This window comes from Pinus tabuliformis, chromosome 7 (genome assembly GCF_031772625.1).
Source record: "Pinus tabuliformis cultivar Carrire ecotype Pingquan chromosome 7, CPIR1, whole genome shotgun sequence".
NCBI classification, from domain to species: Eukaryota; Viridiplantae; Streptophyta; class Pinopsida; order Pinales; family Pinaceae; genus Pinus; species Pinus tabuliformis.
Genome location: NC_142293.1, coordinates 663,972,620 through 664,044,708, shown reverse-complemented (window position 1 = coordinate 664,044,708; position 72,089 = coordinate 663,972,620). Strand labels below are relative to the sequence as shown.

The window sequence follows — 72,089 nt, the reverse complement described above, 5'->3', positions numbered from 1 at the left end:
TCTTGAAAAGAAAATAAGAAAAATTGATGCATTCACCAACTTCAAAGTGAAAAAGCAAATGAATATGATAAAGAAAGGTGATAATATATCTACCTTATCAATTCACCACCTTATGTAAAACAAAGAGTAAGTTCCTCCACTTTTCCAAAATGTAGCAACATGACACTCCTTATTTCCAATCTGTCTCTAATTCTTGAGGATTGAGGAATTGACTCCAAGTTCCCTTCTCTGCCTGCTTGTTTTTAAACCAATGCTCACCCTGTTGAGAGAGCCCCATGGTTTAAGCCACTGAATCTTCCATCATTACCATGACAAGATCACCAATTTGGGCTATATTTCCATCGAATCCTTGGATGATTCCATTGCTACTACATCGTCATACCCTTTGAATTTCTTAATAAATGTAAGCCATCCCATGACTCAAAGTATTGGCTTACTAAAATTATACTTAGGAAATCATTCTAGGGCCACCAATAACCAAGGTTCCTCTCTTACTGGTCCAAGTTTTCCCATCTTGTAGAGTAGATATTTAGGGCTTAGTCTCTTTGAGATCTATTGTCATCTGGGGCGAAGGTATTTTTACAGCTAAGGGACATAGTAATATTTGAAATAAGGGAGAGGATGATACCTCAAACAATGGTGGAATGATGTTTCAAACAGGAAATAAGGTGGTGGGGCTATCAAATTATGGTGAGGCATAATAGATCTTGTGTGCATGGAAACCAATGATGACCGATGCCAATGAAACAATGACGAAAGGGAATAATGTATAGAGATTGAATGGCACATTCAAATGATTGCATGAGATGATGAAGGAAAATTGCATTTATAAATATTGGTTCGAAGGTTGTATTGTCAAATCGTCTAAGTTTCAAACACATTAAGAAATTTATAAAATAATTGGCTCACGTCAATTACCTGGTATCATAGCATCCTTGTAATGACCATGCAAGACAAATTTGACTTATACAACAAATGGAGTGTTGAGTTGAACTTTTGGAATAATCTATGGACTTGGAAGAATTGACACTTGGAAGGATATTTGAATATGACTCCTCAAGAGTTAGAAGGCTCGATTTTCTTTAAATAATACTAGAAGACAACAAAAGTAACACAAATTTGCAAATTGATTAACTAAAAACACAACACGGCGAGTCTTGTAACCTTCATACTAATCATGTAACCATAGCAACCAAACTATGTGCAAATATGAAGATCAATAAAACTTGTTAACACTGATATTGTTGTCTTTGTATATCCATACAACCTACGACTTGAAAATTCCAAACATTGTCAATCTCAAAGGAAAACGAAGACCACATGATGAAAATAATGTAAGATGCTAAAAAAGGAATAAGAAATATGGTCCATGTATCTTGGTCTGCTTCCCTTCATTGGACTATATTGTCTGTTATTGATGATAATCTTGAGGATGCCAATGTGCTGGTAATATTGGTGTTGATCCTAATGACAATGGTGATGATGCTGGAAATAGTACTTGTGGAAATGATGATGTTGAGAGAAAATAATTGCAGCAGAGGTTCTTATGCTGATTGTGATAAAGGAGTTAACAAAGTGGTCATTTCAAACTTTGAATCAGGAAGGTTTTTCATGGACAACCCTGCATAACCTTAGTTGTTGTCATCAAAGTCAGAGACAAAAAAACTAACCCTTTTTCAAACAAACCACTTGATCTCTAACAGCTAACACCTCTTTTTTATTAAATAAAACACACATTTTTTTTGGGAGATCTACCCATCAGTTACCTGGCTTTCAAGAAGACTTCCTATTCAATTGTGCCAGCAAGCTAGTTTTCACAATTGAACCTAATTTTTTCTTTACTTATTATTATATATTAGGGAATATATGCCCCCTAGTTACCTGGTTTTTAAGTAAACTTCTTGTTTAATTGCACTGACGAACTAATTTTCACAATTGAACTTTTTTCTTTTTTCTTTTTTCTTTTTTCTTTTTTCTTTTTATTGTATTATATTAAAGAAGAAGAACAAAGTAAAACGAAGTTATAACATGATGGGGATCCTCCCTTCCTAACGCTTTCAATCCAAATTGTTATAGAACTCTTTGAACAATTTATTTTTGATCAATACGTTGTTGCTACAATCTCAATCTATGCACATTGACCATAAATGAAGTTCCCTATCTGTAAATTGTTTTAATATTTACAGACTCATTGTCAAAGACATCCCCAACTTCATAAGGGCCCAACCATCATGTACGGAACTTCCCCTTAAATTGTTTGAACTTGGAATAAAAGAGGAGAGCCCAATCTCCTAGAATAAACTACTTATTTTTAATGAATTTATCATGCCTATTGTTTCTTTATTGTTGGACAAGAGTGGTCTATTAGATAACATTTTGCCGCATTTCATCCAATTCATTTGGTTGGAGGATTCTTTCTTGTTATGCCTAAGAGAGCTTCATGCCTAGGCAAGTTGCAGTCCTATATGTCTTCACTCGGAGTTAATTAGCAATAACACTTGTTTTCCATACTCCAGCCTGTATGGAGTATGCTCGATTGTATCCCTCCATATACTCCTATAGGCCCAGAAGGCCTCTGGAATTGATTTGCCCAATCCTTTTGATGCAATTGCACTGTTTTGGTCAAAATGGCCTTTAGGACTTTGTTAGTTGATTCCATCTACCCATTAGCTTATTGATGGTAAGGTGAATATTTTCGGTGCAAAATTTTGTACTCTTGTGTAATGACATACATAAGATTTGAAGCGAATTACACTCCTTGATCTGTTATAATCGCCCTTGGGATACCAAAATGGGTGAAAATATCTTCAAATAAAAAAAAAAAAATTGTTTCTTGTTCATTAGCATGAAAAAGAGCTTTAGCCTCTACCCACTTAGTTATGTAATCTGTACAAACCAATATATACCTTTTCCTTTTCGATGTTGGGGTGATAGGCCCCATGAAATCAAGTGCCCACTTTTCAAATGGTTCAATAGCTACCTGGGATTGGAATGGCATTTCATCGTACTATACTGGGTGGCCCATCCGTTGACTATTGTCACGCTTTCAAACATGCATTTTAGCATCCCAGAAGAGGGTAAGCCAATAGTATCCCAAATGAAGGACTTTATAAGTTGTCCTTTTGTCAGTGGAATCCCCCCAGAATGGCTCATCATGGGAGGCTCTCAATATATCAAACATCTCATCTTCTTGTACACATATTTTGATGATCGAGTCAGGTCTAGTACAAAAGAGATCCCCTCCAACCCAAGAGTAGGAGGCACAAAGTTTAACGATCTTTTGCTTCTCCCTAGAAAAGAGATGTTGTGGTATCTTATATGTGGCTAGATAGTTGACTATATCTGAAAATGATGGAGATTTAATAGACATAACGAATAAATGTTCATCAATAAGAGTGGCATCTACATAAGTTTCTTGTCCTTCATTATGAATTATGGAAAGGAAATATGCTACAAGATTAGCCCTTCCAGCTTTATCTAAATTAGTAATAATGGACTCTTATAGTAACAACAACAACCTAGTCACCCTACCATTGATTATATGTTTTTTCATTAAGTATTTCATGGCGGAGTGATCTGTGTGAATAAAGACCTCATATCCAGTGATGTAATGTCTAAATTTATTGATTTCATGAACCACAGTTAAGAATTCCTTATCAGGGAATGTGTAGTTTAATTTGGTAGGTGTCATATTTTTATTAATGTAGTAGATGGCATAAGATGATTGATCCTCTTGTTTTCCTAGATCTTCCCCAAGGGGTGTGTTTGCGGCATTTGTGGAGATGTGAAAGGGGAGGGACTAATTTGGTCCCCTAAAGACAGGTGTCATGGCAAGCCTATCTTTAAGCATTTTGACAATAATCATCCTAGAAGAAATGAGCATCTTTGGTGAGTAATTCATATAAGGGGGCAACTATTTTGGCAAAATGTTCTATGAATTTCCTGTTATACCTAGGGTGACCTAAAAGAATTCTCACCTCTTTTTTAGATTTTGGGCCTAGAAGTTGTAGAATAACCTCAACCTTTGTGGGATCAACTTATATCCCTACACTAGAAATGAGATGGCCAACAATGATTCTTGCATTTTTCATTACGCCATTTAATATTACTCAAAGCAAGGTTAGTTTATTGGCATCCAATTAAAACCTTTTCCAAATTTTGCAGCATTTCAGGAAATGAATCATCATATAAAGAAAAGTTTTCCATATAAATTTCAACACATTTTTTAGTAAGATCAAAGAAAATGGTTGAGACTGCTCTCTAAAAATTAGTAGGACCATTACTTAAACCGAAGGGTAGTACTCTTTAGGCGAATGTTCCCCACATGCATGCAAAAGTTGTTTTATCCTAATCTTTTGGCGTTATCTATATTTGCTTGTATTCGTTGAACCTATCAAGAAAGGAGAAATATTTCTTGCCAACAAATGTGTCCAAAACCCAATGAATGAAGGGTAGATGAAAATAGTCCTTAAGAGTGGCCTTATTAAGTTCTCTATAATCTACACAAATTTTTAACCACCCTTTTTTCTTAGGGACTTTCACGAGGGGAGAGACCCACTAGCTATTTAAGATTAGATAAATGAAGTTGGAATCTAAAAGCTTCTACAATTCTTCCTTGATAACTTCTCTAAGGGATGGGTTCATTTGTCTCTCAGCCTGCCTAATAGGTTGGGTACACTCCTGAATGTAAATATAGTGCATACTAGTTTCAGGGGAGATGTCCTTCGTGTCCTGGTAGTTCCAAGCAAAAGCATTGGTATGTTTATGCAATATTCCAAATACATGGTCTTGTTGAGATGTGTTGTAGGGGCCTCTTAAGCCTATGTTTGTCATTATACATAATGTACTAAGAAAATTTGACTAACACTCAGTAAATATGTAAAGTAAGGTAAACGAAGGGTTTGTTGAGAGTGGGTACAACCGCTCCAACCATATTATCCATGTATAAATATGCATAGTCTAATAGAAACTTGGTTGGAATTCCTTCCCAAATTTGTTTTTCTTTGTGTATGCGAATTCGTGTTGTTCCCAAGATGTAGCCTTTTCATGTACATTGTAATTAGGCTTACAACATATGGCATCATTACCTCCTTCATTTGGCTAGGTGATAGCAGCAACAAATGAAGGAGTGGAATGAACCTCCATGAGGAATAACATGAGGATTAATATGAAGAAGTTTATTGAGGATCAATAATGCACGGGTTTATTGAGCAGGCTTGTGTTAGGATTTGTAATTCATGTCCTAAATAATAGGATACCTGGTGCGCAAAAAATATGAGTTGGTGTGCTACAAAACATGAATTTGTGTGCGCACAAAAATAGGCCCTAGTGCGCTAGGAAATAAGGTTGATGGTGTGCAAAAGATTAGGAGCATGGATCATGCATGTTGTAAGGTGTTTTAAGCTAGTACAACAGAGAACAAGTCTATTCTCGTATTGCCTTGTAAGAGATTCCATTGTTCAAGTTTATCAATAAAATACTACAACAAAGAAGAGGGTTTTCCCAAGAAAAATAGTTGTCTAAATTTATGTGTTGTGTTTTTATCTTTGTGTGTCTACTTCACTGCTTATCTCTTGCTAAGAAATTGTGTATCTTGGTGATAAGTAAACTAATTCAGTTTTCAGAAAATCGTCTAAGTAGTTGCAAAATTTCATGGAAAATTAACAAGCACAACTTAAATATAGATAATAACAGGAGAAACTCCTCCAAACACTAAAGTGCATTCATACAATCAAAATCCCAAATCCACGTCTTAAATAATCTCTTTATATACTTATCACACATTGAACATGTGGCCCCTTCATCTCTAGGCCAACCCTATTACATATACATTTACACATTACACGTACATTTAACCCCATATATGCCCCTCCTCGAGGTTTAACCCAATATATACCCCCCTTGGTTTCACCACATATGTGGAGATTGAACAATAAAAAACAAAAGGTAAGCTACATCCTTGGGGAAAAGTCTCCTTTATCCAATGCTCAAAGGTGCCAACTAGATTTTACATTGTATGCACAAACATAGGCACCCTCAACATTCCACATGGAGGACATATATACATGCCTCCAATGTCTTGACACATCCACGTGTCTTTTGTACATTTTTTGGTAAGTTCGCATATAATAAAATAAATGTACATCAGCTAGGTAAGGACAAATATCATTTACCTTGGGCTTAATGTTCCCCATTCTTTGCACTTGAATTGCTCACCACATATATCATCATGGGCACACTTCATTGTCTGAGTTTCCTTATTGCCATTGGAGCATTAGCATTGTTGTACTGCATTGTCTTTCTTCACTCTAACTTCATATTGGAATGGAATATATGGGTGGTGATGGGAATTGATGAATGCAAGATTTATTTATAAAATCTTAACCCATTTGAAAATTTAGAGACCATTTCTTACATAGTATTAAATCTTGTTTCTAGGTTTTCATACTTTTTGTTATAACTTTTTGTGAAGGCTATATATTATTTTTCTTTCTTCCTATAACCTTCAAGTTGAAGAGAAGCACCGACATGCTTATTTTGTTGTCATGTTCCCATAACAACGATAAACTTCCAATCCTCTTTCCAGCCCTTTTGTTTCATAACTAAGAGAGATAATGAGTTCGAAACTTTAGACCTTTAGTGCTCATTTGTAACCACCCATCCCAACATTTACTTGCTTTTACAAGCTTCCTGGGTAAATATGAGGTTGAGTGCTACTATGACATGAACCGACCTTCAAGTTCTAGTTATGGAAGTGGGGCATATAATCTAAAAACTTATTGATACCTCTCAAGAGCACTCGATCACCCAGAAGTCAGTCCACAACCTCTGATGATAAGATCATGAGCTAGAACTGCTTTTCAACAGGCCTAACACCCCGACCACATCCACAACACAACATGCATGTGGTTATGAGGATATAACCGCACTCATAAGCCTGCTTCCAAGTGGTTATGACCCAAATTCACTAGTTTTGTGCTAGTGGTTTCGAGATCTGAGCCACTTTTCTAAGCTAGCCTCCAGGGCACTGCCAAAAACTGCCTGCAACTTTCGAAAATCAAGATTAAGGTGATAACAATGCAAAACATTCAAACTTTAAGCAAGAACTTGACTTAGACTGCCTAGTACACATTAGACATTTTTTCAAACATATCGTAAACATATAAGATACAGGTCATGAATGCACATTTGATCTTAAATATCTGAACTTCACCTGAGAAGCACCAAGAAGGTATAATGGCCCCTCAAGTAGCTGCAACAACACTTGTTATCCCATGCATTCATCAACCATTCAAATTATTATCAAATCATGAACAATAGCCATATCTATAGCACATCATGGAACCATGCTTATAACCATCACATAACCAGAATATTAACCAGGACAAATCAAACATAGAATCCATGTAATAACAAGTACAAGTGCTTATAAATTCAAGTGCTCTTGGTACCAAATCAATAGAGAAATCCACTTCCTTATGAGGTGGTAACTCTAATATCTTTATAGGAAACACATCCTGAAAACTGCTACAAAATAGGATACCTATTCAATACTTCATCATCCTCCACATCCTTCCCTTTCTCACTGGAAACATGCACTACAAATAATACACACCCTTTCCCACAACTACGCTTAGCTTGCATAGTTGTAACCATTCTCATCGATGTAAGTTTCTTATTTCCCTAAAAAATTCTCTTCTCTCCATCATCATCCAAGAAATCAATAGCCTTCTCATAACAATCTACCTAAGTTCTATGAGTAAACAACCAATCCAAGCCCAAAAGCATGCTATATGAACCTAATGGAATCACATTTAGATGTGTTGATGTAGACATGCCATTCAACCCAAATGCACAAGCTCTCACCTAGTGATGAACTCTTTTCTTGGTCCCTGTAGCCAACTGCACCAACCAAGACACTGCATGCACTTCTTTACTCAAACCACACTTATCCACCAGGTAAGGTCTAACATAACTATAATTAGATCCAGGATCAATCAAAATGGAAACAACTCAATCACAAAGCTTACCTTCCGTCTCAATGATGGATTTTTGATGATAAACCTACATGTTATCAAGTACTACACAAATCCAAAGAATGTTATGACCAACATCCCCAACTGTCTATGCCCCCTCGACACGATAGATCTAAGGTCTACCACCGTGGTACAATGGACAATCCTTCTTATGATTATCTTTGCCACAAATCCAACACTGCAACGTTTCTCTGCCACTACCTTTATTCCACTGCTCTCCAGGTTGAGGTCCATGCCCCTTCTCAGTTGCACTAAACTTCTTGTAAGGAGCCATTTTTTCTTTCTCACTTGCATCCTGAGTTCTTTCTCGCTTTTGAGACTTTTTTTCTTTGGCTTTCTCGTTCCCTTTCCAATCGCGCTTAGGCTCAGACTTGCACTTTGACTGCTCATAACAATGCTTCAATTTCCTAATAACTTTTTCCAATAACCGAGGCTCATCATACTCAATTTGATCCTTGAATTCTAAAGGTAGTCCAGTAACGAACATTCGCACCTTTGTCTTCTCATCCTTGAGTTAAGGCACATACCTCAACAACTCCAAAAATTTGGTCATGTACTCTTCATCTGCTATAGATCCCATCTCCAGTTCATAGAACTCCTTAGCCTTTCCATCATAATATCTCTCATACAAGTACTTATTTCTGAAAAGTATTTTAAACTCATGCCAGCTCAATTCTTCTACCTTGATGCCTCTAACACGCTTCACGTTTTCCCACCAAATATCTGCTTTTCCTTTGAGAGAGAAAATAACTATCTTGGATTTCACATTCTCTATATAATCAGGTGATTCGAAGAATTTCTTCCTCCCAAGTAACCATGCTTTTGCATCTTCCGATTTCTTCATCTCTCCATCAAATGTAGGAGGCTTGGCTTTCTTGAACTCATTGGAAAGTACTTCTTCTCACTCCTCCTATAAGGATGATGGCAATGATGACAATGATGTCTCTCTGAACCAAAACTAGAATAGAACCCATAAGCACTACCTCTACCATCATGTGTATCCAACCATCTTCTACCTCTAATTGTATCATCTTTGTCCAACCTGTATCCTGATTGAGACCTGCTACCATATGCTCCATTAGTCCTTTCCTCCTGTCCATGATTGATCTTTGGCTGTCCCTATCTCTGCAAATCTGATAGGCTCTAAAGAATTACTGCATTAACCTCACATTTCTTTTCTTGAGTTATGGAAAGCCTTTCATGTGACTCAATTATCTTGTTGTTGTATGCCTTGCAACTTCTGATTTTTGCCTTTAAACTTCTCAATGTATCTGCTATGTCAGGAGAATACTCATCTCCTTGATGCTGAGCTGATCCATAAGGAGATTCACATGAACTGTAATCCACAATTGTACTTGTAATCTATGATCTTCTTCTTCCTTCAAACATACCATGTTAGATAAACCAAATAGAAACATGATCAAACATACCTTAATGAAGTTCAAGGGAGGTTATATCATCTGCACAAATTTGTCCAAATTAGCACGATACACATGTATATACATATAATGACACCAACATATCAACCTATTGACATCATGCATGATAACTCAAGTTGTAACACCAACTATATACATGACAACCATAGCCACTGGAACGCATGCATAACAATCACATCTAGCCCATCTAGTTCAAGTGTTTGAACGTGGAAGCTCTAATACCAATCTATAACCACCCCTCCCAACATTTACTCGCTTTTACAAGATCCCAGGATAAATGTGAGGTTGAGTGCTACTATGAGGTGACCCAAATTCCAAGTTCCAGTTATGGAAGTGGGGCCTACAATATGAAAACTTATTGATACCTCTCAGGAGTATTAGATCACCCAAAAGTCAGTCCACAACCTCTAATGATCAGATCTTAAGTCAGAATCGCTTTTCCATGGGCATAACACCCTAATCGCGCCCACAACACAACATTCATGTGGTTATGAGGCTATAACTGTACTCATAAGCCCACTTCCATGTGGTTATGACCTAAATTCCCCAATTTTGTGCCAACGGTTCCAAGATCTGAGCCACTTTTCTAGGCTAGCCTCCAGACCACTGCCTAGAACTGCCTGTAACTTTTCAAAATCATGATTAAGGTGATAATAATGCCAAACATTCAAACTTGAAGAAAGAACTTGACCTAGATTGTCTAGTACACATTAGACATGTTATCAAACATATGATAAACATATAAGTTACATGTCATGAATGCATATATAATCTTAAACCTCTGAACTTCACCTGAGAATCACCTAGAAGGTCTAATGCCCCCTCAAGTAGCTGCCACAACACTTGTTAGCCCATGCATCCGTCAACCATTCAAATACTTATCAAATCATGAATAAGAGCCATAGTTAGAGCACATCATGGAACCATGCTTATAACCAACACATAACCAAAATATTAACTAGGACAAATAAATCATAGAATCCACGTAATAACAGGTACAGGTGCTCATAAATTACAATAGGAAAACACTCTTACTAATTTGTGCAAAATCCTACCAAGTCAATGACTTCCACGTACCACCCAACCATAGATTGGGCTAAACCAAATCTTGCCTTCAGCCAATCACCCCTGTGTCGTATTCCAAGCATAAATGTAGGATCTCATGGGATAAACCAAGACATAATTAACCAGGGATCCAAAACGTTAAACCAGCTCCACCCTAAAGCTACCGTGATCTCACTTAAACTTGTCCTGAGATCACAAAACCAAACCGATCTTGGATGCCCCAAAATTTATTCACCATACCTTGAGGAATTTTCTTGTCTCCACCCACCTATCAAGGTATTCTTAGAGAAAACCATCTCCACCCCCAACCTTTGGGAATTTTCTTGAGACCACCTCACCAGGTTCCAAAACCTTCCGAAAATCGAAAGCTCAACCAAGAATTAATCCCATCACACCATTGTTATCCAGGAAATGGCAAGGCAAGGTTGAAACCACTGTTAAACCTGGAAAAACACATTCCAATGACAACAATTGAACCAAATAAACAAATTCATGTACCATGCATTCACACCTCATTTAGGAAATCACACATGCAACCTATTACCTGCAAAATCCTCGTGTTGAAGCTGTTGATCCAACCTTCTCCTTACTTTCCTTTCTTCCCTTTGCTTTCCTTTCTCCAAATCCAAGTGAATGCCAAAGTGCTCCAAGAATACTCTAAATGTACAAGAGAGAGAATGAATGGAGAGAGCCAAACTGAAATGACAAAATTTGTAATGACCAAAAGTAGTGAACTAATTCACTGATGCCTTTTTATTATTGGTATTCCTTTTTACTTCATTTTTCCTCTAATTTCCTTAGCATGCAAATATGTGTCTCTTCACCTTCATTTTCTCTTATTTTCCTTTATTTTCATAATTAAATGTTAATTATTGTCTCTTTGCTTTTGCCAAATTTCATAGCCATAAAAAAACCAAAAGTGATGCCCAATATAGTGTTCACCCAATATTCAACTTGGAATACATATCCCATGACCTGGGTCTTATTTTTGCCTTTATTATCCTGTATTACATAAGACTTTAACTTGGGGTTGTTACATCATACCTCTTCTTACCCCTCCTAAGGTTTATTGTCTCACATGGTGCACATTATCTAGAACTATAATGACAATTAAACATAGACTTAAAATAATTAGAATCAACCCTTTACAAACCACTTTAAACTCCAAGTTTAAGCCAATTCATTTTCAAATTGTTGCCAACTCCATCACATTTATTTTTTTATTATAAAATCTCAGAACAATGACACTAGGCATTGCACTCTTAAATTTCTCCATAAGAGATGGGAATTTCCACATGGAAAATCAAATTGGAAGAAGATGAGAAGGCACTTTAGCACCTGCATGGACCATATAGAGTAATTGAACCTTCTTTTTTTTTGTAAATAAGATAAGATATATTATTGTAAAAAGGAGGTATTTACATTGGTTGGATTGTGCGGGACAGTGTCGTCATCACAAGAGCCAACTACATTGCTTGTTCTAGCTATCAGCTTGACCAAGATACAATGCAACTTTACTAAAATTGGGTTATGTTTAAAATGGGAATTGCAGATAGCAGTGCACTGTAAACCAATAGAAACCCGATTAGCAGTAGACTCCAAAAAGGGACCAGAGCACTGAGTCATGCCTGGATAGACAGTGCCGAGCGCCTTTATTTCTGTAACCGCATTCTCAGTTGCGGCCTTACATCCACGGGAGATGTAGAATGAAAAGGTGATTGTGGCAGTCATTCCGGATTTGCAGTAGCCAGGTCGTCGTCCAGACTAATTGGTTGTTCCTGTGTACTCCCCTCCTGCGGCGCTATGGCGGACGGGCGGCTGGAGGAGGCCCCTGCCATTTCTTTCTTGATACTTGGAGAACAATCAACTGACATATGGACCTTGGTCGTAGACTTCTTCTTTAAAATTGTGTATTGTGGAGCTTCTCGGGTCATGAAGCAGCAGTGATGAACCGCTTCGATGAAGATCACAAATTTTTCAGTGAGGTTGTCAATTTTGTTTTCAACCTCCTTGGAGCGTTTTGCCTGCTCCTGCAGAGCCAGGCCCAGAATGGTCTTCATCTGCCACCAGATGTCAATGGTGCGCGCGTAGAGATTTTCTCGCGCTCTGGTAAGAGTGGGGTTAGGTATCCAAGCGAAGTCTGCATCCACATCCTCCGAGGGAATGCCTCTGCGAAGAGCTCTGACTTGAGCCTCAAGGCTAGCAATTCACTCTTGGGTCTCAAGGTTTGTCGCCACCACATAATTAAGAGTGGCATGCCTCGCGAAGGATTCCGCGTAGGTGATGGGGGGAGATCCTAAGGAATTCCAACGAGAGGCCTCTCTCCCATGCTCGTGCCCCTGAATAGGAGACGGGTTGGAGCTGCGCTTTGGGGCCATGGGGAGGATGGAAGGACCAGAGAACTGGAACAGATAGAGAATAGGGGAAAGACGGAAGGGCCAGAGAACAGAAATAGAGGGAATGGCGGGAAGGAGAGTGTGAGGGGTGAAATTAATAGGGGCAGGTGGGCCTGAGGGGGTGAGGAGTGGAGGGAAGGGGAGAGAAGAAGGAGTGTGGGAGGTATAGGGGGTAGGTGGTGGAGAGGGTGCCTCACTGGGCTGATGGGACAGAAGGGTGGCGTCCTCGCAGTGGAGAGGGGCCGTGGGTGGGATATCAAGCATGACTGTCAAACAAAGGATGTGCCTAGGCATATAAATGGCAGTACCACCGTCCTCCCAATTCCTTGTGCCAACCTTGATGTGACTTGGGATTCTCGAACAGTTATTGTTCGTTTTTCTGGTTGTCCCTGACATTAATATCTTCATAATGCTGACATAGATCACCTTCTTCTAGATTGTGCCATGACCTGGATCTCAGCCGTAGGCTCCCTGTTGTTCCCTCGTTGGCCAACCTGTCTGCCAACTTGTTCCCTTCTCTTTTGATGGCCTGGAAATGTAACCCTTCCATGCATTCCATGTTGTTTTTAATTCTCTGTAGGATTTTATTTAGGCACCAATTATCTGAAACCTTGGCCGCTTCCATCTCCCTGTTGGAGCTTCTTGCAGACCTGTATAACGAGAGTTGAATAACCTTCAATGATCAATGGGTTTATCTTATGGCTTTTCGCAATGGTGATTCCGTGTTCCAATGCATGTAATTTTGTTGCGTTATTGGTTGATGAACCAATATTTCCCTCGTAAATCCATAGAATTTCCCCTTGAGCGTTCCTAAAGACACCTCTGAATCATGCCAGGCCTGGGTTATCTTTGGCCACACCATCATAATTGATCTTAATAGTTCCCTGCTCCAGAGGCGACCATTTGTCATTTTGTCCTCTTTTTTTGAAATTAAGGGGGCCTCAAGGGCGATGGCTAAGTGGAGATCCAGCATGGTAATTATTCTCAAGTCTGTGATGTTGGGAGGGTCATTGGCATCCTAAAGAAGAGAGGAGGCCACCGACTCCCAAATAGAATTCTTGACCTTTGAGAGGGTGATTTCCTCCTGTGATGAAGTACCCAGAATATTCTAGCATTGCATTCCTTCCAGAGCGCCCAGCAAACAATGCCTGGGACGAGATTCCATGCTCTGTTAACAAGGGATAGGGGGAGAAGAAAGAATGCCAGTTAGAGATGGTGTTGAGGATGGAGGAGGGATCCCGATCTGATCCTTTAAAGACCAAATTAACCCAATCCCATAGTTTAGTCGCATAGGGACATTCATTCAGTAGGTGATTTGAAGTTTCTTCTTCTTGCTGACATAGATGGCATATAGAAGGTCCAATAAAACCCTTTTTTCAGAGGTTTTCCCAGGTTAGAATTTTCCTATGCAAGACAAGCTAGAGGAAAATGGAAATTTTTGGCCAATGTCTTCTATCCCACATTGATTTCCATTTGGGGTCTAGTTGGATTTGATCATGTTGAGCTATGTATCTGTATGCTTCCTTTATATTGAAGTGCCCTACTAGGTTTTGGCCCCAACGGATCTTGTCCTCGGAGGTGTCGTGGAGGATTTGTCTCTTTTGTAGTTCTATTGATAGCTTAGACCAAACATGAGGGTTGATGGGTGGAACCCACTCTTTCTGATCAATCCATTCTCTCCAGTTATCCCCTTTTGTGCTTGGTTTCTAATAGTGACAAACCCTGCTCCTGCCCTTTTTTTGCATCTCGGGCTTGATCAATTGATATTGATCCTTGTCGAGTTCTGGCCTTTGCTGCCAGGTATCTTCCCAGAAGAGTGCCTTGACCCCATTCCCAATCTCCCAGAAGTTATGTTTTTGTATGATAGCCCAGTTCTCCCATGCTTGATTCCAGATTACCAAACCTTTGATGCTTCCATTGAGCCTTATTATTTGCTCTTGCGAGTGGGTGGGAGCATATTTTTCCTTCCATAGGATACCCCAGGGAGAATTGGGATTTTCTAACCATATCCACAGAGTTTTTGCTCCCAAGGCCTTCCCTAGGAGCTCAGTGTCCCTGAGTCCAAGGCCACCATCTTTTTTGGGCTTACACATTTTTTCCCATGCTACTAGAGCCCATTTCTGCTTTTTCTCTACTCCTCTCCATAAGAAGTTCCTTTGCAGATTCCTAATTACGTTGGAGATCACTTTTGGGGCAGCCAAATCCAAGTATAAGTAGTGCGAGATCGCCTATAATACTGATTTTACAAGAACCAAACGACCTGCCAAATTTAGCGATTAGGAGGTCCAGTTTGCCAGCCTCTTTTCTAATTTATTTATCAATGCTTCCCAAGTGGCACGGGTCAGTGGTCTGTCTATGAGGGGAACCCCCATATACTTGGAGGGGAGAGTACTTATGGGAAAATCAAGGATTTTAGAAATGTTTCTACGAATGGGAAAAGGAGTGTTGAAGAAGAACAATTTATATTTTTCTTGATTGATGGAGGTGCCAGAGGCCACAGAGAAGTCAGACAGAATGGTCTTGAAGGAGGAAGCTTCTTTGGCAGTCGGGAGACCCATTAGCAGGGTGTCATCCACAAATTGTTGGTGCATGGAAGGAGGAGCTGAAGCATGAGGCTTGAGACCTGATAGATCATTGGAAGATAAGGCCGCAGTTATGGATCGGCTGAGCCCTTCAGCCATTATGACAAAGAGAAAGGGAGAGATTGGGTCCCCCTGCCTAATGCCTCTTGAGGGGTGGAAAGGCTGAGAGGGGGAACCATTCAAGAGGATGGAGAAGAACGCACCAGACACCATCACCATGATCCATTTGATACTCTCTTTGTGGAACCCATAAGCTGCTATAACTGCTCTCATGTAGGCCCAACTTATTTTGTCGAAGGCCTTAGACATATCTAATTGGATCATCATACCCAGTTTCTTTTGCATATTGAGAGAGTGGATTAGCTCATGTGAGAGGATGATACTATCCATTATTTGCCGACCTTCCACATAGCCTGATTGATGATGTGAGATGAGAAGAGGCAAGAAGGATTTCAGACGATTGGCCAAGACTTTGGAGATGATTTTATAAATGACATTGCAGAGGGCTATGGGACAAAACTTATCTGGGGAGTCAGTTGAATCTCCCTTGGGAATTAGAGTGATAAAGGTGGCGTTGAGGGCTTTTAGGATAGACTTTTGGATTCTTGATTCTTCTACTAGGGCATGGACATCATTTTTAAGGATTGACCAGCAGAATTTGTAGAAATCAATGGTAAACCCATCTGGTCCAGGTGCTTTCCCGTTGGGCATGCTCATCTCTACATCATCCACTTCCTAAAGTGAAACTTTTCTAAGAAGCATTTTGTTATGGTCCTCGGTGAGGATCTTGGGAACGTGTTTGGTAAATTTTTTATGTCCTCTGCTTGATCATTCCTTGGCTCCTTAAGGAGAGAGATGAAGTACTAAGTTAGCTCTTCTTCCATATCCTCCTGAGAATGAATGAGGTGTCCCTCTCGGTTCTTTAGAGCCAGAATTATGTTATTCCTTCTATGTTGGATCATCGATTTGTGGAAGAAAGAAGTGTTCCTTTCCCCACATTTTAGCCAGTTTATTCTAGATTTTTGTTGCCATAGCTTCTCTTCCTGAGTGGCTCTTTCCTCCCAGCTTTGTTGTAATTTTTTCTCTTCTTGTTTGTTGTGGTCTATGATACCTTCTTCAATGATATGCTGCTGGAGGAGCGCCATTTTAAAGATGTTGTTGAATGTTTCTCTGTTCCATTTTTTATTTCCTCTTTGATGTATTTTAGTTTCTGTTGAAAGGTGTACATCTTGTTACCATATTTGGTTGTTGAGTTATTCCACCATTGCCTCATTTTGCCCAGGAAATCTGGGTGATCCAACCAGAAGGCCTCGAATCTAAAAGGCTTATTCTTGGGACCATTAGAGATATGAAACTTAAGAGAGATTGGCCAATGATCAGAGCTAGCTTGCGGAAGAATACGAGCTTCTGTTTCCCAAGAGGTGAGGTAGGCATCCTCTGAGAGGAGGAAACGATCTAGCCTAGAAGCTATTTGTCATTCTCCTCCTCTTCTATTATTCCAGGTGAAAGTACCATTGCTTGTTGGGATGTCAATGAGATTGAGGCTTTCAATAGTTGATAGAAAGGCTTCTAAGTCCTTGTCCAGTTTCCGGATTCCTCCCCTTTTTTCCCCCAGATTCGTGATCATATTGAAGTCCCCAGCAATGATTTTGTAAGGTGTGTGAATGGAATCCATCAAATTAGAGATACAATGTAGCATCTTGATTCAATCAATCACCTTATGGGGGGCATAGATATTAGTAATACAGATGTTGTCATTAGAGCCTATAATTCTCAAGACCGAAGTAATAGAGTGATGGGTTGCCATAGAGGAGATGAGGTCGAACTTCGAGCTTTTCCATAAGGTCATGATTCCTCCCACAGATCCTATGGCCGAGTTGGCTAAGTAGCTATATTGCTTGAAGTAGATTTTTTGAAGGAGAGGAGAGTGAGTCGATTCAAGTTTAGTTTCTTGAAAAAGGAGGATGTGAGGTTTATTAGACAAGATTCCATATTTCAAGATTCTTTTCTTTCCAGGAACATTAAGTCCTCTTATATTCCAATAAATGTAATTCATAGGTAAGGAGAAGGGGTTAGGGCTAGGGCTTTTACCTTTCCTTCACTGATGAGATTGGCACCCAGTTCTTGGAGGAGCTAGATAGTAGTCTTTCTACCTCTTTTTCAGGTTGGTCCTTTTGGGTTGTACCCTCCTGCTAGAATGTTTTCCATGATGCCTTTAGATGCATTGTTGTCCAGTGAGGGGTGGACTGCACTATGTTTTAGTTCCTCTTGGAGGAGGTAAGCTCCTTCTATTTTCTGAAGTTGATGTTCTGGGATTGCTTCTATTCCATTTATCTTCCATTCTTCTGCTATGGATTCCAGGTCTACCCCTTCCAATGCTTCTTCTATAGCACTCTCCTCAGGGGTTTCCTTAGTCCCTATTTGTTCCATTTCAGTATCCTCTTGTGCATGCTCGTTTTCCCTATTTCTATGATCTGCTTCTCTGTCTTCTTGTTCCCCATTTTCTTTGATTTTCTCCTCTTCTCCTGATTCATCTCCTATCGAGTAGTTCAAATCTGACTGTTCTTGTGTGTTGACTAGGGCATCAAATTGGTTATGATTTACCGCTATTTTCTAATCCTTCTTAGGTTTTTTGTTTGCTATTCTTGTTCCTAGTGTTGACTCTGGTGAAGCCTTCGCTGTCCTTTTTCTTGCTTGCATGTTCAACATTTTGAGGGGTTTTGTTTAGAGGACAGTCTCTAAAGAGATGGTCGTGTTCATGGCACTTCCTGCACCTGAAGGGGATGTGTTCATAATCTATACTTTGTAGCCATACTTCATCCCTGAAGATTAGTTTTATTGCTTCTGGGAGGGCTCCGAAGACATCTATATACACGCAAATTCTGGCATAGGATACGTAGTGTCCATTTCTGGTGCCTTCAGACATTTTTATGTACTCCCCCAGTTGGTCTCCTATGCCTTTTAGGACCGAGGGAGCCCAATAATCCGTTGGCAAGGAATAGAGGCGCACCCAAATCGAGACTCTTGTGAAGTCCTCCTTCTCCAGAGTGAAGTTTTCCTTCCAAAATCTCATGTATAGGCCTACTGAGTTGAAGAAGTATGGACCTCCTTCAAAAATTTTGTCTCTGTCTTCTAAGAGGTCAAAGATTATTGTGAAGAATCCTTTGGATCCCAACTGGAGTTTGATTTCGCCCCTAGGTGTCCATTTGTTTTGTATCCACCAGTTCAGGGCTTTCTTTGTCGGCCAAATGCCCATGAATTTGCAGATGACTGCATGTTCTTGCATATATTCTCTGTAAACCGCTACTCCTGAGTCCTGGATTTCCAGCTCTGGAATTTTCTTGGCTATAGGGTTGCAGTTACTCATTTTTTTTTGTTCCTCTTGTTACACCTGACCTTTTACTGTGGTTTCCTCTGTTGAAGAGGGGATGGTAGAGGTGGTGCCCTTTGCTAAGTGAATCTCTTTCTTTTTCCCTTTCTCCTGCCTCGTTTCTATGCTTTCAGGTTTCTCTCCTGAGGCTCAGAAGGTTGTGCTGGAGGCTAGCATAGTGAAGAAGGAGGCTTGGTCTGGAGGGTGACCAATTACAGTATCTTTGAAAGAGAGAGCATCGTGGCTTAAGTTCAGCTCCACCATTGGGGAGGGGGTGAGGGGCATCGATAGATGAGTTAGGCACACCAGAGGCGGCTGTCGCACAAGACGAAGGGTCTGGTTAGGTTAGGAGCCAACCACATGCAAGCTTCATCTCCGTCCTCAATCATTGAAAAAAAATTGAACCTTTAATTATGCCTCTACTTAGTCAATTACAAACACGAAATAAAATATAATGAATTAACTCCAAATATCCAAGCAAATTGTAACCACCCCTCCCACATTTACTGTAACAACCCTGGTGAAAATTCCATGTAAAAATGTATAAATACCACAAATTATGGGACACGTATTCCAAGTTGAATGTTGGGCAAGACATCCTAAGGGGTGTTCATTTGGTTGTTTATGGCTAAAGAAATTGGCAAAGGCAATGGCTAAGGCTTTGGAAAGGCAAAATGGCATTCTTGGCCCAATTATTTATGAAAATAATGGAAATTAGGAGAAAAGGGAGGTGAAAGGTCACAGGTTGCATGAGAGGAGGAAAATGAAGGAAAATAATGGAAAATGAAGAAAATAGAGGCCTCATTGATAAAAGGGCTTATGAGGATTAGCTGGCAAGCTTCTTATTTTCAACGTTAAGCTCTTATTTAGTGTAAGCTCTTGGCTCAAGTTTTTGCTTTGGTTATGTATGGGATCAAGAAAGGCAAAGAAGGCAAGAGGAAGCAAATATGAAGCAGGGAAAGGCAGGATCAAACAACTATAATAGGCTTCATTGCAGGTATCAACTTGCATGTGTATTTTCCTTGCTAGATCTGGCATGCATGGTATTGCATGTGGTTTTTTTCTATCATGGCATGGGTTTTGCCAAGTGTAACAATGTTTTCAACCTAGCCTTTCCATTTCCAGATAGCCATGATGTGATGGGGTTCTCATGTTTTGGTTGAGCTGGATTGTCGGATGGATTCGAAGTTGAGTGAGGTGGATCTCTGAAATGATAAAACACATGGTCTAGTAACCCTTGATTCAGACTATGGGTTGTGGTAAAGCTAGATTTTGTGTTGCTTCGGATGGCCTAGGAATCCTTGCCGGTGAATGGCAGGATATACTATAAAGCCTAGAGGTGGTTTGCTCTCCATTGGGCCTAGTAATCCTGAGTTTGGGATATGCGTAAATCCTGGAGAGTGGGTCTCGGTTTAGGGCTTAGCGATCCGTGTTTGGATTGCAGTAAATCCTGAGAGACTTGAAGACATGAAAATTCCTCACGTTGTAGGTGGAGAAATCCGGTGGCATCCATGCTTGTTTGGCCTAGTGATAGGGTGGAGATCACAGTAAAGGCTATTATGGTGTGTTCATTGTGTTTTCCTAGTGATCCGGGATGGATGCGATAAATCTTAGTTTCTATTGATGAGGGTGAGGTGGTTTAGCCTCGGTATGCCCTGGTTGAGTTCTTTTGGTTTGAGTCCCACATTCATGCTTGGAATATGGCACGAGGGTGAATGACTGAAGAGAGATTTGGCTCAACCATTCTATGGTCGAGTGGAACATGGTAGTCCCATCTCCGGTTGGTTCATTGCATTGATAATGAGAAATTCATTCCCTTGATTTTCATGTGCAAATGTATTGGTGTATATAGGGATTTTGATGGTTGACATGTTTGTGGTGTTTTTGTTCCTATTATGTTAGTTATATGTACATTTTGTGAAAACATCTATGTATGGCTCTCAACATGTTTTTACTTGTACATGGATGGATAATGTGTCTATGACCTAATAGATGATAATGCAGAAAATGGAATGAGGAAATAATGGTTTATAGCGATTCTCATATAAGTTTGAGATCCCTACACATAATTATCTTGTTTACACCTGTAGGTTACATGTTGACAATATGTTTGATGAAATGTCTGTCATGGCTAGTAGGGGTATGGTTAAGGTCCTGTTGAGCTTATTGCTTTTGTTGTTTTGTTTCCCTGTACTTTTATTGGTTTCAAACTATCATTCCATTCTGGGTAGTGGTCTGGGCCTGAAAAAGTGGCTTAAATCCTGGGGTCGCTGGCACAAAACTGGCAATTCTGGTCCACAGTCACTAGCAGGAAAGCATATGAAAGCGACTTTGGGTTTCTAGTTGCTCCCTTACCCATAGCATGAGAGCGACTATGGCCTAAGAGGTTTAGAACAACAGCGGGACCCAGGGACAGGCTGTCTGAGTTGCTGACTTGTCTCCTGAGGGTTCTGTTAATGATGTTGGATGACTGTGTGTGGTGTTTTGTCGATTCCACTTCCTTAAGGTCACCTAGGAGGTCGAATCTAATCATAGTATCCTCTCGTCTCATGTATAACCTGGTTGGCATGATTACTTAGGGTAGATGTGGGAGGAGGGTGTTACAGAGTGGTATCAGAGCATGGTTCAACTCTCGGACTGGATGGGTTGAATGTGTTAGTCTTGCATGCATGTTAGTTGCATGGGTGCCTCTCACACTTGCATTTCATGTGCTTGTTGCATTTGTTTGATGATTGATTATGGTTGTAATATGGTTATCATGGAGGATTTGATATTGATTTCGCGAAATGTATTTGTCATGAGTACGTGACTGTTGCATATGGTTATATGTCACTTGTATGTTGATTTTATGTTGCCTACTTACATCCTTGTATGTTAGGTTACATTCTTGAATATTTTGGTTTACATGTATCAGTCTTGTAGGTTGATTACAATAATTGATCTCTTATGTTCAACTACATGCATCTATGTGTATGTGTGGTTTATTTGGGATTGCTTATGCACATTATTGGTTGCAAGTGGCAATGTGTACAATGGAGTAATGGTTGTTGTCATGCATGGGGTCATGGTTTGTGTACTTTATATGATCACACATTGATCATTGGACTCTAGCTGTGTATGGTTTGGTACTCATTTGTTATATGTCTATATACAATTGTTATGCATGTATGGTCTTGGTTATAGTTTGAATAGTAGGTCAAACATGCCTTGTGAAGTCATTGTATGCAATTTAGGTCATCATGGTGCTATTGGTATGTTATGATGCTAATGTGTTGAATGAGGTAAAGCAGGAGATGTAGATCATCAAAGTGAAGTTGTAGCATTGGACATCGAGGCGAGAGCATGTTGTCATACAGGTTTGTATATTGGGCATGCAAGGATGTAGGTTAAGGATTGTTATATGCATTAGGGTTATATACATTATGTTATGTACATGTCATTTGATGTTATGGTTAGGTACTTGATAAATGATAGTTTATTAACATAATCATATGCACATGAGTCAGATAGTCAAGAATGATAGTAACATGTGGTTGTAAGCATTGTTATTGTTGGTTAGGTTAGATAACTTGATGATTATGTTATATGATATGTTGCTTATGAGTATGTTATAGGTTAACTTATTGTTGCTATATGACAGTTAGCTTGACGATTAGGTTTTATGTTGTTGATGAGCATGATATATAGCTTATTGTCGTTATGTGCTATTAACTTGACGATTAGGGTTATTTCATTGAGATCTTGATGTTGTACTTTGGATTGGTCATATGTGTGATGGTTATGTTCATTGCATTGAAGATCTTGATGTTATATGTATTGTGTTAACCTGGTTTGACCTATGCAGATGGTTATGGTTGCAATATTTAGGTATGAGCCGACATATTGTGATATGATGTCGTACTAATCTAGATTGATCGTACATATGTGATTGTTATGCATGAATGACAAATGCTTATGAGCTTATGACGTGAGCATGTTAGTTAGTTATTGTTATGGATATAATGATTTATGTTTGAGTTGATATGTTGTGAGGTTGTATTGTGCTAACCTATCTTTATTGTGTAGACAAGATAGCCTCCCCTGATATACATTAATTTATGAGTTTTCTTATGTCGTATATTTGGTGCTTGGTTGTTTGATTATAACGTCTACTTGGTGTTTGAATGTTTGGTGCCTAGTTGATTTATTTAACATGGTATGTTTGCAAGTTGGTTGAATGTTTGATGAATTTCATAATATGAGTATGTGTTCCAATGATCTTACTTTAAGATGGTTTTACTAACACATATGTGTTGAGACAGTTGATATGTACTTGAGTGTAGTAGGTGATAGTCATAGCATTAGGTCTAATGACTCTGATTTGACTAGGGATTATGACATGATTGTTAGTCTTGGTAAAGGTTAATTTCAAATTGATAGATATTATTATCTTGATGATTGGAACATGTGGTTGACATGTGTGAGAAGTTGCAGGAAACATACTTGGTATTAGTGTGACAAGGTAATAGTTTATGTGTTTATATGACTAATAGTTGGATGATGTGACAGTACATGGTAAGCCTTGATTTCATCAAGGTAAAAATCGAAAGGAAAGGAATTGGGAAAGAATTCCTTTGGCTATGTTTGGAAACCCTAATTCCAAATGAATGAGTACTTTGCACGCATGAAGTCTTCTTAACCTTGATTTGTCTGAAATTATGTATATTCATGGATATGTAATTGACAGGTATATTACCTAGTCTCTAGTTACAGGTGAATTTGTCAAGATAGTTGGAGTCCCTTGAGAGATAGTGTTGATGTGTTCAGTTGCAAGCAACGTTCTTGGAACAACAAGATGAGGTAACTGGTGTATTGTTATGTTTATTTATGCACTGACATTATGTGTTTATGACAGTATGATGCAGGGAGTTGCATGGCAAGCGAGGTTGCCATGAAATCTCGAAGAAGGCTCAGGTCGATCTTCCCTTGGGAAACATGGGGATTGAGTCATGGTGTATGTGGTTAGTCTTGTGCTTTTGGTCTTTTGCAATTGTTGTGCTTGAATTGTGATTTTGCGTGTGTCTAGTGCATAGCTATGCCACTTTATTGTGGTGTCATGTTGTTATTGGTTTACATGGTTTTCTTCTTAGTTGTTTGTTGGTATTGCCTTTTATGTTTTGAGTCTTGGGAATTGTTTGGGAAAGAGGAAAGTTAATGGAACTCGGGAAGAGATGTGTGGTACCCAAAAGGTAATGTAAGACTTAGATGAAGCTTTGTGCATGAGTAAGCACAGCGGAAGGTAAGACTATGACAGTCGGTTGGACTGGTTGGTTCATAGTGGTAAACGAACGGTGGCAGTACAGACATGTGAAAGGTAACTATAAAAGGTAAAGTAAATGGATCCGAGGAGTCATATGCCTTAGCTATGTTTGGGACGATTGTTCTCAATGTTGTGCATGAATAAATGAAGTTCTCTTAACCTAGACCTTATGCTATCTGGTAATTATGTTATGATCATGATTATGCTAATGATTATATATGTATATGATTATGCTAATGATTATGTATGTCGTTTTCTGACAGGATGATGATTGTTTTATGCTAATGATTATATATGTATGTATGTATGTATCTATATCACTGTCTGATAGGGTTGTCAGGGATCGTTCGTGTGGAGGAATGATTTCTTATGCAGGTGAATGGCATGAAGAAGTTCCTGGCTATGAGGAATCAATTGGGAAGAGTAGTCATGACAAATATATGAGGTCAATATTAGGTGGTTATGAGCTGATATTATGCGATTATATTATGTTTATGTTATGGACAGGTTATACCAAGGGCTACATCAGTGAAATGAAAGCAATGTGGCCCGCGACATGCTAGGATAAGCATGAATAAGACTCTGGAAGCAAGGTTTCTTGGTAATGACAATGTCGTTTCAGATGTGTGGTATTCCTGTTGTGCATATGTTGTATATGATGTACATGTTGCATCCGTGATGATTGTGCACATGCAGTATTGTGCATATCTAGTGTGTGTACATGTTGTTTATGCAATATTGTGTATAGGGTCTTAGTACAAAAAGTGTTGCATATTCAGTGTTGGGTATAGATGGTGCTATGTACATGTTAGATATATGGGGCTGTGTATATATTATATTATATGCATGATGGATATGCGGTTTTGTATGCATATGGTGCTCTACACATGGGGGATATGATGTGATGTGTACAAACGATGCTATGTACATGTTGGATATGCAGTGTTATGTATATGTGGTGTTGCATGCATGTTGTACATGTGGTGCTATGTACATATGGTGTGGTGTGCATGATTGTACAAGTGGTGCAGTGTGCATGTGGTGTTGTGTACATGTTGTACAAGTGGCGCTATGTGCAGGTGGTGCTGTGTACATGACGTGCATGTGGCATTGTGTACATGTGGTGTCGCGTACATGTCATGTGTGTGGTATTGTGTACATGTGGTATTATGTATACGTTGTATAGTGGTGCAATGTACATATGGCGTTGTGCAGGTGGTACCGTGTGTATTTGATGTCGTGCACATGTTGTGCAGGTAGTGCTTGGTACATGTGGCACTGGAATACATGTGGGATTGAGTGCATATCGTACATGATATGTTGTGGGCATGCGATATTATGTATGTGCATTGTGTAGTCACGGTATCGTGACATGTGTATTCATTGTGTTGTACTCTGTGTGGGTACATGTATTGTGTGGTGTTGTACATCGGGTATAGACGTATGAGTTGTGTTGTATATCGGGTGTATGTGTATGAATTTTGTGGTGTCTCACATTGTGTGTGGATGTATGTCTTGTGATGTACATTGTGTACGTATACATGTTGTGCCGTGTCATACACCAAACGTAGGAGTATGTATTGTGTTGTGTTATGCACTGCATGTAGGTGTATGTATTGTGTTGTACACTGGGTGTAGGTGTATGTGTTGTATGTCAAGTGTAGGTGCATGTATTGCATGGAGTTGCATGTCGTGTGTGGTCGTATGTGTGTGATGAACACTATGTATATGTGCACCTAATTGAGGAGAAGGCCCTGGGTGTTTGTCGGGTGTGGCAACCGATCCGGTGTGGGTATGAAAGAAGAACAAAAACATAAGTAAGGATCGATTAAAAGATAAGTATCAATATTTTATTTCAGTTTTATTATGCATGTGATTTATGATTCTGATATATTATGACTATCTGTGATCTATGATTATGTTTTATGATGGTTACATGTGATTTATGATGTTGATATATGATGGTTGTGTTTTAAGCTAACGAGGTGTGATATGTCTATACATGATGTTTTGATCAAACAATTAGTTTGACTTGTTGTGACAAGAAGCAAACAAAATTGCAAGTGTACCTTATTGACGAGCTACCAATGAGGTATGGTTTGAGGTTATTTCAATTTATTTAAATCTAATGGAAATTATGTGCTTGATACAGGAAGCACGGAAATGCTTAGTTGGATGGTTGAAATCGACTGCAAGAATTGGAACAACAACAAAAGAAATTGAAACAGGCAACAATACGCTAGTAAAACATTCAAGAGCAGGGCCATTACCCAATAGTGTCCATCGATTTCCATGAGCATGCTATGACCGGTATGATGGTTAAGGTAGGTATATGCCTTGGTTGTTTGATCTTCTGATGCAAGGAAGGCTTTCCAAGGGATGGATCGCTTGGGATAGGGGATGCCAGGGAACTTGGAAGGTGAGTGACTGCATGGAGGGGGTGATCAGATTACCCAAGGGACTGTGTAGCAGAGAAGGGAAGGTCGGGGATATATTTGTTTTGGTCATGAGCATTACTGGATGGAATCAGATGCACATTGGGAGTGCGCCCTGGGATAATGAGCTGGTAACTCTTCATTGAGAGGACAAGTGGCGCAAGATTATAGCGTTGGACATTGGATGCAGATTTGACTGTGGTAGTGGATTTTGGACTTCCTGGGAAGGAGGTGAATGCTAGTATTACTTTGAGGGTGGAGGTGTGAGCCTCTGGATTCCCTTATTGCAGATGCAAGCATCATATCCTTTATTTATTGGTTTAGTAAATGTGCACATGTGTATATGTGGTTATTGTAAATACTGTAATGAGTTGTGTTATAAAGCTCCACTATGTGGTATGTTGTCATGATGTTTTGCTTTTGAGCACGTCTTTCATTGCAAATACTGCAACGAGCTATGTTACAAGGCTCCATGGGTAGTATGTTTTATTTTCAACGGTCTTGTTGGTTATAGGTCATTAAACACTGAGGACGGTGTTCCCCCAAGGGGGAGGGTTCTGTAACAACCCTGGTGAAAATTCCATATACAAATATATAAATACCACGAATGATGGGACATGTATTCCAAGCTGAATGTTAGGCATGACATCCTAAGGGTGTTCATTTGATTTTATGGCTAAGGAAATTGGCAAAGGCAATGGCTAAGGCTTTGGAAAGGAAAAATGACATTTTTGGCACGATTATTTATGAAAATAATGGAAATTAGGAGAAAAGGGAGGTGAAAGGTCATAGGTTGCATGAGAGGAGGAAAATGAAGAAAATAGAGGCCTCATTGATAAAAGGGCTTATGAGGATCAGTTGGAAAGCTTCTTCTTTTTAGTGTTAAGCTCTTAGTTAGTGTAAGCTCTTGGCTTAAGTTTTTCCTTTGGTTATGCATGGGATCAAGAAAAGCAAAGAAGGCAAGAGGAAGCAAATATCAAGTAGGGAAAGGCAGGATCAAGTAGCTACAACAGGCTTCATTGCAGGTATCGACTTGCATGTGTATTTTCCTTGCCAAATCTAGTATGCATGGTATTGCATGTTGCTCTTTTCTATCATGGCATTGGTTTTGCTAGGTATAACAAATTTTCAGCCTAGCCTTGCGATTTCCGGATAGTCATGGTGTGATGGGGTTCTCATGTTTTGGTTGAGTTGGATTGCCGGATAGATTCGAAGCTGAGTGAGGTGGATCTCCGAAATGATAGAACACATAGCCTAGTAGCCCCTGAGCTAAACTATGGGTTGCGGTCAAGCTGGATTTTGTGTTGCCTCGGATGGCCTAAGAATCCTTGCTGGTGAATGGAAGGATATACAGTAAAGCCTAGAGGTGGTTTGCTCTCCATTGGGCCTAGTAATCCCGGGTTTGGGATATGTGGTAAAGCATGGAGAGTGGGTCTCGGTTTAGGGCCTAGTGATCCGGGTTTGGATTGTGGTAAAGCCTGAGAGACTAGGAGACAGGAAAATTCCTCACAGTGTAGGTGGAGAAATCCAGTGGCATCCATGCTTGTTTGGCCTAGTGATCAGGTGGAGATCACGGTAAAGCCTGTTATGATGTGTTCATTGTGTTGGCCTAGTGATCCAGGATGGATTACGGTAAAGCCTGGTTTCTATTGATGAGGGTGAGGTGGTTTAGCCTCGGTATGCCCTGGTTGAGTTCTTTTGGTTTGAGTCCCACATTCATGCTTGGAATATGGCACGGGGGTGAATGGATGAAGAGAGATTTGGCTCAACCATTCTATGGTTGGGTGGAACGTGGTAGTCCCATCTCTGGTTAGTTCATTGCATTGATTAATGAGAAATTCATTCCCTTGATTTTCATGTGTAAATGTAGTGGAGTATATAGGGATTTTGATGGTTGATATGTTTATGGTATTTCTATTCGTATTATGCTGGTTATATGTACATTTTGGGACAACAACTATGTATGGTTCTCAGCATGTTTTTACTTTTACATGAATGGATAATGTGTCTATGACCTAATAGATGATAATGCGACAAATGACATGAGGAAACAATGGTTTATAGCAATTCTCAGATAAGTATGAGATCCCTACACTTAATTTTGTTATTTACACCTGTACGTTACATGTTGACAATATGTTTAATGAAATGCCTGTCATGGCTAGTAGGGATATAGTTAAGGTCTTGTTGAGCTTATTGCTTTTTCTCCATTGTTTCCCTGTACTTTCCTTGGTTTCAAGCTATCATTCCATTTTGGGCGGTCGCCTGGGCTCTAGGCTTGAAAAAGTGGCTTAAATCGCAAGGTCGCTGGTACAGAACTAGAAATTCTAGTCCATAGTAGCTGGAAGGCAGGCCTATGAGAGCGACTTTGGGTTTCTGGTTGCTCCCTTGCCCATAACATGAGAGCGACTATAACCTAAGAGGTCCAGAACAATAGTGGGACCCAGGGACAAGTTGTCTAAGTGGCTGACTTGTCTTGGAGGGTTTTTTTGATGATGTTGGATGACAGTGTGTGATGTTCTGTCGATTCCACTTCCTTAAGGTCACCTAGGAGGTCGAATATGATCATAGTAGCCTCTCGTCTCATGTTTACCCCGGTTGGCATGGTTACTTGGGTGTATGTGGGAGGAGGGTGTTACATTTACCCACTTTAACTGGCCTACTAGGGTAAACATCAGCTGAGGGCTACTGTCATGATCCAACATCCTAAGTACAGTTAAGGAAGTGGATTCGACAAACTGGGACTTTAATGACCTTCCTCAAGAGCTACATGGCACCTAGGGGCTAAATAACCACTCCAAGTGCCCAAACCCTGAGCTAGATTGCATTTTTAGTAACCTGAGGCCACATCCGCATGCATGATAAGGCCTCCATGCGGTTATAAGCCTCCAACTACATGCATAAGCCTGTAAGGGTGCGGTTATGGCCCAAAACTTCCAATTTAGAGGGTGCAGTCTCGAATTCTGAGCCATCATTTTAGGATAGCCTCCAGACCACTGCCTAAAACTCAGTTAGACTTTTTAGAATGATAAATAACATCAAGACAAAATCATTCATACAAAACTTGATCAAGGACTTGACCCAACCAGGCCTAACCATGAAAGTCATCTCGTCAAACATATGGTGAACATGTAATCTTCAGGTCATGAATGCATATTTGAACATAGGGATCTAGAACTTATCTAAGAATCACCAAGAAAGAGTTACATGACACCCATAAGCTAAACAACCACTTCAAGTGCCTAAACCTTGAGCTAGATTGTTTTTTTAGTGACCTGGGGCCACAACCGCATGCATGATAAGGCCTCATGCGATTATAAGCTTCCAACTGTATGCATAAGGCTATAAGGGTGTGGTTATAGCCCAAAAGTTCCAGTTCAGAGGGTGCAGTTCCGAATTATGAGCCATCATTTGAGGATAGCCTCCAGATCACTGCCCAAAACTCAATGAGACTTTCTAGAATGATAAATAACATCAAGACAAAGCCATTCATACAAAACTTGATCAAGGAATTGACCTAACCAGGCCTAACCATGACATTCATTTCGTCAAACATATGGTGAACATGTAATCTACAGGTCATGAATGCATATTTGAACATAGGGGTCTAAAACTTATCTGAGAATCACCAAGAAAGTTTAATGCCCTCTCATAATAGTTGCAATAACATTTATTAGCTCATGCATTCATTAATCATTCATCAACTAATCAAAACATATCAAGAGTCGTAGCTAGAACCTATTATGGAACCATGCTTATCACCAACATATAACCATAATAATAACTATGATATAACAACCATCAAAGCCACATAACAAGTACAAGTCCTCATAAAATACAATAGGAAATAACTCTTATTATCATATGCAAAAGCCAACCAAATCAGGATTTCCACGTACCACCCGACCATAGATTGCTTGAACCAAATCTTTCTTTGAGCCAATCATCCCCGTGCCATATTCCAAGCATGAATGTGGGCTCAAGACATAAACAACCAAGTCTTCCCGGAGATTAAACCACCTCCACCCTCATGCTCCCACGATTTCGCCAAAACTGGTCAAGACATCACATAAGCAAACCAGTACATAAACAACCAGGGCTTCTCGAATATTAAACCACCTCCACCCTCAAGTTACCGCGATCCCGCCAAAACCGGTCAAGAGATCACTAAGCCCAAAACAAGGTTGGATGCCTCATATTTCCTTCACCATTACCTTGAGGAATTTGCTTGTCTCCACCCACATGTCGAGGGATTCCCAGAGATTAAACCATCTCCACCCCCAACCCTTGGGAATTTCCCTGAGACCACCTCACCCAGTTCCAAAACCTTCCGACAATCGAAAGCTCAACCAAATAAAAGAACCCCATCACACCATGATTATACAAAAATGACAAGGTAAGGCTGAAATCGCCGTCACACTTGGCAAAACCCATGCCAATGACAACAAGAGAACCAAAAACACAAATACATGTACCATGCATTCACAAACCAACTAGGAAATCACACATGCAACCTGTTACTTGCAAGTCTTCCTGCTAAAGTTGCTTGATCCAACCTTCCTTGCTTGTCCTTTGCTTTCCTTGTCCTTCCTTTGCCTTCCTTTCTCAAATGCTAGAGTGCTCCAAGAATGCTATAAGTGTGAAATAGTATGAGAGAATATAGAGCTCCAAAACTGAATTCACAAAAGTTAAAACTGACAAAAGTTGTGAACTAATCCTTATAAGCCCTTTTATCATTGAGGCCTCTATTTTCTTCATTTTCCTCTATTTTTCCTCTCATGTAAACCTGTGACCTTTCATGTCCCTTTTCTCCTATTTTCCTTTATTTTTATAAATAAATGTCAATTAATGTCTCTCTGCCTTTGCCAAAATAAACTGAAATGAACACCCACTAGGATGCTTTTCCCAACATTCAACTTGGAATACATGTCCCATGACATTGGTCTTATTTTGCTTTTATTAACTTTGTTACATGAATTTTTAACCTGAGGTTGTTACACAAATACAACCATATACCTCCAGCCCATCTTAATTACAATTTCAATATTCAATACAAATCTTGACTACAACTTCAATATTCAATGCAAGTAAAATGAGATAAAGAGGTATTCCTACCTATGAAAGCTTTACTTATGCTAATTATCCCCAAACTGACATACATTTAAATTAGAAAATTTAAAAAAGAAATCATAAAAGGTGTGATGTGTGCAATCCCCTTTCCCATTTATCCGAACATTCATAATTAAATCTACCAAAATATTATAAACTCTTAATTAATGCTATCATACTTTTCATTGTCCATAAAACTTTTAAATACATATATTTAATTAATTATATGTAATAAGTCATTACGTTGAAGGCGTTTTATTGTGAGGTTTATCCTCCTCATGAAACTGTTCAGATTCGTTGTCATTGACAAAATCTTGAACATGTGTCCATATCGTCAGCATGACAATTTTGTCCAAGTGGAGGACTAGTTGTCACCATGACAATTTTGTCCAAGTGGAGGACTAGCTGGTCGTCGATCTAAACCGTCGATGCACGTAGGCAGGCCTGAAACATTCATGCTATGATTTCCATGTCTTGCTCGGAGGAGTTTGGCCACATCAGAGGGCTGGAAGCGCAAGGGAGCCAATGCTTGTTCCCTCAATACACTTAGGCTTCTCGAGGGCATTGCCACCTTCAGGTTCAATTTCGTGACCTTCTTCATCATTGCAAGCTTTGAGTTCGAACTGGGGACCTTCTTCATCACTGACAGCTTCAGGTCCCCTTCTTCATCACTAACAGATTCAGGTTCGATCTCGTGATCTTCTTCATCACTGCTTTGCTTCCTGACTGAGACCTTCTTCATCACTGACAGCTTCGAATTCGATCTCGTGATCTTCTTCATCACTACTCTACTTCCTGACTGAGCCTACAAGCATTGATGAACTCCCATCCCATTTAACGCCATCAACATTCTTTACACAATAATGTGCCAATACTAATATCACATAGGGTAAATTACTATCCAAGAATTTCCATCACTATGTTTCAAAGATAATATAATTGTTTAATACCTCTATTTTATTATTCGTTGAGATTCCAATCCCAAACAAAAACAAGGGCTTCGTTGCAGGTCACGACTATAAGTTGGGGTTTGCAGATCCCATGTCATGATGAAGGGACCATCTCTAGCCCACCTTATCACAGTGAACATATCCACGCAAAGGCTAAAAATCTCAGTGCATACAACAATGCACTGGCAATATTAGAGCCTCCTATTAGCTGCATTTCTAAAGATCTTAAAACGCCTCAGGCCAAGGTCTACAGTTTGAATCTTCAGGCCGCCTTCGGGCCTCACATGAAGGAGGCATATAAGCAACACCTCGTAGGGGATGGAGACGAGAAATATCTACGCGGAGAATGCATTAAGCTCTCCATCATGCTTGTTTTCATGGCCTCTACATCAGTTGCAGTCAACCATTTTCTCCTCTTGTCCACCAAGCTCTCTGTTTACAAGTGTAGGGTGTTTGAAGAGTTCCAGGAAATTGGGAAAAAGTTTCAAATCTCAGGAAGCCAAATTCACTTGGCATTAGCTGGAACTATAATTGGCCTTATCATCTTGGCCCTAAGGTTCTTCATTCTTTATAATTGGCCTTATCATCTTGGCCCTAAGGTTCTTCATTCTTTTCACTCAGAGGGGCCCAATGATTCCAAATAAGAAAAGTGTTTTTGCTGCTATAGAAATTGTTCACAATTTCAAATCCCAAACCCCAAGTGAGTCAGGAAGCAGTGAACATATTTCAGTAAAGAAAACTCTTTGTTATGAGAAACATGACCCTCCTTTGAGCCCATTAGAGGATAGCCCCATCCCTTGGAAGCCTATCTCCAAGCATGACGTTAAGTGAATGAAAACAAGTTACCTAAAGCATTGTCTATTTTGAAATTTATTCTCGAGAAGGAGAGTTCAAGGCCTTGTTGAATTCGATTGATTGATCAATTGTTGTATGAGTAGTAAATGGTGCAAACCCACTTGCTGAACAACACTGATTGAGTTCGCATTCGAGTCCAAACCTCCCCATTGTTTTACAATTGCGGTTTTTTAGTTTTCTATCGAGATTTGTCGAATAAGAGGAAAAAATGTCTCTTGGACCAGATTCTACTCCTAGCAGGGTCCCCCCCTCATTGGTTTCCAACATTTCTCCCTATCCTCCTCCCAAAAGTTCGTTTAGTCAGAGAAGGCACGAGGCATTTACCGACAATATGTTCAGGAGTGCCACGTATTTACAGGTTTCCAGCCCAAAAAGTAGTGGATGTCAAGCTAAGAATCTCTATGATGGTCGTTTGGCTCCATTGAGAGCAGAGGAAGCATGTGAACTGGTAATATTATATTTATTTTTTCAATTTCTTTTTTTTATGATGACCTGGACTTTATTTTTGAACTCATTTCCCCTGTTTTTGATGTTATGATGTTGATTACAAAGTTCAGATTTGACCCTGAAATTTTTCATGCTTTCACTGACTAGCAACTTGATTTCACATATTTCACAAATGCCCTCCTATAGATCTCTCAAATGCCCAACAAGTACATTCATTTGTTATTGGTTTCATGTGTGTGTGTGGACAAGTAAATCCAATCCCGCATTGTTATTTCTTACAATTACTGATCTTAATTTTCTAAGTTGAATAACTCTTCTCTAGAATAATCTAGTATCTCTATATCAAAATGAATGTATCTTGTCACTAGAACAAATCAACTTTTAGTAACATCTGATTTTGAATTTGGGTTTCATATACCCGCATTTTCACTTTGGCTTGGGAGGCTTGATCATAGTTTTTCATATAGATTATATATCTTGTTTAACATGGGTTTTATTTTGACTGAAACCTTGAGGGTTTTGACCTTAACTACAATTCTTGTTATGAATGATATTTACAGTTAATATAAGGTTTCAAGCTACAACATGGATAAAGAGCATGGTTGGTTCTCTAGATATATCATGCGAGCCATCTAAGGAGGAGTTTTGTCTTTGCTTGAGAAATGGGATCATATTATGTAATATTATCAACAAGGTTCAATCAGGCGTAGTGCCTAATGTGGTATACCATTTCTTCCCATTGGAATGTTTTAGATATTTTATGAAAGTTGTTATTGCCTTGAAATCCAGCCTTTCTTTTTCTACCTTGTTAGTTGACTTGGGTTGGTTAGCAGGTCGTTGCAAATCATGTTTCATCACTTCCTCCTAAAGGACGACCTTGATCTGCTTATCAATATTTTGAGAATGTTAGGAATTTTCTTGTAGCTGCTGAAGAGATGAAGTTGCCTACTTTTGAAGCTTCTCATTTGGAGCAAGTGAGCATGCTAATCATGTTGATATTTGTATGGATTCTTGCATTTGCATCTATGATTTTAACAAGTTTTTTTTTTTGTTCTGCCTCGTGAATCTTATTGTTTCTTCAGGAAAGATTGCAGTCGGGTTCTACGACAAGGATTGTTGATTATATATTGGCACTGAAAGCTTATTATGAATGGAAATGGTGTGGAGGATATGGCTCTTGGAAATATGCAAGGCCTTTGAGGTCCCCCATGATTCCACGAAGCACAAGAAATTTCCTTCAATGCTCAACTTCTTCTGTGCCTATAAGGGACACTGAAAGTCTTCCAAACCCATCAGTTATAAACATTGATGACAGAGAAAAATGATTGGATGACATCTTTCAATCTAAAGGTTCAATTAATATATGTGTGTTTATTTAGTTTTTTTCGTGCTCTGAAGTTCTAGAAATTATTCATGCATCCTTGAAGGCTTGAAAATTAAAATTTATTTACTTCACTCATCCTCAACCACGTACTGTGGATGTCATACATAATGGGAGCTTGGATAAAGCGGTTTGCTGTAGAAATGACAAATGACAAGGAAAATATTGATTGAAACCATACACACTGATGCACCGATATGAAAATATCATAATTCTTTTGCATTAATCCTACTTAGTTAAGGACAAAAAATTGTAAATGCAACATCTAGTTTAAAACCATAGTCTTTTTTAGTCATACATATTAGATATTAAAAATTTCTCTAAGCATATTGAACACTATGTCCTCAAGACTTCTAACTCATTGTCATTGTGCATCAGGGCTCGATGCAAGCATTCATGAATCTTATCATTGCAATTTTTGAAGAAAATAAACTAGACAAATTTTCCCTGGTGAGCATCAATTGTCTTGAATGCAAAATGAAATACAAACTATCTCATTGCACAATATCCATAGGCTTCTTGAGAAATATCAGTTATCTAGATCTGTCATAAGAAATTTCTATCGTATGTTAACTCTAATTTGCATTGAAGATTCAGAAAAGCCAGGATCAACACAATCAGCTCCTTTTGGATTCTCTAGACCAGAAAAATGGTGACTGTGCACCTTTTCAAAGTCAACATCCAAAACCTTTGCATATCAGTTAGGAACATCAGATGCATTTGGAAGCACAAAGAAAAGAAGTCAATGTGTGTAATGTTTTAAATTTTCACTAAACAGAATGAGATTTTGATGCGGTGCAGGAAATTCAGAAATATAAACAAAATGTACTGCAGCCCGAAATAACTTAAGTTCCCATTTGATTCAGTATAATGGGCTATTGATGGCGAAAGAATTGCATATTTTATATGTAAACATTTTTTTCCAATCTAGGAAGATTGTCCTACCATGTTTGCATTGCCTCTATTTCCATGATGATGAGATAACAAGTGTAGGTTCAAGCCTAATTACTAGTATCCCTTGTCAGCCTCATCCCAACATGTCCCTTCAGTCCTAGAGTAGGTTAGTAAGAAACATGTTAAAGAGTTACATCTTACATGTGCAGTTATAGAGTATGCAATGAGGGAGCACCAGTTTTTCTAAATATTGATTACCATCTTTTAGAAGTTCCACAATGCTCGTTTTATTAAACAATGGATATTATTTTCAGGACATAAGAGACTTATTATTTAGAGCACGGGAAGATGTACAAGTGTTACAAGTAGAGTGGTGAAGGAATTTTGAATTGCTTGGTAAGTTAAAGCTAGAAACTTCTACACCTAGACATTTAATGGGGGGTTATTGTTTTCTTTAATGTTCAAAATTTGTAAGCTATACATTTGTTGTGTATTGCTAACTGAGTAAGCTATTATAAGTAATGCTATTGACCTCTCTCTCTAAAACGTTATTTTTATAGATAACCAGGTCACAAGAATTTCTAATGCTGCTAGTGGATATCACAGAGTTTTGGAAGAAAACAAGATCCTTTATAGTATCTTTCAAGACCTCAAAGGTGTTTGTCCTGCAATTCTTACTATAATGGATGCCATAGTTATATTATCACAATTACATTAATCACTAGTTATATTTACTATTGTTTTGGGGCCTAGGAAGCATATTATACTGCAGAATCCGACCCCATTTGGAGGTCAATTTAACGCCCACAGTGCAGTGGAATTTATTAGAGAAGATGGATCCCTCCTTGTCAATACATCTAAAATGGGCAAATATGTACAAAGGATATTAATTTTAATAAAAATTTTGGGCCATATGCTACATAAGGTATTGATTAAAGAGTCTTTTCACCTCATCTTCTGACATAATTTGCATACAATTACTAACTTTTTATGTCAATGAAATGGCAAAGGAAATTTACATGGATACTTGGCCATTGATCCGATCCGTAATGGATGGTTACAATGTCTGCATTTTTGCATATGGTCAAACAGGATCTGGGAAAACCCACACCATGGTCAATATCTTTGTTCTAAAAGTTTGGTGGTTGCCAAAAATATATCTAAAATGGCTTAGATGAGAAAACAACTTCTAGTTCTTAATTAATAGATTAGTTTATAGATATTTCTGAAGGCAACCTGACCTGACATTTTGGACTTCTTAAAATTCAGAGCGGTCCAACAGGTTCTTTTGAAAAGGAGATGGGAATCAACTATAGAGCACTCAGTGACCTCTTCGACTTGTCTCAAAAGAGGAAAGATTTAATGGTGTGTGATGTCTTTGTCCAAATGATAGAGATAAACAACGAACAAGTGAGGGATCTTCTCAGAGCATACACCTCAAGCAAGAAATATCCTTTTGCCGTGTTTTTATTTAAATTTTGATGTTGTTCATGAGATTTTAGTATAGAGAAGTCATGTTATCTAGAATAATTCCTTAATTACCTGCACATTAGATATTCGAAATAATGGTCACAAGGGATTTAATGTACTGAATGTTATACTTATGCATGTTAAAGAAACTTCTGATGTTTTGGATTTGATGAATTTTGGCCAAAAGAATCACACTGTTAGCTATACTGCACTAAATGACCGCAGCAGTCGTTCTCATAGGTTTGAGAACTTAGGACCATTTCTATGATATCTAACATATCCTAAAACATCTTCATTTTAATAATTTGTTTGAAGGTGTACATTGCTAACAGATAACATCTAACATATCCTAAAACATATTCATTTTTAGTAATTTGTTTGAAGGTGTACATTGCTAACAATGTTCTTTGTAGTGCGTTCACTGTGCATGTGCAAGGTACATATCGTGTTTTTGTAGAAATTTTGAATAATTTAACACATATTCACAGAGATTATCCTGATCATACAATTATAAGCGAAACATGTATAATACATAATCTCCTCTACGTTGATCATCAATTTACAGAAGTAGAAACATTCACAGGCACACATAGAAGCATCAATCAAACTCATTAACACAGTATGTATCCCAGGGAAAGCATCTCACTAAAAACCCCACACTATCTGTATATTATATTGATTGAATCATGTAACATTACAAAGTACAATGCTTATCACAAGCAATCCAGTACCAGCTCCACCTGTTACACACAATACAGCTCAGATCTGATCTCCAAATCTCCCCTGCTGCTTGCCTGCCTCCACTGCTCAATACCTGCTCAAGAACTGATGAGAATGGCTCACCAAACTCGTATTTCACCTCAAAATAATCACTCACACTTTGTTGGATGTGAGCAAAGGCTACAATACTGGGCAAATACGTGAGCAAACTCATTGGCATACTCAATCCCTTGATTGTGCAAGATCTGGTGCACAACTATAGTCACAACTGATAGCAATCTGATTCTCTACCACTTGTCTCTGTTGAACTGAACATGCACTGACATGCAACTGAGTTAACTGATGTATTCTATAGTTGCATTATGAGTTAATAACTTGTGAATTAATTAATAACTAATTCACCCAACTCATCTCTAGTCTATTGATCAGTTATACTAAATACAACTAGTTTAACAAAGCTAAACTGAACACAACTCCATCAACTCCACAATCAACTCCACCAAACTCAACTGATTGAGTTCTAACTGAAGTCATGCATGCAACAACTCAACTGACTCATAAGAAAAGCGTATTTCCTTCTGACAGCTGCATGTGCCACCTCTGTAGCTCAAACTGAAGTGCTCCAAGAGAATAAGATCAAGTTTATATTCCAAATATTAATATGAGACAATAATATTTGACTTTTCTATTTTTGACAGCCAGTCTAAAAATAGACTTTGATCACTCACACTTTGATCAAAAATAGAAGTCCATCTATTTTTCCCAACTTGACCAATCATCCATAAACAGCAACCTGCAATCCATAGACATGATCCATATGTCTAAAAATAGACATAGTCTAAAAATAGACTTGCGCCAAAAATAGCCTGCGGGCCCACTTAGTGAAGGCGACTCTTTTCACTAAGCTCCATCATCTTGTTGCACTCTCAACAAGCATTTCTTGTTGCACACTTTTCAACACTCCCTCTCAACAAGAAAGGCTTCCTCTTAAACCCGATCCTGTAACTCTGGAATGTTCTCCATGCAACACATCTGGCCGGTCCACTTGCTCTGTCATCAAAGTCTCTGACTACTATTGCCTCTGTCGACTGAAACTCTGCATCTTTGTGCTCTTCAGTATCTGACTGCTCTAGCCTCTGTCACTTTGATCTCTGACTGCATCCGTGCTGTTGCTGGTTCTATCTCCCAGCATTGCATCCGCACTGCACCTCCCAACTGACCTCCCTGTTGGGCTAGAAACATCCTCTGATGCTGAAGCTCTACCTGCTGCTGACAAGTGCTCCCTCTCTGACATCTGCGTGACTGCAACATCTCCATGCATCTCGCACCATTGCACACCTCTCTGTGCCACCTAGCACTGTGCAAAACACTTGTGCCTCTCGCATTGCTACAGCATGCTAGCTATGCGCTGTCCTGGGATTCCCTGCACTGTCGCTCTCTCTGCCGCTCCATCTGCATCTGTCTCTACCCAATCAGTCAGTTCCTGCTACTACACATCGGGGCTCCCGTAGCAAGGTCTCATCCAAGAGGTTGGGTAACTCAAGGATCCTGCCCCTCCTCCTTGGGACAATCAATCCACATCACCCCACCCCCTACCTGGAGGTATGGCTGCATGCGATCCCTCAGCCCACCTGGCTCGAAGTTTCCCGCTACTGGAGGTCTCTGGATGAGTAGATGTCTCTACTCGATCTCCTCTCAGCTTCCCTTATTGTGGCTGCTCCACAACCTCCTGAAGCTGCTGCACCAATCGTGGCTCCTCCACAATCGTTTGAGACTTCTTCTGTCTCTGCATGTTGAGAGGTAATATATGCTCCCTCTCAACCACCAAGTCTCCATCAGTTGCCTCGCTGCTCAAGGCTTTGCATGCATCTTGAACCTCAAGAGCATACAGGTTCTTGACCCGTGAACCAATCTGCTTCACCTGTCTAGTGATGATGTGTATAAGGAAAACCTTTCCCTTACTAAAGACCACATCATAGCCTCTGTCTTCCAACATCGCGATCGACACCAAGTTTCTCTTCAATCCTGGTACATACTTGACATCGGTTAAGGTAAGGCGAGCTCCATGCTCCCTCTGAAAAATAACCGTGCCTATACCTGAGACACTATACTTCTCATCATTACCCATCCCTATGAGTATCTGGAGATCTTTCTCCTCCAAAGTACTGAACAAACTTTTGTCACCGGTCATGTGGAAAGAAGCTCCACTGTCAAGAAACCAACCACTTCCCACCATGGATGAAACCATGCATGCGAAGAGTGTGAAGTCCAACTCAAACTGTGAAGCAAGTGAGGCTGCCTCACCTTCAGATCCTTCCCCGGATCCCTTCTTGGACTTCTTCTTTGGGCAATTAGTAGCATAATGACCCAACTCATGACAACGAAAGCATCTCACCTTTGCCTTGTCAACCTTCTTCCCATCATTGGAAGAACTGGATTTGGAAAGAGAAACCTTCCCCTTCCCCTTCTTCGCCTTACTCGCTAAGGCACAGTTCTCCTCATCCTGCATGGATGAAGAACCGTCTCTGGTGCTCCGTCTAATCTCCTCTTGCACAAGATCTGACCACAGTCTTTCCCATCCTGGCAATTTCTCCCGACCATTGACAGAGTCCTGATAGGAATGCCAACTCTTCGGAAGACCAAGGAGAGCCAAGCTCACCAAGTCCTCATCATCGACAGTAACCCCCACACTTCCCAGCTCATCTCGACACTGAGTGAACTTCGTGAGATACTTGGGAATACTGTCACCCTTCTCGCATTTGATGTTTCTGAGTTTATCTTTGAGCGCCAACTTCCTCTGATCGCTCTTGCTTTGGAATAATTCTGTTAATGATTTCCACATCAAATATGGAGTAGCCTTTCCATGGAGGCTGGACACAATGTGATCCTTCACGCCCTCCAACAGAATCCTTCGACATTTTGCGATCTTCTTTTGCCAAGCATTAGCTTGAGTAGCATCAGTAGGCTTTGGGATATCCGTATCTATGAACTCCTTCAGCCCGTTATCATCCAATACTGCCTCCATCCTGTCCTTCCATGCAATATAGTTTGAGCTGCCCTCAAGAGCATACTCCAATCGCAATCTGTTGAAAGACATTGCTGCGTTGTCACCAAGAAAATACTGCTGCAAATTCGAATTCCACCAGCAACCAACTCAACCGCCTCGGATCTAAGATTTGTGAGAACACAATATTTCTCGTACAGAGATTGACTGTATGGGCATTCACCGGATATCTCACCTTCCAAAGGAAGGATGAATCCAGAGGCTACCTGGCCCGATTACAGACTCTGCCTGAAGAAATAGAATGTAAACACTTCCTGAATAGTAGATCTGATGATCAATCCTCGCTTGATATCCTGTAAAAATCTCTTCTACAAATCAAGCTGCTCTGATACCATGTAGAACTTTTTCTACAAATCAACCAGCTCTAATACCATGTAGAAATTTTGAATAATTTAACACATTCACAGAGATTATCCTGATCATACAATTATAAGCGGAACATGTATAATACATAATCTCCTCTACGTTGATCGTCAATTTACAGAAGTAGAAACATTCACAGGCACACATAGAAGCATAAATCAAACTCATTAACACAGTATGTATCCCGGGGAAAGCATCTCACTAAAAACCCCACACTATCTGTATATTATATTGATTGAATCATGTAACATTACAAAGTACAATGCTTATCACAAGCAATCCAGTACCAGTACCAGCTCCACCTGTTACACACAATACAGCTCAGATCTGATCTCCAAATCTCCCCTGCTGCTTGCCTGCCTCCATTGCTCAATACCTGCTCAAGAACTAATGAGAATGGCTCACCAAACTCGTATTTCACCTCAAAATAATCACTCACACTTTGTTGGACGTGAGCAAAGGCTACAATACTGGGCAAATACGTGAGCAAACTCATTGGCATACTCAATCCCTTGATTGTGCAAGATCTGGTGCACAACTATAGTCACAACTGATAGCAATCTGATTCTCTACCACTTGTCCCTGTTGAACTGAACATGCACTGACATGCAACTGAGTTAACTGATGTATTCTATAGTTGCATTATGAGTTAATAACTTGTGAATTAATTAATAACTAATTCACCCAACTCATCTCTAGTCTATTGATCAGTTAGACTAAATACAACTAGTTTAACAAAGCTAAACTGAACACAACTCCATCAACTCCACAATCAACTCCACCAAACTCAACTGATTGAGTTCTAACTGAAGTCATGCATGCAACAACTCAACTGACTCATAAGAAAAGCGTATTTCCTTCTGACAGCTGCATGTGCCACCTCTGTAGCTCAAACTGAAGTGCTCCAAGAGAATAAGATCAAGTTTATAGTCCAAATATTATTATGAGACAATAATATTTGACTTTTCTATTTTTGACAGCCAGTCTAAAAATAGACTTTGATCACTCACACTTTGATAAAAAATAGAAGTCCATCTATTTTTCCCAACTTGACCAATCATCCATAAACAACAACCTGCAATCCATAGACATGATCCATATGTCTAAAAATAGACTTGCGCCAAAAATAGCCTGTGGGCCCACTTAGTGAAGGCGACTCTTTTCACTAAGCTCCATCATCTTGTTGCACTCTCAACAAGCATTTCTTGTTGCACACTTTTCAACAGTTTTTGGGTGTAACCTTCATAGATGTTGTAATTTAGTAGATCTTGTTGGCAGTGAGAGGGTGGATAAATTTGAAGTAGATGCCTTAATTTGGTAGATTTTGTTGGCAGTGAGAGGGTGGATAAATTTGAAGTAACTGGAGATAAGATAAGATAAGATAAGATAAGATAAGATAATTATATCTATGTCCAACTAATGACCACAAAGTAGGTCAAAGGGACTCTTGAGTACACTGATGTATCTACAAAACGAGAGAACCAAACAATCTCCTATAAAATATACAATGCATGGAGATCGTTTGAAGAAGGCACAATACATAGACAAGTCCCTTTCATCTCTAGGAGATGTTATTGCAGCATTGGACTTCTTAAAATTCAGAGCAGTCCAACAGGTGCTTCTAAAAAGGAGATGTGAATCAACTATAGAGAACTCAATGACCTCTTCGACTTGTCTCAAAAGAGGAAATATTTAATGGTGTATGATGTCTTTGTCCAAATGATAGAGATATACAACAAACAAGTGAGGGATCTTCTCGGAGCATACACCTCAAGCAAGAAATATCCTTTTGTCGTGTTTTTATTTAAATTTTGATGTTGTTCATGAGATTTCAGTATAGAAAAGTCATGTTATCTAGAGTAATTCCTTAATTACTTGCATATTAGATATTCGAAATAATGGTCATAAGGGATTTAATGTATCAGATGTTATACTTATGCTTCTTAAAGCACCTTCTGATGTTTTAGATTTGATGAATTTAGGCCAAAAGAATCACATTGTTAGCTATATTGTGCTAAATGACCGCAACAGTCGCTCTCACAGGTTTGAGAACTTAGGACCATTTCTATAACATCTAACATATCCTAAAATATCTTCATTTTTAGTAATTTGTTTGAAGGTGTACATTGCTAACAATGTTCTTTGTAGTGTGTTGACTGTGCATGTGCAAGGTACAAATCGTGTTTCTGGGTGTAACCTTCATAGATGCCTTAATTTAGAAGATCTTGCTGGTAGTGAGAGGGTGGATAAATATGAAGTAACTGGAGATCGTTTGAAGGAGGCACAATACATAAACAAGTCCCTTTCATCCCTAGAAGATGTTATTGCAGCATTGGCACAGAGGAATTCGTATGTGCCATATTGAAATAGAAAATTGACTCAATTGCTTCAAGATTCATTAGGTTATAAAGCTTACCAAATCCTTAAAAAGTCCTACTTTTTCCTTTATGTTTGATCGTTCTTTCAAATTTATTATCTGACATTGTGAATTATGCAAATCCATACTCCAGGGGGCAAGGAAAAAACTTTGATGTTTGTGCACGTAAGTCCTGAACCAAATTCATATGGAGAGACAATAAGTACCCTTAAATTCATTGAACAGGTGTTCTCTGTTGAACTTGGTGTTGCACGTTTGAATAAAGAAAGTGGAGAAGTTTGTGAGCTTAAAGAGTAGGTATGCACATTTGAATAGAGAAAGTGGAGAAGTTTGTGAGCCTTGCATCTGTCATCATTTTCATTACAAATAGTTTATTTCATACATTAAAATCATATATTGTTTCGGATTTCAGCGTTTATTATTTACCTTACTTGCAGGTAGACAGTTTGAAGAAGGCGTTGGCGAGGAAAGAAGCAGAAGTAGCACAGTTATAGAATATGAGAGAATCTCCACTTACTGACAAACAAAAAATCCAAACGCCAATGCTAACTCGTAGATTGAGCCTTGAAGGGCCTGGAATAAGCAAAGTTGAGGTATGGGCATATTAAGAATCTTTGGAAGTTTCTCTTTTGAAGTCCATACTGTCAAGTTCTATCAGTCCATTGATGATGACTTTTGATTGCAGGTACAAAATGGCATTTATAATTTTGGGATGGCTACCCAAGATGATAAGTTGGTAGATTCATGGGAGAGAGCCAAGCTTAATGAGACGTCGATAGGCAAACAAAACATCGATACGCAAACAAAATGGCAACCGTCAAAGTAGTCTGAGAAATCACCGTAAAAATTTATCAAGGCTAAAGAGTGGTGGTACAGAGGGTGAAACAAATACAGGAACTGATACTATGGCTCTATCTGATCTAAAAAGACTACTCAATTTCACGTTAAAGCAGTTGAAATGATCATAGTAACAAATCCCACCAAAGAGATTAATACAAAGTATCTCCATTCCCAATCTCGAGTGAAAATTAATAAATTTTATATGCATATTCCACGTCGCCATGCCTTGTGCTAACATGTCGAGGCATAAACCACATTTCATGTGTATTTGAGCTCCAGAGTATATATATATATATATATTAAAGATCCATAAAACTAAAATATCATTTTTTACAATATCTTAATTTAAATAATTATATAAAAATATATACAACTTATTATATATAATAAAAATCCATAAAATTCATTTTTTACAATATCTATATAAAATTTAAATTTGCCAATACATATGGCATACATATCTATAAATTCATTTCTCATACTATTTTCCAATTTAAAAAACTTATTGAACTCTCTTTACACCATTTGGGGCCATTGCTATTTTTTGCTTTCCAATTTAAAAAACTTATCGAACTCTCTTTCCACCATTTCGGGCCATTGCTAATTTTTAGCGTTAAGATTCAGTGGTTAAGAATTCAATGTTGTCATTCCACCATTACGAATCAAATTCCATTTATGATGTGATTATCTCTAGCTCAATTGTCTGCGAAGAACTCGTTGTTTGAGAACCGATTCACACGCTCGTAATTTTTTGGATGACAACTCTTCCGATGTTCGTTGACCAATCAGCTTCGAGCGCCTGCCTCAGGGTTCCTTTGGCCATTCATTTTACAAAATGGAATGCACAGATAAATACCGGTCATCATCACACCATCACGTTTCGGCTCCAGCTTTCCTCGCACGCAACTGTGGACGGTCCAGATTTGCACTCACAGGATCGGCGTGTTTAATTAGGCCATCTTAATTTTTTGATTTTGCGGCAGATAATTGTGGCCGGGACTTTCTATGGTTTTATTTTGTCAGGAAGGATAATTGTCGCTGGGAAATTTTCTTTGTTTTCATTTTTTATATTAAAATCGGCTGACAAATACGCAGAATTGAGGTTTCCACACAGACATGGCGGGGAGGAGTGTAGGTCGGCAAGTTTGGATGAAGCAGGCGGAGGACGCCCGGCTTAAAGAGGAAGAGCAGAAAGCAGCCGCGGCCAAAGCTGCCTTCGAGGCCACATTTAAGTCTCTGGGTAACAATGCTCAACAGCAGCAGGAGGAAGATGGCGAGGAAGCAGAGGAGGAGGAGTCCAATAAACCCATAGGACCAGTCGACCCGGCTAAATGCACCGCTGCCGGCACGGGAGTCGGAGGCGGAGCTGCGGGCTCGGCAGTTTCCTTCGTGGTCGTCACCAAGGATTCCGATGGGCGGCGCCTTCCTCACGGTGGGCTCGAGATCAAGGTTCGAATCCGGGCGGCCACAGGAGGAGAAGAACATCAGCATGAAGCCCTTGTCAAGGATCAAGGCGATGGCACCTACACGGTCACATACGCTGTTTCCAAGCGCGGCGACTACACTGTCAGCGTGGAATGCAGCGGCCAGCCCATTTCCGGCAGCCCATTTCCCGTTTTCTTTAGTGGCAGCGGGGGGATTCCGGCCGGAGGAGGGACGTCGGGGTTCGTCAATGGGGTTTCGCACATGAGTTTCCCCAATACGACGATGATGCAGCCGGGCCTTTTTCCTGGTATGTTGGGGATGATACCGGGAATTCTCCCTGGTGCCAATGGTGGAGCAGTGTTGCCTGGTCTCGGGGCGGCATTCGGGGAGGTTTGCAGGGATTATTTGAATGGGCGGTGTGGCAGGAATGATTGCAAACATAATCACCCTCCTTATAACCAGTTGATGGCTGCCCTGTCAGCTGGGAACACCATGGGCGATCTCAGCCAGAAGCCCATGGGACCTTCTGCAGCCGCAATTGCAGCGGCACATACTATTGTTGCGGCGCAAGCACTTCAGGCCCATGCTTCATCCGCTCATGGACAGTCTGCTGGAGAATCGGCAGGTTCTTATCATTGCCTTGCATCTGACCATTTTCCTTTCTGCCCCTCTGGTTTTGAGGTGCTTAAGGCTTTTTGTATAGTTGGCTTTGATTTGCCAGATTGGGCTGTTATGCCATCTCTGGATGTTAATATAATGTTGCCTGTGACTTTCTCCCCGAAGCACATCAGCTTCAGTCTAAAGATTATTGTAGTACTCTAAACGTTGATCATCAATATTTTAACTGCAGTATACCTAAAAAATAATGGCAGTTACTAGTACAGAGACATGGGTATTCAGTGCAGAAGAGTGATGACAACCTTAAACATAATTAAACTTATCGAAACAATTGCCATTCATATATCAATCGGATCAATAATAGTTCAATTTCTGGTTTCCTTCGATACTTCGGGTGTCTGAGAGGCGACCCCTTTAACTACAGGGTTATGCCATCTTCGATGAGATAAAACGGAGATTTGCCATCCTTGATCAGGCATGTGCAATTGTAATTGAAGTAACCTAATTGTTCGGTTTCTGGCATGTGCTATTCGGCGTACACAATGGTGATAACATAAAACATACTTAGACCTATAGAAACCACCACCGAAACAATCACCATGCATATATTATTTGTATCACTTGTTGTTCAGTTTCTGGTTTTCTTTGATACTTCGGATGTATGAGAATTGACCCCTTTAACAGTAGACTTATGGGCATAGGACTAAACCAAAATTCCTTCCAATTCCTCATGACTACTTTCACAGGCTGGGATGACTCATCGGTTTGGTTTGAAAGGGTGCTGGTCACTCAAACAAATTAGATCTCATTGTTAATCCCTCAGGCTTGCAGGATGCACAACGCTGATACCACTGTAATATCCCTGATACCACTGTAATATCCCCAGCGAATTTTTTTCCATTAGGGTTATTAGCAGCATAAGAAAAATTTGTATTGTAACCAGTAACACACTTTCTCTGCAATTTTTGCAAATAAATGAACAAGGTTGAATACAATAAATAGTGCATTTAATACCAACAACAATTCATGTATATGAAACCAGTCCTCCGTACATATGTGGTTAAATCCACAATCCTTCAAACTTCACACTACAATTGAGGTACACAACAATTGCCAAATTACTAGCAATCCTACTAGCCTACTAATCTTATCCCGACTTTAAATTAGCCTCAGAAATAAGCCCACTACCACTTTGCAGTTTCCTTCCTGCTGCTGCTTTAGGTACATGTGCAATCCAACTCTTTTGCTGCTTATTCTTATCAGGGAGCTCTTGAACCACTTCACTGTCTGCCACTTTGTAAACTGTTGTGATGAGAGTCCCCAAATCTTGCGGGTGTGATATGCAATCTTCAGATAGATTCCCGCTGCCAAATTATCTATGATTCAGCCTTTATGCTATAGGAGAACCAGAACAGGGTGCTTGCTACCTCAAGAGGGAGCCCAGGAGAGCCTGCTGCCAAATCTACTCTTCAATAATCCTTTCTCTGGTACGTTGCATGTCCCAGGACATTATTATTACAGAGAGGGCACTGATGATTAAAATGAGAGTTTTGGTGCCCTATTGTACTTCAGGCGAAAACCCTAAGGCATAAGCGAACCTTCCTTTTGATTTGAATAAGGACCTTGCTGTCCTAGAATGACCACAGCCAGGCCTTGGTGCCACAGATCCATAGAGAAAACCTTTACTGCCTTGAACCGGGACTTCGGTGACCAAGTAAGCCACAAGATATACACAGAAATAGCCTTCGCTGCCTTGAACCAGAATTTTGGTGACCAAGTAAACCACAGGATATTCACAGACTTTGCTGCCTTGAACCAGAACTTCGGTGACCAGGTAAACCACAAGAAATCTACCCCTTTCTTGCCAAAACCAGATAAGAGATGTCTCAAGATAATATGCCGTAATAGAGTCAAGAAGAGAAGGGATTGGCTAGGGTGGGATCAACACCACTGAAACCAATCAACTTCTTTCTTGCCAAAAACCAGATAAGAGATGTCTCAAGATAATATGCCGTAATAGAGTCAAGAAGAGAAGGGATTGGCTGGGGTGGGATCAACACCACTGAAACCAATCAAGGCAAAAGAGGTCTTAAAACCCTCAGAGCCTCAGCTCACAAACAGGAATATCCAATCACAATGATGATAAAATGATTTATCCTCACTCTTATTTATAGATTATAGATTCCTTATGGGGTCTCTTTTCCTTATTTTAATGTGAGGGGTGGCAAGTTCCCTCTCCTTAAGCCCAATTCTGGCTTCTTCCACAAGCTTTGCCCCAATTACTCCAAATTTAGCCAATTTTGTGGGGCAACATTAGACAATGGTTTCCCTCTTTATCATTGGCTATCATTGACTATAAGCTACGAGGTTGGATAGGCTACTTCGTCCTCCCTTGGGCAATTACATGATAGGGAACATTACATTAAACTCCAACAACGGACTTCGAAAAATGTATGATTCTTTTGGTAAAAAATCAGTCAAAAGAGGTTGGATAGGCTACTTCGTCCTCCCTTGGGCAATTACATTATAGGGAACATTACATTAAACTCCAACAACGGACTTCGAAAAATGTATGATTTTTTTGGGTAAAAAATCAGTCAAAAACTTTCCACGCTCAGAGAAAAACACGATCTTGCAGACTGCAACAAACACCACAAACCAACCATGAACCGGTCGCAGGCATAGAAGAAAAAATGAGCTGAGTTAAAACGTAGTGCGGCATAATAGAGGCAACCCGATTATTTGCAGACCCTTCGAGCTGAGCAGACGCGAGTAAAACACTAGGAATCTCGTCTGAAAAACTCCAGACATGGGCACAAAGAAAGTCACACAAGCGGAAACAATATTCGTGCGGCCTTCAGACTTCGTCACACGTGCTGAAATAGTCTTCGTGCGGCTTTCAGACTTATCAGACTTTGTAAAAATCTGCAATCTGCTTTATTCACGATTTTACCAGAAATACCGTCAACTCTGCAAAAATTAAAACCTTAGATTTTCAATATTGAAAAAAAGGCCTTCACTTTTTATTTTTATTTTTTAAATCCAATAAAAACTTCTGAAATAATCTTTCAGTACTTGCCAAAAAATAAAACCGGCTTTGATACCGTGAAATGTTATTTTGGTATATCACAATGGAGACAAAAGGCTCCTTAATTAACAAATTACAAAGATGTTTCTATAAGGGAAACGATCGGAACTGAACTAAACTAAGAAATAGGGAAAGTTACAAAAATACATAAATGACCATTAAATATGACAATAATTACATTAATAGCTTTGTCACTAGTGTCTTAAAACTTGGACTTGGAATTGGTCAAGGGTCAACTCGGACTTGGACCTATTTGATTTCAGTGACTTGGTTTACTTAACCATACATAAAATATTATTTTTTCATTAAAATTTAAATATTTTAAAGATTCCAAATCATGTTTTCAAAAAAATATTGAAATTTTGAAAAGAAGCATTATGAATAAATGAGCAAGAACATTTAAATGACACATAAATGACAAGCAATGATCCGCCATTTCTTATATTGGGATCTTCCTCCCTAGTATCACCTTTTGCCTCTACATTGATCCTCTATGGATATCAATTAACTCCACCCAATTTTGATGAAACTACCTAATCCAAGCCTTATAATATGGTAGAAAAAACTTAACATTTGTAGTCTATATTTTTGGCTTGAGTGAAGGGTACATTTTGTTGAAAAGTGTAACTAGGTTCGGTCTTCATAATGACATGTGTAATCATGATTTTATGTAATTGATGTAAAGAAAAAAATAAAATTATTTTTGTAATGCTTGAGTCATAGATTTCTTGCTCAAGGAATTTTATTTTTGGTAGAAGCTCCCATGGAAAGCTATTAGGTTTGGTCATCATGTCATAAAGTCTATAGAGTCAATGTCAAAGTTTGAAGACCCTTTTGGGCATATTACACATTGTAAAAAGCAAATTTGATTATGTCACAAACCCTCCAAGACCTTGTCACAAGCTCCTCCTCATGTTGGCTTACAAAAGAAGAAAAGGATGCTTCTTGGAAGACAAGTTGGCTTACCAATGGCACAAGTCAGCTTATTTGATGGACAAAACACTATATATAGGCAGCTCGACTTTCATTTGGATAACACAATTTCAGTCAAGGCAATCTGAATGAGAAAAGGTGCGAAGATCACAAAAGGAGAAGTCTCTGTTCACACCTAATCCGAAGGCGGTTGGGTAAACTGGAACGTGAACAGTCATCAAGAAGATGAACTGTTCCGTCTCCTTTGTGTATATAAACAATAGTTCTCTAATGAAATAACACATCAGTTTTCTTCTGTTCATTCTGGAGTTACCCTGGCCTGACATGGTATCAGAGCACAGGTCCCAAGTTCTAAAAATAGTTGTAACTCCTGCCTCTGTCCTAAGCGCTGCTCTGAGTGTCATTGTTTCTCTGCGCATCATTGATTGTCTGCGCCTCTGTCCTGCGTCTCAATGATGATTCTCTGCGCTCTCTGACTGTCAGAGACTGCGCACTGCCCGGTTTGAACGCTTGCGTTATTTGAAACGTTACACATACAATCGCCTCAATTGTTTAGCTGGAACATTGGGGAGATATTTTGTGAAAAACGTATTGCAGGACGATCCCTTGATCTCCTCCGAACGATTACATGCCTTGTATTCCCATTCTGTCAGTGAGAAGCTTGTAGGCGGTTTGTATCTTCTGGAAGAGGGCAGTCGCGTTGGGGTCGTCAGGCCTTTTGTGGGATGGCAAACAAGGGCTCGGGCTCTGTAGGCCTTGCGTATCTCAACCACTGAAAGCTTTAAACCCTCTCGGCCTGACACTTCACATTCAGCGCAATTCTCCCTCTCTCTCGATTACCCACAGCAACAACGCCCGGCATCTGAGCAGCTTAGAGGCATGGCATGTATGGTGATGGATCCTATGCCCGTCATTCCAACTGGGTCCCTTCTTATCATTTATTAATTTCGATGTAGAAACTTCGCTGGCTCATTTATTCCATTTTGTCAAAGAAATTTCCGGGATTCTGCTCTCAACTATTTTGTATTAATCCAACCAACTGCCACTGCGAGAAGCAAATGCTGCTGTTAGTGCCATTAACTCAAACTACTACACCCTTCGAGTCCGCTCCAAGTTTTTTTTTTCATATGAACAGTTTTGTTGGGAAGCAGTTAACTAGAGTTCTCAAAGTTTATCATAAACTTTGAATCCTTGGCCGTGCAAGTGCTCGAATGTGCCTAGAAATGCCCAAAAGTAAAGTTCCACGTGACGTTTCCTATAGAAATCTAGCTGCGGCAGATATGACTCTGACCACCACCTCGAGATAAGTTGCATTTCCTTCTTATGTGTACATGTCGAAGCTGGCGGAAGAAATGTAAGACCGAGCTGCTTATGGTGATTCGTTCTACGTAAGTCGTTTGATCTCTGCGTTCAAGACCGAGCTGCATGGATTGTATGACCGTTGATCTGACCTTATACTCATGTGTTAATTGCTGCCTTGAATGGTATATGATGGTCCATGTTGTTGTGCGTTGAATTTATATACGTTACAACTGAGATTGTATGTGCGTTGATTGCATGCTGGTGTATTTACAATACATTGAAATTTTTTATGATCACTTTATATGCGGTGTTCCTTTTATCTGAGATAGCGGTGCTGAGCTAACGCTGTGCTGTGGTGGGGCTGAATATTTATATGTGCATTAACGCTGTTGCTGTGGCGGTGCTTTATATGTGCACTAACGCTGTATATATGTGTGCACTGTGGTTACATTAACCAGCGTTTGAGTTTTGAATGCGTAGTCTATACATATGTAATATGGTGAGGATCTTTGGAGGGCTTTGAAGAAACAGTAAAGTATTTGCCCTTTTTTGAGTACAATTTCACTGTACATCAGTAGAAGTTTTTTTTTATCAGCAGAAATTTCTTATCAGCAGAAGTTTTTTAGCAGAAGTATTTTTTTACAGAATGCATTCAATCATTTCTATGGTAGGAATAGTTCTCACTGGCAAGGAGAACTATTCTGAATGGTCTCGGATGGTAAAACACACCCTCATCTACAATGAGTTGTGGAAAGGAGTGTGTGTCGGAGAAGAAGACAAAGACCCTGTGCAGCCTACATCAGATAAAGAACTTGTCATTTGGGAAAACAAGAACAGCAAAGCCTATGCATTGATCGCAGCATCTGTAAATGAAGAAGTAAGTCGTCATATTTCATCCTATTCCACTGCCTTTGAAGCTTTACAAAAGCTGAAAGAACTCTATGATTCACATTCTGCACTTGAAGTTGTTCAGCTCATGATTAAACTCTTCACTCTTGAACTGAAAAATAATGATCCCCTTGCTCTTGCATCTGAAATAAAGTCTATAATGCATGATATTAAATCCACTAAGGTTGAGCTGGATATCTCTCTTATTGCCTTTCTCAAGGCACTCTATCCTACCTACTCCAATTATCTTGAGTCTTTACAAGCAAATGGAAATTTTAAAGACATAACCTTTGAGTCTCTTGTGAAAAAGTTTGCTAAAAGAGAGAAAGCCTTTGGAAAGAAAACAGTCCCTGAATCTTCTGAAGAGACTGTTTGCCTTGCTCATAAAGAAAAGCATCCTGCTCAAGATTCTACAAGAGGAAGAGGTGGACGAAGAGGAAGAGGAGGATACTTCAGAGGCAGGGGGGGCAGACATTCTCAAGCAGAAAAGGCAGATCTGCATTGCATTCGCTGCAAACGAAATGGATCACATGATGCTTCTACATGCAAGCTACCATGGGACAAAATTGAGCAGAGAAGAAATCAGTAGAAAGGTAAAACTGATGACACAGACAAAGGTAAAGCACCTGAATCCGCTCACTATATTGAGGCACAATGTAACATTGGAGTAAATGAAGATTTGTTTAATGCTTCACTTGCTTCTTCGAAAAATGACTGGTTGCTTGATTCAGGAGCAACTGGTCATATGACTCATAGGAAAGATTTTTTTGAAGATTTCACTGACAATGTTGATGGAGCAGTATACTTTGCAGATCAGTCAAAAATCAAGCCATCAGGGCTTGGCACAATCAGGCTTAAACTGCCTGATCTTCCAGACTTTCTTCTGGACCATGTTCTATATCTCCCTCAGCTCAAGAGAAACTTGCTGTCCCTGGTCCACATCCGCCAGCAAGGTCACTCCATTCATATGTTTGATGGCAAGCTTGAGGTAAGAAAGGCATCTGACCACTCACTTGTCATGAGGGGTATAGAAGAAGAAAGACTTCTTAAACTGCAAGGAACTTCTGCTCATGCACAACATTTCTCATATATTTCTCATCATGAAGAAGGTACACTTCCGTCAAGTTTATTATGGCATGCTAGATTTGGACATTTAAACTATGATAGTCTCCGCTTGTTGAAGAAAAATGGTGTTGCTGGTTTGCCTACCATTCCTAGAAAACATAAGCAATGTGATGCTTGCATTCTAGGAAAGCATAGCAAACAGTCTTTTCATGATTCACATTCAAGAGCACATAGGAAGCTTGAACTCATTCATTCAGATTTATGTGGTCCAATGCCTGTTTCTTCTGCAAATGGAAATAAATATATCATGACATTTATTGATGATTACACCAGAATGTGTTGGGTTTATTTATTGAAGAACAAATCTGATGCTTTTCAAACATTCAAGAATTTTCATAAGTGGATTGAAAATGATGCACAATCTCATATTGGGTCTATTCGCACTGATAATGGAAAAGAATATACATCAAATGAATTTGAAAACTATCTTCGCCAACATGGGATCAAACATCAAACAATTGTACCTTATAATCCCCAACAGAATGGTGTAGCAGAAAGAATGAATAGAACAATCTTGAATATGGTACGATCCATGCTTTTCTTCAAAAATGTAAAGATAATGTTTTGGGCTGACGCTGTTCTATGTGCTGCATATATAAAGAATAGATGTCCATCTAGTGCTATAAGAAACAAGACTCCTTATGAATTGTGGTATGGACATGTTCCTTTGGTAAAACATCTCAGGATTTTTGGTTCCACCTGTTATGCTTTAATACCAAAGGTACATAGAAACAAACTTGGTGCTAGAAGTCGTAAGTGTATCTTCCTGGGGTATTCAAACACCTCTAAAGCATACCGTCTCTATGATGAAGTAAATAAAAAGTTTGTTGTATCTAGAGATGTCATTTTTCTTGAATCATCCAAATCTGACAGTGTTGTTGAGCGGCAACTTGATCGCTTGGATAGATTCACAAAAACAAAATCATTTCAAGAGTTCGATAATCAGATTCCACATCTTGAAGGGGGGATTCCTATACTAGATCAACATGTGGAATCTTCTTCTGAAGAACAATCTCCCTTGCATGAAACTCCAACACCGGATGATCCTTTAAGTGATGTAATTGATAGAATTGGGAGACTTAATCTTGATTCAGTCCCAACTCAATCAACAGAGCAGCCTGGACCATCTCAGAAAGGTCCCCCAAAGTGGCTGACAAAGACACTTGAAAGTGTTCATCCTGATGAAATTGGAAAAACAGGAACCAGAAATACAAACCGACAAGATGGAGGTGATGTAGATGACTCTAATTCACCTGTTGATATGGATGTTACTTATGATTGTGAATTGAACTTGTCTACAGATTTTGAACCAACTTCCTTCAAAGAAGCTGCTTCTCATGATGAATGGAAAGAAGTGATGCAGAAGGAGTATGATGCCCTCATAAAGAATGGCACTTGGAAGCTGGTTGATCCTCCATTTGGAACCAAACCAATTGGCTGCAAGTGGGTCTACAAGAACAAGTACAAAGCTGATGGCTCACTTGACAAGCACAAAGCTAGGCTTGTGGCAAAAGGTTTTGCACAGAAGGAAGGGGTCGATTATGAGGAAACTTTTGCCCCCACAGCAAAATGGGCCACCATCCGAACACTCTTTGCACTAGCTGCCCAGAACGGTTGGAAAGTCCATCAAATGGATGTAAAAACTGCATTCTTGAATGGAGATCTAAAAGAGAATGTTTTTATGTCCCAGCCTGGAGGATTTGCTGTGAAAGGACATGAACATAAAGTATGCAAACTTGTGAAGTCCTTGTATGGCCTCAAACAAGCACCACGAGCTTGGTATGAAAAACTAATTGAGCATCTTTTGAAACTCAACTTCAAACATTTTGATCTTGATGATGCAACTTTATTTGTCAAGAAAGTTGGCAAAACAGTTGTATATCTTGTGGTATATGTAGATGATCTTTTAATAACAGGGAACAATGAAAGCTATATTGCATCCATAAAGAAAGAATTAGGAAAAAGTTTTGAAATGACTGATTTGGGCTATGTTCATTACTATCTTGGCATTGAAGTAACCCAACATCCAAAATCCATATTTCTTTCTCAAAAGAAATACATTGGAGACTTGTTAAACAGATTTGGCATGACAGAGTGCAATCCTCTTTCTACTCCAATGGAACAAAACTTGAAGATCACATCTATTGAAGGAAAGGAATTTGAGGATGCAACAAAGTATAGACAGCTTGTAGGAAGTCTCATCTACCTCACTACTACCAGACCAGACATTTCATTTGCTGTTGGAATTCTCTCCAGGTTTATGCAAAAGCCTTGTGAGGGACAATGGTCTGCTGCAAAAAGAGTTCTAAGGTACTTGAAGGGAACTCAAAACCTTGTAATCAAGTATACACAGGTGGACGACTTCAACTTGATTGGATACTCTGATTCAGACTTCGATGGAGACAAAGAAACTGGGGCATCTACTTCAGGATATGCTATGAGTCTTGGATTAGGAGCTGTCTCCTGGAGATCACGCAAACAATCAGTTCCAGCAGATTCCACAACAGAAGCAGAATACGTGGTAGCAGCTGAAGCAACGAAAGAAATTGTGTGGCTCAGGAAAATTCTTGAAGATTTGCAGGTAAAACAAGTACAATCAACTCCACTCATGATTGATAACACCTCTGCAATAAAGTTGGCCAAGAACCCCTAAGTTCCATGATCGTACTAAGCACATCAATACTAAGTATCATCTGATCCGACATCATGTTGAGGCCAAAACAATCCATCTCCGTCGTTGTTCCACAAATGAGCAAATTGTAGACATCTTCACCAAAGCGCTTGGAAGAGAAAAGCTTGAAAGATTCAGAACGATGCTTGGACTCACCAACATCCCTTCAGATTAAGGGGGGGAATGTTCACACCTAATCCGAAGGCGGTTGGGTAAACTGGAACGTGAACAGTCATCAAGAAGATGAACTGTTCCGTCTCCTTTGTGTATATAAACAATAGTTCTCTAATGAAATAACACATCAATTTTCTTCTGTTCATTCTGGAGTTACCCTGGCCTGACAGTCTCATCACCAAGCGAAGAAAGAGGAAGACAACCGAGTTCATTTGGATCTGTTTTTGGGCTAATACCTCCACTTCTGTGAGAATATAGTGTTGTCATCTGCAGTAAGGGCCGAGATGTTATACTCATCTTGAGAAGACAAGTTTAGGAGGAATTCACGTGAATCCTCTAACCAAGTTAAGGAAGGAATAGTCTCCATCTCAAGCGAAGGAAGTTGAGAGATAATATTTCTCTCAAATACTAAAACTAGGGTTTCTAAAGTAGGGCCGAAAAGTTGCAGGTCTGATCTAAGAAGCCGAGATTTGAAGGGTAGCCGAGAAAGAGGGAGAAATAAGCAGTTTTAACCATCGTTGACTCAAGGAAGAAGAAGAGGTCAAAATAGGAAGCCTTGTGACTTGGTCTTGGAGTGGTTAAATAGGTCAAGGGTCTTGGTCTTGGTATTCGTCAATTGAAGTCTCTATAAGAAGAAGAATTCGTTTGGGTTTTTGCTCTCAAGTTGGTGAGGTTTTGGCCTTAGCTGATCGCATACATTCTGTGTCTCTTATCTCTTTATTGTTTATGCTTTGGTAGCTGTTTGATGAAGAAGAACACTATAATAATCTAACTAAAGAGAAGATCCTAATCTAAAGAAGTAAAACATTCACAAACAGTTATCATTATAGAGAAATCATCTAATCACTATGCCCTAGATTTCTCAACACATTTTTGTTAGGGCCATAGCAGAGGAGTTCAACCATCAACATCACCAACATCAAGGTACCTAAGGGGCTTGGAGCTTTTGATTATGCCAATTCCATACCTCATACATGATAGAAAAGTTGCAATCCTACCAATCCTTAAAAAATTCTGCTCATTTACACTCTCTGCGTTTGCTTTCAAAAAATTCTGTTTCCTCACTTGTTGATTGGCTTTCTAAACTCCATTACTGATGCATATGGTTGTAGGGAATTTTTATTCTTCAAAGCTTTTATTATTGTTCCTTTAGTTTCCTGTTTGAGTATGGTGAAAAAATTGTAGCAGTTGTAAAATGTATAGCAAAACTAGCCCAAAGACCAAAATTTCATATATTAGTAAGTACACATGTTCCATACGAGAAGGGCCTTTTTCCCTGTCATCTACTTCATGTAAATGACAGTCAAAAGAACAAATTAAACTTTTGGACGCCAGCTTCTTAAACGGGACAGTTTTGAGTTCAGGTCAACCCTGTGTGATATATCACTAAGGTCAACAATAGCCCTGGAAGTTGAAATGCATACACAAATGTTGGTGCAAAAGTCCGACTTTAGGAAGCATCAGATGGTTTCCTTGCACTCTGCCATCTGTTCACAATAGTGCTAAAAAACAGGACTTGATATCCCAAAGAAAGGTAATATATATTTGCATAGGCATTCAATCATCCTTATCAATGTAGAGACATTTCATTCATTCATAATTAATTCTCAGGTTCAAAATATGTGCTCTTGAATCAGTCCTCATTTCATAGACTTCATTATTTATGCTCGTCTTTTCTAATTTCTATACTAAAGTTTGGGAGCGGCCACTTATAAAGAGAGAAGATACGCTAAAGGAAGATAATGATGTATGAATGAATTGAACTAGTATTATTGCCTTTGGAAGACCTTTACAGGATCCAAAAGCAGAGTGCGGAAGATTTATATAGCTCTATATAACTGTATAAGATATGCGATGTGCAAATATGAAATATAAATCTCAAATTGAATTGTCAATCAATAAATTTAGTAAACTATTTCTTCTCTGCCAGTGATAGAAAGAAGATTTTTTTTCCTGCATTCGAATAGCTCCATGAGAAGCTTTCTACATGCTTGGCTGGAAAATTTAGTAATTATACAGCTCCCTAAGATGAAATTGAAGTTGATGTGAAAATCATAAAGTTTCTTGTGATGGTATTTCTCATGCTAAGGAAATATATAATCGGGGAAATCTGTGCAAATGCCTAAACTATTCGGCAAAACTGCATGTGTGGGAAATTAGTTTTCTCTGATTTATGAACAAAAATGAGTTTGTTTTTGCAACTTCAATCCATACGAAGATGATTTAGTTCTTGAAATTCTATTCTATCATCCTGTTCGATATATCTCTTTTTCAACATCTTTCAATCCATTTGTTGAAATCTCACACTGCAACACTCAAAGCCTTTGTATACTTTCAAACACTCACTTCATAATGAGCCAGTGACATTGTTTCATGATCAGGTTTAAAGGTTCAGGGTGACAATAGTACTTTATCGAAGGAAACAATTAAACATGATCTTCTGTCAAGGACACTGCAAGTTAGCAATATCAGTCCTTTGCTTACATTGGAGCAATTGCGTCAGCTTTTTAGTTACTATGGAACTCTCATTGACTTCATGCTAACAGATTCAAAAGAATTGCTTTATGTAGAGTATTCCAAGCCAGAAGAAACCCAGGGTGCTTTGTCATTGAACAATATGGACGTTGGTGGGCAACATTTAAATGTTGAGATGACAAAAGTAGTGCCTCCAAAGATGGTAACATCTGCTTCTAATGCAAGTAGAAATACTACTCAAACAGGCTCTTTGCCGGTGATGATGCAGCAAGCAGTTGCCATGCAGCAATTGCAGTTTCAGCAAGCATTGATGATGCAACAGGCATTGGCATCACAGCAGGCTGCCAGCAGGGCAGCAACAGTAAAATCTGCTACTGAGGCAGCTGCTCTCCGAGCTGCAGAAATAAGCAAAAGGCTCAAAGGAGAATTTGTTAACAAAGAGGAGAAGGAACCTAGGAAAACGAGAAGGCAGGTTTTTACTCTTATGTTTCTTTATTTTCACTTTGGTCTGCACTTGTGCTGTTTATGCTGTTCTTCTTAAAATTATTAGTAACTTCTTTTAACTTTTATTTGCATTTCTTCACTTTGGCTTATGCTTCATGTTTTGTTCATGCTATTATTTATAAAATATATAGTAACTTATTTTGAATATCTGTTTTTTCAGGTCAAGGTCGAAATCAAGGTCCCCTGTTAGACATCATCGTAGCCGGCGTTATCGATCTCATTCACTATCTCCCATTCGATATCGTCGAGATCACCGAGAGAGGTCAAGGTCAAGAGATCATCATCATCACCGAAGCCGCATCAAAGAGAGAAATGATCATTACAGAGGTTCTCTTGTTAATCACCGTGGATATCATGGTATGCGAGAGTGGGAAAGGAAGAAAGATCATTACCCTCGATTCTTGAGGAGAAGCAGGAGTAGGAGTTGGAGCCGAAGTAGGACAGGGAAGGCATTGCGAGGTAATTCTAGGTCACCTAAAAATCGAAAGGGAAGACATCCATCCCGAGAAGTAAAAAGGGAAGGCTTCAGATCTGCTTGCCAGACCATGCATTCAAAGTCCCCATCAAAGGATTCAAACGAAGACACTCTGGAGAATGATTCCAGCACATATCTAACAGAGAGGAGTCATAAAGCAGAAGTCAGGGATACTCTCAAGAAAAGTTCACAAGATGTTATTGAAGACGAGAATAAAAAGATCACATCTCAAGGAATGAGTAGGGGAGACCGGAAATCTGCTCACTATTCTAGACATTCAAATTGCAGACTCAAGGATTCACGAGAAGCTGGTTTGGAGAATGATATGTGCACCTTTCTGCCAGAGATGAGAGAAAGGTATCTGGAAATGATAAGGGAAGACAACCTATCTACTCATTACTCGAAGGATTCAAGAGAATGCAGTCTGGAGAATGATATGGGCATCTCTCCAGCACAGAGGAGATATAAAACTGAGGGAGGGAATACTGCCAAAAATAATGCATGGAATGCTAGGGACGACAAAGATAACATCAAAATAACTCAAGAACTGAAAAAGGAAGATCAGATATCTGCTGACCTTTCTAGACATACAAGATCCATATCAGAGGATTCAAGGGCAGGCAGTTTGGATAAGGACTCGAGCATCTCTCGAGCAGAGAGGAGATGCATACGTCGAGAATTGGAAAGGGACGATCACAATTCTACTTGCAATTCTAGGCATTCAAATTCCATATCAGCGGATTTTAAAGAAGGAAGTTTGGAGAAAGATTTGAGTGGATGTTCCACAGAAATGATGGACAAGGTAGAGAGAGAGGATGCTATCAGAAAAGATGCCACAGATATTGACGAAGGTAAGGATAATCGGGGTTTAGGCAGATCTGAAAGCGAGATGAAGTATCTTGAGCATTTGAATGCCAAGCAGGTTATAGAGAAACATAGTGATTATGAAAACGTTGCAAGGGAAAACCAGGAAGATAAATGTACTGGGGATTTAGCAAAGCTCAAAACTTCATGGAGAAAAGGAAAAACAATGCAGGATGTAATGTTTGATGAGAATATTGGGGAGAAGATAAATGTGAGTAAATGTTCAAGTGCAGGTCAGAGAAACTTCTATATTGAAGATGGGGAAACACACGAGAAAAACGATGTTGGTGTGAAAAAAATGCAATTCAAGGAAAATGTTGATGACATTGATAAATTTAAAGAAAAGAAATGCCGAAAAAATACAAAAGATGTAGATAGCAAAACAGAACTGAGAGAGATGATATGGCAAGGAAAGGGAAACGAAGTAGTTGAAGAAGGACCTGAACTGGAAGAAATTATGTTGTGCAGAAAGGATAAGAATTTAGTGGAGGATGAAGAAGAGATCCATAAACAAAAGAAACGGTTTAAAAAGGAAAGGGAGGTTAATAATAAGAAGAAAAGGAAACGGCATGAAAGTAGACACAGGAAAGAGGATGGCAGTGAAAAACATAACAAAAGGAGGAAAAAGCACAAGCGTCATAGATCATCATCTTATTCAACGGAACTCTCTTCGTCAGATGCAACTGAGAGAAATGACAAAAGGAAGAGAAAGCACAAACGGCGATGAGCTTCATCTTATTCACCAGAAAGTTCATCTAGATTGTTTTCATGTCTCAACAAATATGACAAGTACTGGAAGAAAGAGAAGCATAAGGGAGTTTCTAAGGCTATTTTCCCTATTCCAAGTTTATGAGATTCATGGCCAGTTGAGCGAGGAGCTGTTGTCATTTGTCCCCGAATTCTTGGCCAGTGTTTATTTCTGCATGCCATCAATTGATGATAAAGCCTAGACAGTCTTTTGGACAATTTGTTGTTGATTCTCCCTGTGTAGGTGGTCGTCTAGTTCTTAAATTGGAGCTAGGAGGTTCATTTTCCAATTAATTCTGACCGAGAAACTACTTTTTATGACATTGTTTGGGCTTTGGGCTGAATGTGCAGAACTTTATATGAAGTCCTTGCCGCTTGGAATCTGTACTGCAGAAAAGGATCGATGTTCAAGTGGCAACTAGTTCTGTTCTTTTTCATCTGTAGGTAGCCATACTGGCCAATGCTCCGCATTAAGGATGTGTCATATTTTTATAATATTTCTGTGAATGGACACACATGTTAGTCTCGTCTCTCATTACTCTGTTCTACACCTTGTCATATTTGTCTATGTCAATATATTTGTCATTTTTCATTAAATTGTCATGTCTGAAATATTGATCTTCTTCAACTGTATTCTGTAACATTGCTTGTGAAAAACACACAAAAGCAAGTGAAATATTTAAAAGTATTCAAGTGAAATGCAACAGTCATGTTTCTAAATGTTCAGTTCACTCATCAGTGGTGTTTTTTTTCAGTTGAAAAAGTTTCACTTGCTTTATTCCATCTTTTATGCAACAAAGAACTAGCATTTTTATAAAGTTACTAGACTTTATTTGGCTTGGGACATGTTTTGGTTCACTAGTTAAACTTGACTCAAAACTCAGCAAAGATTTGCCAATCAACCTGGAAATGACTCGGCATATAGAAAACTAGAAAAATTATAGATTTTCATGAAAAATAACTTTTTTGCTTTCAATTTAGAATTTATTAGCCCCCAGTTGAATCAAACTGGTCCAATGGGTAGGTCAAATGGGTCTTGGCCAGGTCATCCCAGTCAATCTTGGGTTTGGGTGGTAGGTTGGGTAGAAGTGCCAGTTCCATGTTGACTTGGCAGGGTCTGGTAACTATAAATCATGTATAAAGATTTATCAGATAATGTTAAACACAGCTTTAGTTACACGTTTAGAATTCAATCGTCGTATAGTGCATGGAAAAAAGATTGTTTTTTCTATCTGTAGTTTGCCTTAACACAACCTTATTGTTTTGTTCTGATGGCCCAATATCTACTAATTATTATGTTTATGCTTAAGTTCTCTTTATCAGTGGAGTTACAGTGTGCAGGTTTGCTAAGTGTTTGATCTTCACTTTTTGTGTTTATTGTATCCTTTATTATACCCATTCATCTCAAAACCAGTGGCTGTTGGCTTGGTATCACTTATAACTATATACTCCAAACTGCCTTGTACATTTCCAGTACATACCCTATTCAGAAGAGCTTGATGAGGCTGCCATGATGTCTGAGCGACAAGCTCTATTTGCATGCCTTTTACTCTCCAAAAAAATGCCTAGCATATGGTGATTAACTGAAAGGATTCAGTTCAACTTCTTTGTTAGGTTTGCATGCAAAGTAAGTTGAAGTCTTCATCAACAGATCTAGCTCAAGCAGATGCTCAAATGAACTCCAGGCTTTATGCCCTCTATGTTTCAAAATTATAAAACTTTATTGTGTTCAGTAGCACAGATCAAGCTTACCTTCTATGGTTGGTGTTTGCAAATTTGCATGCATTCATGTTGAATGTGACGTCTTAATAGAAAAAATTCTCTTGTGCAGTTGTCCAGTTCAACTCCTCCTGCGTGCGTGCATGTGTGTGTATTCTGACCTTAAACATGCTTAAGCTAAGGCAGTGAGAAAATACACTCCAGTGGTTAGATTGGAACTGTATTTTTCTTTTCTTGCACATGCTTAAGCTACATATTTTTCTTTTCTTGCACAAGAGCATAGTATTTGCTTGCTTTATGCCTTATCTTCTTAAGTTTTTTCTGAACTTCGAAAATGCAAATTGCAATGGAATCACTGCCAGCGGTTCTTTTGAACAGATTGTTTGTCTGAGGCTCCACAATAACTTTTCTCCTATTACAATACATTTATAGTGGATGTTGAAGACAACCAGTTGCTATATCTACATACTATAAATATTTTGAAGATACTTTTACATGGTAACTTCATTTTGTATGCCTTTTCTTTCTGGTCCAAGCCTTCGTTGCTTGACTTTTCTTGTTTTGAAATTAGAGTTTTTTGTTGGAAGAACAATGATTATAAATAGGTGCACTGATGAGTATAAATATACAATGAAACCAGCTATTCATATGATCAAAACATTCTGAAATGGTCTATTTGTCATTCCCACTATAGCAACTAACAAGAAAAATGTGCCGCCTGGTTAACATGTTAGGATAAATGATCAATGGTTAATTGAAGCATGTCTGGGTAAGTCAAGTCATTTGCTTATTAATACTTAATGCTGATTTTGGTATTCAAGATCGTTTATTAATCACAGTCACATTTTGAGACTCTGAAATCTCTTAAAGCACAAATACATCTTTGAGCATTTTCCTTGGCAGCTGAATGAACTGCTTGTAGGCTGCAATGTCAGTCATATATTCTACCCTCCCAAGAGTTCATCTATCTTGACCATCTTTACCAGTGGGGAGCCACTGTAAGCTACAAGCTTGTGGTATTGGCCGAGTTGGTTTAAGTAGGCAAACTACAAAGTTTCCACACAATTGAGTATATTTGTTGCTGCATATTTAGTATTTAGATTTCATGTCCCCCCCTTGGAGCAGGTGGCTACCCAGGAACTCACTTCTTTCCAAAACAAAACAGTTGTATAGCTGTGTAAGTGCAAAAGATTTTTCTGATTGGTGCTATCCCAGAAGAAGAAATTTAGAAATGCTGATGCATATGCTTTAGTCAGATAATCCGGTGTGCTTGCTTGCATACTCATAAATATTTTGTTTAAGGTGAAGTCACCATAAGCAAGTTGATGCATCAACTTGTGGCATTTTATTAGCTAATGAACTATTTATGCCAAGGCTACAAGGGTGTTAGAAAATCATCCTTATCTGTTTCTGTATGAGTGTCTCTGCCATCCTTTTTTCATTGAACCTTCTGCAAGGTATGAGCTGATGTCAGTGACTAAGCTGGTTTGGGGTTGCAAAAATTCTACATTAGTCTTTAGAAAAATATAAGTATTAGGCTATTTTTGGGATTTAAGTCTCAACAGTCTTTCCTATTTAAGGGTGCTCCTGACTGAGCAGTAAACCCCTTTCTGTTAAATAGAAGGGTCTATGCTGATGCTTCATCTCCGCAGAAACCTTGTTTGTATGGGTATACTAGTCTGGAAATGATTACAATGAGGGGTTGCCTTTACTCAATGAAGGTTCAGATGTTTCACTTCTAGCTTCCTTTTCAGGAGGCATGCATTTATGGATGGATATACATGAGTACTTTGCCAACTTGAAATGCTGGAGACTAAGCTTAAACAGATTTGAGATTATTTCTTGCAATTATCCAGCTCCATCATTTTTTTTTCTTAATTTGGTGCTCTCGCAGTAGCTGGTTGCAGTGGCTAATTTGTTCCTCTTATTATTTTTCTTGTATGCCAATTAAACAATTTTTTTATCCAATTGGCCGGTAGTGTATGTGACTCACACCTGGTCATTCAAGTGTTTTTTCCATGCAAACTGAATAGCTGTTCTGTTTATTTGAGAAGGAATAGATGTTGCATAGTTTTGACAATAGGGTATTTTTTATGGCTAGAATATTGCCTGAGTATTTAATCAATGTCATTGTTTGCGTACTGATTTGATCCAATGGTGTTAATTTTCATGTTCATATTTTGGTTTATGGCATATGTTAATTCTTTTTCAAAGTAAACTTGTAGAACTTAGTGGATTATGTTATTATTTGAAAAGCAAAAATGGGTACATACTATATACTTAACACGAATGCATGTTTGTTGGGGTTGGGATTTTGGGGCTTTGTGGGAGGGGAACTTGGGGGCTTTTTAGGATGTGGTTGCGTGGAGCATAATACAGGTGGAAAGCATTAATATTTGGGGTAAGTTGTTTTTTCCCCAATTTGAACCTGGTGGTTGGCCAAATTTATAAACAGTCACTAGCATGCTTTTCTTTTTGTTTATCCTGTGCTGTAGATGGTTTAGTTTGACATCTATTGTTTGAATTTTTATCGTAATAGATACTGTTGTTGTCACTACTTTACTGAAATTATCCTTATAGTTATGAAGTATAATAATGGACTTACATTTTGTTGCCCAGTTCATCATATATCCAGCTTCTAAGAACATCAGGTATGAATTTTTGTTTCTAATTTAATGGAAGAGCATTCACTTGAATCTGGCTTACTAAGTGAATACGTTTCTCAGTATTCTTGAATTTTCCTTAATCGTTGGTGGGAGATTTATTGTGCGTCTTAGCTAATCATGAATGCTTTTTGTACTTGAGTACTGCACTCTTCATTAGTTTGTCTATTTCTCTTTTATCTTAGAAAGATACACACATGATAAAGCTTTCTTGGCCCTTTTATCTTGAATGCACAATCAGATCTCTATGTGATTAAATATGAGAGTAGAAGTCTCCTGGTTCTCATGGAGAAGAGTGAAATCATGGAGGAAAGCCTTAAAACGAGTGATAGAGAAGTCAATGCATTATGAGCTATTATAATTTTCTGGAGCTGGAGCTGGAGCTGTGGGTGTTTTGTGACTAATGAAGATGGCAGCTATAGGTGTAGAAGAGGACTGCTGCATTAAATGAGAAACCTTAGAAATGGATCGGTGTTTGGCAAGATTATTGCCATTGGAACTGAATGACTTTTGCGGGCATTGCTTGTATAGCTTCATTGTTACTTGTTGAACTGGTGGATAAATATGAAATTTTTGAACAACATGATGAACTTATTACAATCTATAACTAAACAGTAGTACCTCGCAAATACCTATCTTGCTAGCTACCTGGTTGGTTCCTCTTTGCAGATAATGCCATTTATCCAAAATGCTGTATATGTTGACTCAGAAATGAGAAATGGTTGGTTTTTTGAAATGTGTGTAGTGGAATAGGCCAGAGTTTATAATATATTGTTTCTATATATCTCTATGGAGCTAAGTTACCAGAAAACGGATACGGGGTTTGAAACGGATACGGCAAATTTTCAAAAAATCTGGATACGATACGGCAGGAAACGGCACATAATAAATATATATAAAATATATATATATATATATTAAAAATAAAAAATTCATATTACCATTCATATTTCAGAATCTAAATTATCATCTATGATCTATCATGATTCATGATTCATCATCATCAATTCAAGTTTCAACTTTCAACATATGCCATATGGCATAAACATTCAACATTGCCATCATCATTAACGATTATTATAACATTCATGATTCAAGTTTCAAGTTTCAACTTTCAAGTTTCAACATATCATCAAGTTTTTGTTTCAAATTGCAAACATCAAGTTATCAACATGACAAGTTACACAAACACCATCATTACCAAAATTAATAATGCATACTAATTACTACATACTATGAAAGTACAAAATGAACTATGACTGGCAGTCTACTATCATTACTCATAATTCATATGGTTGTTCAAAAGTTTAAAAGTTAAAAGTTAAAACACCATCATAAATTACATTTACATATCATCAAATATGTCCTCATTCATGCCACTATAATGTTCCACTTCCACATCCTCTCTAGAAGTGGCACTGGGAACATTGCTTCCATGTCCACTTGAAGATGCACCTATTCCCAGTGATGGCTCCGAATCAAACAAACTCATGTGAGACATGGCATTCAATGTCATATCCAAGTCAGGCAACTCTGGTTCCACGTCCCATAATTTGGTGGGCCCAAATTTGTATTCATCTCTCTTGTGTGACAGAAGGCGAAGGTTTGAATGAATATACACTAGTTCCTCAGCCTTCTTAGAGCCCAATCTGTTTCGCTTCACTGAATGGATGAAGCCGTATGTACTCCAGTTCCTTTCTGCTGAAGAAGAACTAGCAACCTGTGACAAGACCTTGATGGCCAATTTTTGGATATGTGGAAGTGCCCCACCATAGAAGTTCCACCACTCAATTGGACTTAATCTGCTCTTGTCCCGCATACACTCAATATCACAACCCCAACCCTCCGATCCCACAAAATGAGAAAACTGTGCACGAATCTGAAGCCCAATTTCAGGATCTACAAAAAGCTTTCTAAAAGCATTTTTAAATCCTTCTGCGACTTCTGGGTCTTTGTTTGGTGCGCTTCTTTCTGGATCACGTAGCAACTCTGCAGCATAATATTTTGGATTTAGTGCATAGGCTAAAAGGTGCAATGGGGTGGTCAGGAAACGTATTGAAATTTTTTAAATACGAATCACGATTTTGCAGATACGTTTTGAAAATTTCGAAATACGTTTTAGGTTTTTCTGAAACGTATCAATTTTTTTTAAACAGGAGGTTTTTTCCTTGAAAACGCCTGAAAAACGGCAAAAAAAAATTCGATACGTATCCAAATCACCAAAAACGTTTTTTAGCCGTTTTTTTGCCGTTTCTGGGGTGAATACGTATCTGATACGTAAAACGGCGTTTTGGCCTGCCAGGGAGCCGTTTCCGGTATCTTAGCTATGGAGACAAAAAAGAGTGGGCATATCCTAATATGATTATATATATCATGGATACAGATGTCTATTGGGTCTAGCGTGGTTGGTTAAAAGGAGTTGTTATTCTCTCCTCCTAGGTTAAAATTCCACTCGTGACATCTTTGCCTCTCGTGGGCTGATTGGGGCTGGGAAGTTACCAAAAATCTCTCTTGCTCAACCAGTTGTTGCCAACATTGCTGGACATTTGGCCAGTTATGTGGTGCCAGGTTCCCAGTGTGAACCACCATCCTTGAGGTGCACTAGTCTACACCAATGGGTTTGCTAGGGATGCTAATCACAAATGTAGGTAAGCATCATATTTGGGTCTCTGCTAGGTTTTCCTTAATAAATCTTATGGATACAGAACAAAGTAGATATTTTCAAGATTTTTGTATTGGACTTAAAACCCTTTTGTCATATTTTCTTTTGAAACTTTGGCAATCTCTCCTTATGATTTGGAGTTATAATTTATCAACAAACATTCAAAAAATGGAGTAGGAAAGTCATTAAGGAGACATGAAACACGATTTCTTCATCATGGATTTCATTTTATTTTGAATTTTTTTTTTTTTCCGGTAGAAAAAGTCGTAATTTATATTCATATTGAAATAAATTACATTTTGTAGATGCTTAAAGCATATGCAGATAGCTGTCCATGAATAGGACAAAAAACACTGATAAGAATAAAAAATATTTACAACTACATCAAGCCTTACTAGAAGCCGATGATAGATAAAATCCATGCCTGGAGCACTAAGATGCCTGTTAGGGGGAAGATCAAGTTTTCCTCCCCTTTTTCTTCTCTACCTTGCGCCACTCGCCTTGGTCCTGTTGCACGGGTATGAGCTGAAATGGGTTTTCCTCCTCAGGTCGAGGAATTTCCTTGTCGGAGTCTGAGGAGTCCGATTTGTGCTGCCTTTTGGTTCCACTGGGTTCCATTCTGTCTGAAGCCTTTTCCGGTTGCATTTCCATGGGCACTTGTGGGGGTTGTTCTTGTGATTCTGTTGGGCTGTTCTCATTTGGTGTGGGCATTTCCTCCTCACCTTCTTCCTCTTCCTCAGGGTCTGGTGGAGAGAATGTCCATCCTTTTTTCTTCCCAGCTTTCCTCCTTCTTTGGCTTTCCTTTTTGTAGTCTGGGCAGGCATTTTGTAGGTGCCCTGTCTGCCGGCATATTCTGCATCGGAAGGCTGTATTTTCATAATCTATTGTTTGCATCCAGCTGTAATCTTTATGCTTCAGTACTATGCGATCCGGTAAACCTTTGCTGAGATCAACTTCCACACAGATTCGTGCGAAAGTGAAAATTCCTTCTTCCACTCGCTGTGTATCCATTTTAATATATCTGCCAAGAGAGTTGCCGATGCATGCAATTGTTTTTTGGTCCCAAAAGTGTACAGGGAGATTATGTAGTCGTATCCACACTGGCACCCTGGAGACGTTGTAGGTGTTTGCATCAAAATCTGGGGTCCAAGGTGTAATGAAGAGTCCTGAAGATCCCCAAAACCACGGTCCCTCCTGAATTACCAGGGCCCTGACCTCTTCTGATGGAAGTTTGACTATAAAGAAACCTTTGGAGCAGAGCTTGATCTCACAATTAAGAGACCATTTTGAGAAGATCCAGTGAAATAGTTCCATGGGTTTTGGCCAAAAACCGTTGAATCGACAGATGAGGGCTTGTCTTTCGTACCTCCTCTGCTTCTGCTGTATCTATTGTTAGTTCAGGTGTATAGTTCAGTTGATCCACGATATATGCACTAGGTTCTATGCCGGCCTGTAGTGGGGTTGTTGATGTGGGTTTTCCCCCTCGTAGGATATTCTTGTAAGATGTTCCTTCACTTTTGTGCTGCTGGTGTGGATCTGTGCTGTGTTTGGCTTTTGATCCATCGCCCCCTTCTGTTTGTTTGCGTGAGCCGCTGGCTGCTGCACCTCCCTGAAGCCTCATGTTGACAGTAATATTTGATCCTGGCTTGATGTTGTAGTGGTCTACAGCTCTGTGATCTTGTAACGATCTGCCTTCGGAGAGCAGATGTTGGTACCCTTCCGGGAGGCCAATGTGATTGGCAATGTTTTCCTTCAGATTTGAGATACTGTCTGAAGCTTGTACCCAGATTAGGGTTGATTTCCCAGAGGGGGGCTTTATGATGATTTGAAATCGTGGATCTGTTGTGGTTGCCGCCTTGGACGCTGTGGGAGCTGTTCTTCCCTGTGCCTGGCTCATCACCTGATCTGGATCAGATCTGGAATATTTGTGTTTGTTCTCTGCAGGGGGGGGCAGATCCACTACATGCAGCCAGCCATTGTTGATTTCAGCGCTGGATCCGGTGGGAAGACCAAACCCTTCTTCAAGGTTTATATTGTTTACCTGCCTTGCGTTGTGAACCCTTGGGTTTTCATCTATCCATTTGTCCCCATCTAAAATCTTCTTCATGCCCATCGTATTGACGGCTCCGCGGCAGCCCTTGTCCACAGCGTGAGCATTCCTCTGAACTTTGGTAGGGGAGCATTGTCTGTTGCCATTTTTGTGCACGGGAGCCTGGTGCTGCGATCCCACCGGCTCTGGTCGAAACGGTGGCGATGCGTTGGAGCGGGGTGCGTTCTTCTTGCACCTGTTATTGACTGTCTCAGCGTTTGTGTTGTCTGCCCTGGCCGCCATCTTCCCAGCTCCCCTCGGCTCCTCAATTCAACTCATTTTATTTTGAATTATGTGCTGACAAGAACATTTTAGGCCAAAATGAAGGACCATTTTTCTGAGATTAGATGGATCATACATCTGAATAATGACCATTACCTGCTTCAAGTGAAGAGCTTGAACTGTTTCCTTTATATCTTTTTGGATTAGCATTTTATCATTTCATGCAAAAGGTCAATAAAACACATTCTGAAGCAGGAATACAATAATATACATGAAATGGAAAAACGTGAGGTTGGGAATTACTGGATGGAAGCGCTCAAGTGTAAAAGTTTATACTCTTAAAGAATGGAAGG

The 72,089-nt window shown here is 39.3% G+C and overlaps 1 protein-coding gene across 3 annotated transcripts; it reads left to right on the top strand.

Moving 5' to 3' along the window:
• The first annotated feature begins 45,762 nt into the window (after window positions 1-45,762).
• On the top strand, window positions 45,763-63,279 carry LOC149249195 (uncharacterized). 3 transcript variants are annotated; one of them, XR_016266743.1, is made up of 4 exons: window positions 45,763-47,142; window positions 59,698-60,259; window positions 60,456-62,621; window positions 62,733-63,279. XR_016266743.1 is itself a non-coding variant. In XM_089458648.1 (3 exons), the coding sequence occupies exons 1-3, from the start codon at window positions 46,209-46,211 to the stop codon at window positions 62,359-62,361; spliced, it is 3,402 nt and encodes a 1,133-aa protein (XP_089314774.1). In that variant the 5' UTR covers window positions 45,763-46,208; the 3' UTR covers window positions 62,362-63,279. The 3 variants fall into 3 exon arrangements, 2 of the variants coding, with proteins under 2 accessions (XP_089314774.1, XP_089314775.1); XM_089458648.1 differs by having other exon boundaries at window positions 60,456-63,279; XM_089458649.1 differs by having other exon boundaries at window positions 45,764-47,142; window positions 59,863-60,259; window positions 60,456-63,279.
• Window positions 63,280-72,089: the final 8,810 nt, after the last annotated feature.

What these genes read in the sequence shown, in the direction of transcription:
- LOC149249195 (XM_089458648.1), top strand. Translation starts at nt 46,209, where the DNA reads ATGGCGGGGAGGAGTGTAGGTCGGCAAGTTTGGATGAAGCAGGCGGAG. An exon ending in GTCTGCTGGAGAATCGGCAG is followed by an intron (nt 47,143 to 59,697) that starts GTTCTTATCATT and finishes TTTCATGATCAG; the next exon opens with GTTTAAAGGTTCAGGGTGAC. An exon ending in GAACCTAGGAAAACGAGAAG is followed by an intron (nt 60,260 to 60,455) that starts GCAGGTTTTTAC and finishes CTGTTTTTTCAG; the next exon opens with GTCAAGGTCGAAATCAAGGT.